This window comes from Zea mays, chromosome 10 (genome assembly GCF_902167145.1).
Source record: "Zea mays cultivar B73 chromosome 10, Zm-B73-REFERENCE-NAM-5.0, whole genome shotgun sequence".
Taxonomy (NCBI): Eukaryota; Viridiplantae; Streptophyta; class Magnoliopsida; order Poales; family Poaceae; genus Zea; species Zea mays.
The window spans coordinates 61,313,481-61,385,569 of record NC_050105.1 but is presented as its reverse complement, the minus strand read 5'-3'; the positions used below and the strand labels follow the sequence as shown (position 1 = coordinate 61,385,569).

Genomic DNA, 72,089 nt, shown 5'->3' with positions numbered 1-72,089 from the left:
GTAACAGGCCCTGCGTGGCCGCTGCGCATTACGGGCCTAATTTGTAAAGGTCTCCCTGTAATTACGGTATGTAACCCTGCTTTATGGGAATATTCCGGGATAACCTAGGTGCCTGGGGGCACATGCGTCCTTAACACTAGACGCTGGGCACTCAGATACCTATAAATACCCCCGCACAGTGCCCTTGAGAGGCTAGATTAACAGAGCTATTGTCATCTCGAGCAAAAACCCTGTTTACGTCGCTACACTCCCCCGTTGGATCAACTTGCACCAGAGAGCAAGTTCCAACATTTGGCGCCCACCGTTCGTGCTACAAAAAAACCACCAGCGATGGCACCCAAGAAAGCTAGCTCGAAGGCTGACGAGGCTGCGAAGGCAGCACTGCTGGCCGAGAAAAAGGGCAAGGACCTCGCCCTCGTCCACACCACCCACCAAGAGGCCACCAAAGACGACGCTCTCCGCACCTGCGGCTCTGGAGAACAGCCGCAACCTCCACCAGGCTTCGCTCCACCGGAGGGCGCGGACGTCATCGAGGACGGCGAAGTCATCGGTGTCTCAGCGGAAGAACAGCTACAGCTGCGCGCCTTGCGCATCAAGAACCGCAATCTCCAGAAGCAAAAAGAAATACTTGAGGCCAAGCGCCAACGTGTGTCTGCACAAGCCAAGGTGCGGCAGATGATACGTGACGAAGAGCAGAAGGCCCAGGAGCTCGAACAAGAGATCGCGCTAATGCAGCGCGAAGGCCACCTCAGCCTGCAACACGGCCCACCTCTGCAACAGCGCACACAAGTCGAAGACCCATACTTCCCCCAGCGCGGCCATGCCATCCCACATGCTGCGACATTCCAAGGTGTCAACTACCTCGATGAGCGAAGTCCCCTGGTGCCACACCTGCAAGTGACACCTTGGCCCGCCAACTTCCGGGCAGGGGCCTATCCCAAGTACAATGGCAGCACTGACCCAGCACAGTACATCATGAGTTATCAGGTCGCTGTTGCATCTTCTGGAGGGGACGACGCCACGATGGCCAAGTCATTCATCATCGCCCTCGAAGGCCCAACACTTACCTGGTACACCAGGTTGCCCCCGCTGTCCATCGACTCCTGGAGAAGCCTCCGGGACAAATTCCTGCTCAACTTCCAAGGGTACCACCCAGATACCGACGCCTTGGCTGAACTTTCACTCTGCAAGCAGCTGGAAAAAGAGACTCTGCGGGAGTACTACCGCAAGTTTCTGACCCTCAAATCACAACTGCCTTCGGTCGATGACTAAATCGCCATCCACTACGCCATCAGCGGCCTTTGGGCCAGCGTCCTTTATAGCCACTGCATCAGGGATCCGCCCAAGAACCTCCAGGAGTTGTATCAGCTATTTGAAAAATATGCCAGATCCGAAGAGCTCCACCAGCGCAAAGTCGAGTCTCAGAGGAAACCCAAAGACACTCCATAGTCCAGCCGCACGTGGACGAGGCCCTCGCAGCCAGACTCCGGTCGGGACGACCGCAATCAGCAGCAAGTGCACAACATCGCCAACCAGCACCGCGCTGGCGAGGCCCCTCGCCGCCAGGAATATCCCCCCAGGGCCGCGGGAACGGAACTCGCGGTCGGGGCCGGGGACGTGCGCAGCAGCCACGCCGATTTTACTGCCTGTTCCACGGCGAAGACTGCGCCCACCAAACCAGAGACTGTCCAGAGACGAAGGCCACCAGAGACAGGATGGCACGGGTGCAACCAGCCGACAACCCTAGAGTTGTCGCTCACACATATCAGCAACCCCCTCCGCCATACATCCACGGCCCCGCTCCGCATCCACCGCACCACGCATACCAACACCACCAGGAAGTACAAATCGTACCTCCCCCACCCCCACCTCCACACCAGCAACAACAAAACATCCACCACCCCCACGCCCCAAAGCAAGAGGACTTCGCCGATCAGCCGTATCGCGGAGTCATTCATATGATCACTGGGGGGTCCAGCGCCGACTTCGACACGAAGCGGCAGAAGCGGGACCACTACCGCAGCATCAACCACGTCGCCATCACCGGTCCGGTCATACAGACGAAGTGGTCCCACGTGCTGCTAACCGTCGACGCTCGAGACGTCGATCTGCGCAGCGCCCCCCCACATCGACGCCATGGTTATCAACTGCAGCGTGGCAGGCTGGGATCTGCACAAAGTCCTAGTCGACAATGGCAGCCAAGCAGACATCATTTTCCTCCATGCCTTCGACCGCATGGGCATAAGCCACAGCCTGCTCAAGCCTTCGGACAACCCACTGTATGGCTTCGGCGGCAAGGGCACGTTTCCCATCGGCAAAATAGAGTTGCCTCTCTCCTTCGGTGTAGCACTCAATGCCCGAAGTGAGCAAGTGACCTTCGACATCGTTGACATGGTGTATCCGTACAACGCCATTATGGGCCAGGGCTCCATCAACAAGTTTGAGGCAGCCATTCACGGACTCTACCTGTGCATGAAGATACCAGGTCCGCTAGGCGCCATCACGGTCTACGGCAACCAGCAGACTGCGCGAAACATAGAACGGGACTTCGTCCCCGGACAAAGAAACGTGCACTGCCTCACGGCCCAGCACGAGGTCCCCGCGTCCGCCAGCCCAACTAACAAAGAACACGACAAAGCACAGCTACAGAGCAACGACGGGACCAAGACTGTTCCCCTCGACCAGGCCACGCCCAAGCAGACGGTCACCATCAGCGAAGACCTCACTTCGCATGAAGAGGAGAAACTCCTCTGCTGTTTGTCCAAGAACAAAGACGTCTTCGCCTGGTCTGCCCTCGACTTGGTCGGGGTCAGTCGCTCCATCATCGAGCACAGCTTGGGAATCGACCCTTCGGTGAGACCGAAAAAACAGCGGCTCCGCAAAATGTCTGATGAGAAGATAGAAGCCGCCAAGGCCAAGGTACATCGCCTCCTGGAGGCCAAATTTATCGAGCCAGTGGCCTACCCCACATGGCTCACCAACGTTGTGATGGTGCAGAAAAAGAGCAGCAAATGGCGGATGTGCATCGACTTCACCAGTCTCAACAAGGACTGCCCAAAGGACAACTTCTCGTTGCCTCGGATTGACAAAATAGTCGATAGCACGGTCGGGTGCGAAGTCATGTCACTCCTCGACTGCTTCTCCAGTTACCATCAAATATACATGAAGGAGGAGGACAAGGCCAGCACCAGCTTCATAACACCCTTCGGCATGTATTGCTTCATCAGAATGCCGGAGGGACTCAAGAACGCCGGGTCCACTTTCTCCCGGCTTACCAAAACGGTGCTCGAGGGGCAAGTCGGCAGAAATATATTCACGTATGTGGACGACATCGTCGTCTCCAGCAGAAGCAAGGAGGACCATCTTGCTGACCTCGTCGAAACGTTTGCGAACATGCGGGACGCACGACTTCGCCTAAACCCCGAAAAGTGTGTCTTCGGTGTTCGCCAGGGAAAAATATTGGGCTACCTGGTGTCACACCACGGAATCGAGGCCAACTCAACCAAAATTCAGGCCATCATCAACATGACGCCCCCGCAGTCAGCCAGAGACGTCCAACGCCTGACAGGCAGATTGGCCGCCCTCAACAGATTCATCTCCAAATCCGCAGAGCGAAGTCTCCCCTTCCTCAAAACTCTTCGCGGCGCAAAAGACTTCGCTTGGGGACCAGAGCAGGCGGCGGCCTTCGCCTCATTGAAACAGTACCTGTCGGAATTGGCGGTTCTTACAAGCCCCGACTCTTCGCTACCCCTGTTGCTCTATGTTGCGGCTTCGCCACATGTGGTCAGCGCGGCACTAGTTCAAGAGCAGACAGTAGAGGGCATGATCAGGCAATGTCCAGTTTATTACGTCTCCGAAGTGCTCACACCATCAAAATGTAATATGACGAAACTGGAAAAGATTGCCTATGCAGTTGTTATGGCTTCGCGCAAATTGCGCCACTATTTTGAAGCATTCAAGATTCGGGTCACCTCAGATAGGGGACTCGGCAAATTGTTCAGAAACCCGGAGGCATCGGTCCGGATTGCCAAATGGGCGGCCGAACTCTCCGGCTACCACATCACATTCGAGCCCAGGACAGCCATCAAGTCACAAGTTCTGGCAGACTTCGTCGTCGACTGGACTGGGCCAATAACACAGCTGGACCCGTCCGCAGAGAAGGTTTGGACAATCCATTGCGACGGCGCATGGTGCCACGCGGGGGCAGGCGCTGCTGCAGTCATCACCTCACCCACCGGGGTCAAGCACAGATACGCGGCATGCCTCAGCTTTGCTCTGGAATCTGACAGATGCACTAACAACATAGCAGAATACGAAGCTGTCATCCTCGGCCTCCGCAAACTAAGGGCCCTTGGTGTCACTACCTGCATTATCAGAACAGACTCCAAGGTAGTCGCCGGCCAAGTCGAGAAAGACTACGCAGCGAAGGACCCCGCACTTATGCAATACCTCGCGGCTATCCGTAGCCTCGAGAGACAATTCAAAGGTTTCACCTTGCAGCATGTGGACCGGGCCAAGAATGAGGAGGCCGACGCATTGGCCAAGGCTGCCGCCAGAGGCGAGTCCCTGCCCTCCGACGTGTTCTACCATGTTATCGGCACGCCAGCCGTCCGCAGCCCCGAAGAGCTCCAAATAACCAATGACAACGAGGGCCAGCGCATAGTCAACCTCATTATGACCGAAGACTGGCGGGCACCAATAACCCTGTTTCTACAGGGGTACTACCATCCAACCGACATCAACGAGGCCAAGCGCCTCAAACATCGAAGCCGGGACTTTGCACTAATTGAAGGCCAGCTTTACAAGAAGGGGGTCAGTCAACCCATGCTCAGATGTGTCACCGAGACCGAAGGCGTCCAAATCCTGCGCGAAGTCCACAGCGGTACTTGCGGCTCTCACGTAGGGCCAAGGGCCCTAGCCGCAAAGGTGATCCGTCAAGGTTTCTACTGGCCCGCAATGATCTGCGCCGCTAATCGGATCACAAGGTCCTGCGAAGCCTGCCAAAAGTTTTCTCCTCGATCAGGAAGCCCTTCGCAATTCACGAAACTAATCGCCCACACATGGCCTCTCCAGCGCTGAGGCCTGGACATTGTCGGGCCCCTGCCCACGGCCTAGGGGAAACCTCAAGTTCACCTTCGTCGATGTCGAGTATTTTACCAAATGGATCGAGGCGAGGGCTGTATCCACAATAACATCAAAGACTGCACAGAAATTCTTCTGGCAAAACATTGTTTGCCGCTTCGGAGTCCCGTCCGAACTCACAGTTGACAACGACAAGCAGTTTGACAGCCAAGACTTCAAGGATTTCTGCTTCTCCATTGGCACCAAGCTTGCCTTCGCCTCAGTATACCACTCGCAGTCCAATGGAGTTGTGGAACGCGCAAATGGCAAAATTTTCACAGCTGTCAAGAAAATGCTCCTCGACGAGAAAAAGGGAAAGTGGGCCGATTTGTTACCTGAAGCGGTCTGGGCACTAAACACGACTGAGTGCAGGGCGACTGGGTTCACCCCTTTCCGCCTTCTATATGGATCAGAGGCCATGACCCTGCAAGAAATAAAACATGGGTCCCCACGGACAGTCCCGTCAGCCATCCCCGACGTGGACGAATTCACTCATCGATGGAGACCGCGTCTTCGCCCTACAGGCTCTAAATAAATACCAAGCCCAAACAAAAGCATGGCGTGACCACGCAGTCATCCCGAGGGAATTCAGCGAAGGAGACCTCGTACTCGTCCGGACAGCTCGGACAGAGTCCAGGGGCAAGCTGGAGCCCAAGTGGGAGGGCCCTTTCATCGTCAAGATGAAGGCGTCCCCCAGCGCATATAGGCTCGCAACGCCATCCGGCGAGGACTTGGAGCATTCCTGGAACATTGATAATCTCCGCAAGTTTTTTGTTTGACTCCTCAGGGCCAGCTCGCCCTTGTAATTCGCAAAAACAATTTTATTCTGGCCCGCACTCTTTTCCTCCCGGGGGTGAGGTTTTTAACGAGGCGGAGTCATGTAATATACGAGTGAAAAATCCCCCGCAAAAATCTACGTCGAAAAAAGACCGCGTCGACGGTCTTCGACATTCGACCAATACAAAGTCACCACGAGGGGCAGCGCTAGCCACCCTCGCGTGCGACACTCCGCGCAAAAGTCGCCTAAGGGTGCAGCCGGACTAGCACAACAAGTGCGAAAAATCGAAGTCTTCCTCAAAAAGACTATCCGTGCAAAAGTCGCCTAAGGGTGCAGCCGGACTAGCACAACAAGTGCGAAAAATCGAAGTCTTCCTCAAAAAGACTATCCGTGCAAAAGTCGCCTAAGGGTGCAGCCGGACTAGCACAACAAGTGCGAAAAATCGAAGTCTTCCTCAACAAGAATATTCGTGCAAAAGTCGCCTAATGGTGCAGCCGGACTAGCACAACAAGTGCGAAAAATCGAAGTCTTCCTCAAAAGACTACCCGTGCTAAACCCTACACCAAATTGTCCGCGCAAAGACCGACTACAGGCGCGCCGGACCGACATAATAAACGTACTAGACCAAGTGTGCAACGCCTTTATGAGCATAGCCGGATGCGCACAGGCGCACAGCCTCATCATACAAACTATAGTTACATATGTACAGCGAGGGCATCACACCTTACATCGGTTCAACCTTCGGAATGATTCCCATCTCCCTATAGTTAAATAGCATTATCCTAAGCTCCTCACCCTCAAAAAGACTTCGCAACTCCCCCTCCCCTACACTCGCAACGGCCGGCGAGGACAACAATTCCTGCTTGCCAGCCCTGCCCACACGAAGCCGACCGCCATCCACCTCACTCACTCTACGCTTCGCAACCGCCCTTCGCCGCCTACGCCCAGCGCTCGGACCAGGCACAACTTCAGCATCCGCAGCACGCGGTGAAGCCTCCGCCGCTGCCACATCCAAGGCCGCAAAGTAATCCAAGTCCTCATCCGACGACTCTTCCGTCCACTCAACCGAACTCCCAGAGTCACCAAAATCAGAAAACTTAGAAGCAGACTCATCCAATTCATTCCCAGCATCCACGGTCGAAGCCACCACAAAATTAGCAGTAGCGGTTGCGTGTGCAGGCCTAAAATCTTGAACCTGCGCAGCAACCAAGGTTCAGCAACATATACAAAATTCTCTAACTACCCACACCCACTAAGCCACCTGCGAAGACCCAGCCGCCGTGGGATCCTCCGCTGCCGGCTCCGTCGCCGTCTTCGGGGGATCCTCAGCCCTCAGCACAGCGGTTGGCGACGAGCCACCACCGGACACAGTAGCCGCAGGGGCAGCAAGACAGCCTTCGACGGTTTCCGGGGGCGGCGCCGGGCCGACCTCGGCCCCGGCCGCCACCGGGTTCGACTCCGCTTCAGGCCGCGCGCTGTTTAAAGCTCCAAAGTCCTCCACTTTCTCGTCACGCACCGCCTGCAACACAGCTCACCGATTCAGCAAGCCCACGTATAACCCACATTCAATAACACTAAACAAAAGATAAACATTACCTGATCCCTCGCCCGGTCGGACCGCTCCCTGACCACCTCCCGACCGTGGGGGCCCCACATCCGGTCAAAGAGGGCTCCCGCGGACTCCTTCACCACAGGGTCCTCGACCTTGTAAATTTCACGCTCGAAATCTTCATCAGATCGGTCGAAGACCTCATAGTGACTGCACCCTTCGCGGGACAGCGCGTTCATCGCCCCTTCGCAGGTGACGAGGGAGGCAAAGGACATAAATCCCTCCACAATGGTCGGGAGCGCCAACAACTCCTCTGGCAGCCACTCGAGGCAGCGAAGGCCTGACTCTCAGTCGGGCACTTCGAAGTCAGCGGTCCGCGTGCCCAGCTCGCGGTATGAGTCCATGAGCTGTTTGCGCGTCCGCTCAACTTCCGAGCGCGTCGAAGCCTCGGCTCTCTCCATGCGGGCCTGCAGAGCGTTGAACCGCGTCTCCCATTCCTCGGCGCGCTGGCTGGTGAGACTACCCTCCACCCACGCCAAATTGGCCTCCGCCTGCGCCGACTGTGCCTTGGCGAGGGCCTGATTAGCCTCCCTCCTCTCCTCCGCCCGCTGGCACCGGAGGTCAGTCCTCTCGCCCTCCAGCGCGGCCACCTTCTCTGCCAGTTTGCGGCACTTGCTATCGGCGGTCGACTTTTCCCGGACGGCGTCAGCATGCTGCGCCCGAAGTCTGTCGACTTCGGTAGACACAACTGCCGTAAGGGCCCCCGACGCCACGCGGTCAGCGAAGTCAGCCGCCTAAAAGACACACATAAGACCACAATCCCAACGAAAGCGGTAAAAACCGAAGTCTAGCTCAACTTACCTGACTTAGCCGCTGCGACGCCTCCCTCAGCCGGCGGGACACAATGCCCGCTTCGTCCTTGACGGCAGTGAGCGCCGAAATCTCACCGCCAGCGCTGAGAGCGCTACCCTTCGCCCCAGGCACCGCGACAGACACCGTGGTCGCCACCGCAGGCGGAACAACAACAAGTTGCCCCTCGCCCGATCCTGCAACGTATCAACAGTCAAAAAAACTCGGGCCAATGACTTACCAATGAGATAATCATCCACACTAATATTGGTGCCAAAATCGGCAACGCGCTTCCTTGGCGAAGGCAATTCTCGGACCTTCGCGGATCCGGCCGAGGCAGACTTGGTTCCGCCGGCGCCGGCTGCCTTCACGACATCCGGCACCTTGCTGGACCCAGGGGCGGCCGACTTCGCCGCCAGCATCGGCTGGCTACCGCCGGGGGCGGCAGCCCTTCGCAGTCCCCCGCGCCCTCTTCGGCCTAGCCTCGGGCAGCCTGATGACCGCCCGGTGCTTTTGCGCAGCTTCATGACGATCCTTGTCCATCACTGCCGACACAACAGCAACAATATTCTGTCCATAAGGAAACACTCTCAAGTCACGAACCATGCGAGATGTAAAAAAGTCTTCGCCGGCCGCGCGGGGGATAGGAACGTTCTTAGGCCACCAACCCCCGGTAACCTTCAGCATCCGCGCCGAAGACTCCCGGAGCTCGGGCGAAGACATCCTTCCCTCGGGGGCCGCGCATGTCCCCATCAACTCCATAGCAAAACTATCGGAGACCCCAGTCCTCCCATCGTAGTACCTAGCTTCCTCTTCTTAGTGGATGGGGCGGCCGCTGGCACGGGGTCGTCTTCAGTCTCAGCCGCCGGTTTTTTCCCGCGGCGGTCGACATCGTCTTGCCCGGGATAACCGCCATACGGCAGACGGTTCAACTCGAAGACCCTATTCAAGCGATCGTTGGATCCGCGTATATCCCAACTACGCTGGCCCTCCGTCTTTGGCACGTAGCGACCAACAATCTGCACTGCCCCATCCTCTGCCTCACACACGAATGCGGCGGGATCTCGGTCATGCAAATCCAGTGCGAAGGCGGGACTCCGCACCAGCATCCCGCCACGGGAAGGCATCTGGCGAGGGCATACTTCGCCCAGCGCCCAGCCACGCGCCAAGGGCCACACCCCATACGCGACAAACTCCTCAACCAGATCGCGCCCGCTACTCAGGCCGGCCGCGCACCGCAGGGCCCCTTCGTCTGCATCCTCCTCCGCTACTTCAAACCGCGGGTACGCTGAGTAATAATGCGAACACATCTCGGCCACGAGGAGCCCCGGATGGTCTTCGACTGTGCCTTCGGCAACGTAGAACCAAAATTCCCACCAGTTGCCCCATTTATTGCGGGCACAGGGAACCAACTCAACGACTTCCATCGAAGTCTTGCCCGTCTTCGGCGTAAAAGTGCAAGATCCAAATTGAGCAATCTTATTTCCGATTTTCCTTTTCTGCCAGTGCAGACAATAATACTTCGCGAAGACTTCGACCGAGGGCTGCCCGCCGTACGAAGTCGTTGCCGAGACATATTTCGCTAGAGCCACCACGGCATTTGGCTTCAGCTGGTGGACCTGGACGTTGAACCTACGCAGGACTTCTCCCACAAATCGATGTGCGGGCAGACGAAGGCCAGCAGCGAAAAAAGTCTCGAACACAACCAACTCGCCTTCTAGCTCGGGGACCTCCTCCGTCCCCGGGACATGTGCCACTCCGCCGCCGAAATAACCAAGTTGTTGCATGTCTTGCACGCGGACCAAGGACATCCGCGACGCGCCGAACTCCACTGTGTCACCGGCGCGCAACTCCTCCGCCGCCACATTGCTCAGCGTCTCCTCGGACGACGCGCCGGTCGGCGGTGTAGCGGCAGCAGAAGAGGAAGAGGACAGCATCGCTACGTACCGTCGGCGGCGGCGGGCGGTCTGCTTCACACGGGCCAGATCTCCGACGAGCAAGAGCAAGGAGGGCAGACCAGCAGCGAGCGGTTTGAGAAGGCGGTTAGGGTTTTCGCGGAGCGCGGAAAGATAAAGTTCAAAACGCGTCGCCCCCCGCCCCCTTTTATACACAGGGCGCGGCGCTTCGGGAAACCCGCAATCCAACAGTATAGCGTCAATCAACGGTCATGTCAAAAACCCCCGCGGAACCACTTCGAGCGAGGGCAGCGTCTCCACCATCTAGCGACGTCTTCGGCACAAGATGACTTAGTCGAACTGGTCCCTCGGAGGGCAAATGTTGGGGCGAAGGCGAAGACGCCACCCTTCGCTCGATACCTTCGCCGACCTCGCTGCACCAACGGAGACAAGATGACGGGCAGACTTACCCTTCGTCCCACACGTCGCCGGACGAAGACATGTGATGAGGTCGTCTCATCTTGCGACCTCGTCCAACATGGAGGCCCACGCGTGATCCGGCCCATTGTAACAGGCCCTGCGTGGCCGCTGCGCATTACAGGCCTAATTTGTAAAGGTCTCCCTGTAATTACGGTCTGTAACCCTGCTTTTGGGAATATTCCGGGGATAACCTAGGTGCCTAGGGGCACATGCGTCCTTAACACTGGACGCTGGGCACTCAGATACCTATAAATACCCCTGCACAGTGCCCTTGAGAGGCTAGATTAATAGAGCTATTGCCATCTCAAGCAAAAACCCTGTTTACGTCGCTACACTCCCCCGTTGGATCAACTTGCACCGAAGAGCAAGTTCCAACAAGTACTGAGACTTGTGGTTAAGCTAAAAACCTAGGAGATTGTCCACTACTTCAAACAAACCATCTGGTAAAGCACTGCTTGCTTTCTCGATTGCCTTTGCTAACCTTTCGTTGTCACGATCAAATGCTTCAACCAAGCAATCAGTCTTTCTTCTGCTATCATCAATAGTCTTGGCTCTCTTAGCTAGCCTAGCTGAAGAAGATATATCATCATTGACAGCACTTCTATGAAACTCATGGTACATCCCCTCACTTTCTGCATTGCCATCAGCCCCATTGTTCACCCCATCAATCCCAAGTGGTTCATTAGAGCTCTTTGCATACTGACCAGTAGCAACACTATTGCCAAATATTGTAGCTAGAAAACCATAGTATGGAAGAGGCTTGTTCAAATATTCATCATCAGCCTTGATTTTTGGATCCTAACAGTGAGTGCAACACTTATTAAAAATAAAAGGATATAGTTCTTTATATGTTTAAGACAATACTATAATAAAAGCATATAAAGAACATATAAACTGTATGTACCCAAACTGCATATAAAGAAGTTATTTCAGATTAATATGATTATACTTATTTCAGAATAGTAGCCCCTTTAGTGGTTTCAGTTGTAGTGCTTAATTCAAGCCTAATTTGATCAAGTCATCTACACATGTGCCATTGAAAAATATTCTAATCCATTGTGGCCACATGTGTACTAGCATACATGAACACAATCAGAAGTGTTTAGACTATGTACACACTAAAATATCAAATACAAAGGGATAGTAAAATTCTTACCGCCATATGTTCTTTGTAGTGCTCATGATCTAGAGAAACAATGAATCCATTTTCATCCCAAAGTGCAGCACTCAAATTCTTAAGATACTTGATCCTAGTGTACTTCTTCTTCCATGTCTTCAAGTGATTAGCAACTTGATCACCTGTCCTCATGAGCTTAAAATGGTCATTGAGAGCCTTAGCACAAGCATTGAGATGAACTTTCTTAAACCCAGTGGAGGTCTTAGTGCCTTCAGCAACAATGTTGCTAAGAAAGGTGAGCACAAATGTGGATTGAGTTCGTGTCCATTGACATAGTCGACCACCAACTTTTGCACTGCTTACCTCCTTGTCCATGACCTACACATCCATACAAATAAAAGATACATGTCCATACAAACAAAAGATACATTCCAACTTTTAGCAACATACATGTCCAAATTTCAGTAAGATCCATGGAAGTATCACAATAGAGTTTTTAGTTGTCTGTCTCTTTATTGCCTAGAACTGGCCAATGAGGTTGATCCAAACAGATCCATGGAAGTATCACAATAAACAAATGCAAGAGAGAAATCGAACTAGGAAATCCACGGAAGGGAAGATAGCCACCTGAATCATGAGACCTATTAGACTCACAAACCTTCCACTAGACTAGGAAATATCTCAAAAGATCCTCGGCATGGTTCCTTGCGGCAGGGTTGATACGGTTTCTTGGTCAGGTTGGTAAAACTGATGGATAAAGACTGGCCAGGTGTGTGGCGTTAAAGGGGGAGCAGAAACAGATCCGACGAAGGGAGAAGAGGGGCAGTAGATTCACCTGAGTTGATGATGGTAGAGCTCCTCACGACGGCAACAGGATGGAGGAGCGGAAGGAGGTGCTCACGGAGGAGTCCCTCACGGCGGCGGCGGGATGGAGGAGCCGAGGGAGGTGCTCATGGAGGAGGAGCTCCTCACGGTGGCGGTGGGATGGAGGAGCAAAGGGAGGTTCTCACAGAGAAGGGGTTCGATTTTGCCAGACATGAAAAAACGGGAGTGCTCGCGTCCGCCTGATTTTGGCGAGCGGGCTCATCTTGTTTTTTGCGCTATACAGGAATGGAGAGATTCCAGGAGCCGCTCCACTCTTTCTTAGTAGCTAACCAAACACCCGAAAATATAGGAATGGAATGGCTCTGTTATCATTCGCTCACCAACCAAACACATCCTAAGTGACACCACCATCATGTCATCTAGTAAAAATAGGGGTGAGCACTTTTTATCGTGTACCAAAAACCGAACCGAACCAAAATTCCGGTTTTTCGGTAGTTCGGTTTGGTTTCGGTTTTTCTAAGAAGTTCGGTGTTCAGTATCATAAACGATTTTCATCGTATAACGAACCTAAATACCAAAAAAACCGAATACCAAACTTTATCAATTCTAAAATTTGACTATTTTGTTATGTGAACTAAATGTGTGATGCAATTAAATTGTTATTCACTTCATTGTATATGATGTATGGTGTATTTCTAAATCTTTGTACCTATATAATTTTTACTTTTAAAATTGTGTGTATCTATCATGTAAACTTGTTGTATGTGTTGTCTTAAGTATAAGTTTGGTGTTCGGGTTTTACCGAAAAATCGAAGTAAAAAACCGAAACCGAACATCTCGGTTTTTCATTTTCTAGAAAACCGATTGGTTCCTATGTCTGGAAAACCGAAGTTTTTAAACCGAAAAACCGAACCAAAGTTTCAAAAAAAAAAAACGAATGCCCACCCCTAGTAAAAATGATTTTAAAATCTACACCCCTAATTTAGCTCCACTACTCAATTTTACCCATCTATATCCTATCATGGAGAAAAAGCATGTTAAGAAAGTTCTACAAAGCTAGTGAGAGGATGATGCAATCAAAATTGTTTGAGCAATTTACCAAGTTGTTTGATTGCTACACCACTGACATGGACGACGACATAAAAAGGACCCACAAGTTGATCTTAAAAAGAAGTTCACCAAGCCATTAAAATTAGAATGAGAAGAAAATACAGAAGAGGTGGAACAAGAAGATGACGACGAGTTGTACAATATTGGTTTTTTATGAACTATGTAATTTTTATTTTTCAAAAGATTTTTATTTTTTACATTTTTTATAAATTACATTTTTTTGTTAGTTACATGATTGGATGAATTTTATCAATAAAACATTTTTAAATAAAATTGTGTAAAAAAGTTAATGTGGTGTTAAATTGATTGTATGTAAAAACTTATTCGCTATAGCACTGCAATAAATAAAAGTTGGTAATGGACGTCAAGTTAATTAATATTGCGATCGATAGTTGATGGGATAGTTCCGTGAGGGACGACACGTAAACAAAGCACCTCAGGTTGGCAAGACGGAATGACATCGACCTTGCTCTACAGAGCGCGCACGCCATACATTTGCATACTCTCCGTCATTGCGTGCGGACTCATGCCCCACGAGATTTAGGTTTGAATTTTACCGTATGACGATTTAGAATATTGGTTTCATCTAGATAACAATAATTATTATCTGCTAATTTTAGTTATTTTGGAACCGCACCAGCTATTGAATTAAATAAACTTTAAATATGTTAGAGCAAAATCCGAATGACCCCTCGATCGCATTTTCCCTCGCGCACTAATCCACTTCCAAAGAGTCTAGTGCATGGACGGTCAAACAGGAAAGGAAGGCCATGCGACAGGTTGTAAAGACTACCAACCTCCGCTCTAGCGACCTGACGGTGAGGCCAGCGGGGTGTACTCATTCGCGGAAACATCGACCTTCGAGTGCTGACCAAAGACCTCATAGAGGCGAGGGCAGTCGACTCCAATGAGTCGGCAGGGTCGCGAAGGGTTCGTGCCTTCGCTCGTAGGGAAAGAGGGCATGCACCAATCCTTCGTGCCCGACCCTTACATGATACTCAAGGCTACCACCACTGTCAATCGATTCCTAGAAAATCCTCCGTGACAAATTCTTGCTCAACTTCTAGGGTTACAGGCCCGAGACTGATGTATTGGCCGAGTTGTCTCTCTGTAGGTAGCTGGAAAAAGAGAGCATACACGATTATTACAAAAAATTAAAGTTCCTATTGCTCAAATCACAGTTGTCGTCTGTCGATGACTAAATCACAATCCACTACACGATAAGTAGCCTTCACGCTGATCAACATTACATCCATTGCACCATAGATCCACCATCCACTCTCTAGGATCTATACCAACTCTTCGAGAAGTACGCTTGATCCGAAGAGCTCCACTACCAAAAGTGGAATCGTAGCGCAACTCGAAAGAGTCCCCACAGACCAGCAAGACATGGACTAGGGGTCCACAGCAAAATTACCCCCGCCAAGAATGGGGTCAGCAACAATTTCAAGTTCACAATATAGCCAACCAACAACTACCATGCAAAGTCCCCCCTCAACTTTGTGATTACCCTCCGCAGCAAGGCTACGGTGGTAGAGCAGTGAGGGACAAGGGCCGCAGGAGGGGCCCTCAACAAAAGAGGAAGCTTTATTGGGCCTATTTGGTTCGGCTTTTTTCTGACGAGTTTTTTTTCAAAAAGCTATCTATGGGGAGAAGCTGGCTAAGAAGAATCTGAGTGTTTGGCAACAAAGTATTTAGCGTCTTACGGACATAAAAATTTCACAAAGTAATTTAAACTCACACTGCATACGTTTCACAAGTAAACAGGCCACCGCTCACCAGATTCTCATGGACACAACCTCTCAAGCACTTCTAACTTCATGTGCAACAACAACGACCGTAGAAAGCGTTTCTCCAAGAAGCTAGACCAAAATCTGGTCCCCGCAAACAACCAGTGAGCCATAGCCCACACATATCACCAACTAGGCCTGGACAAAAAACTCGTGGCACGATAACTCGCTCGATCGACTCATTAGTGGCTCGACTCGACTCGGATCGTTTGAAATGATTTACGAGTTGAGCCAACATTTTAGCTCGGTTCTTAAAGAGTCGAACACGAGCTGGCTCGCGAGTTACTCACGAGCCTAACGATCTGTATAGCTGGCTTGTGGCCTAGTGATGCCCAATTACAGAGCAACACAGACACAAGCTCAAATCGTTGCGACCCAAACCAAATGTCCATGCAATAGGTGACCAGGGCACAAGCCCAGCCCAACTCCCGTACGGGTGGAGTCTCCACCAGGGCACCAGATGAACAGTTACCAAACACTGGCCAAGCCGCCAAGGCCCAACTCAGGTTTGGCAACTCCCAGTCCTAAATCGAAAACCTAGACTGCTGATCCTGACACCGTCACTCATGCTCACGCGGTCACTGGTCACGCCGCAGTCGCCACTCGACTGTCCACCGCCACCGCCAGCCCGCCATAGCACCATCCATCCCCGGCTAGGCATCCACGGTCCATAACTCCAACGGCTTGCCACACAAGCTCAGCAGCCCGTGCTTAGTCGCATGCTGAGGCCACAGCGGGCATCCCCTTGTCCTCCAGTCCGGTGACTTCAGTCTCCCGTCGTCGGCTTGTCGCCATGGAGGCCCAAGATCCGAAGCCAGAGTCGCACGAAGGGGAAGGACGACTGCCAGGACTGCAACCTCGACAAAGTTCTTGCTCTAGATCAGTGTGAAAGCGCACAAAGACCCTGACATCCAAGAAGAAGTCGGCAACATGTTGGTAGAAATTTGATCCTATGTTTGTTAGTTTGTGAGTGGAAGTATCCAATTATTTTTGTTTGTTTGATTGAATGAGCTGGTTTCTATTTTGTAAAGTGATTATATGAATTTTCAGCTTTGTGTCTATTTTGATATTGAGTTGGCTCACGAGCTAATCGAGCTAGCTTGAGCTGCTAAACGAGTCAAGCCAAGCAGCTTCTTTAGCTCGTTTTGTTAACGAGTCGAGTTGAGCTGGCTCGTTATCATAACGAGCCAGAACGAGTCGAGTCGAGTCGAGTGGAATTGAGCCAGCTCGATATCCAGCCCTATCACCAACAGTACAACCATCACTACAAAAATGAACACCCACCCCACCCCAATACTAGCCAAACTACAACCAAAGAATTCCCAAACACCCACAACTCTAATACCAAGAAAGTCCACCACTCCCACCCCCACCGGCCCCAAGAAAACCAGCAACCCCGTCAACCACCGCCTCCACCCCTAAAACAAGGAGATGACTTTGCCAATCCACCCTTCAAAGGGGTCATCCACACGATTACCATAGAGTTCAGTTCAGAACAAGCATAAAAAATGACCATTACCGAAGGGTCAACCACGTCGTTGTCACGGGTCAAGTAATCCAGACGATGTGGTCCCATGTCCCACTCACCTTTGATGTAAGACACGTTTACCTTTGCAGCGTTCCCCAAGCATATGTGCTGGTCATAAACTACAATGTGGTAGGCTGGGACCTACACAAAGTCCTCGTCGACAATGGCGATCAAGCGGACATTATATTTCTACACGCCTTTGATCGTGTGGGCATCAACCACATCCTTCTCTAGCCAACCAACAACCCCATGTACGACTTCGGAGGCAAGGGAAAATGGCCACTGGGCAAGATAGAGTTACCACTATCCCTCGGCATAGCCCCCAATGCAAGAACAAAGTAGTGACCTTTGACACAGTCGACATGGTCTACCCATACAATTCCATCATGGGAAGAGGATCAATAAACAAACTTGAAGCGGCCATCCATGGATTCTATCTGTGCATGAAAATTATAGGCCCTCATGGCACAATAACAGTATATGGAGACCAACAAACTGTCTGCAATATAGAAAGAGGTTTCTTCCCCGGATAGCGGAATGTGCACTACCTCACCACGGAGGGCAAGGACCCCGTCAGCCTTTGCCCAACCAAAGTGGAGCCAATAAAGCCTCAAATTCAAAGCAACGAAGAGGCCAAGAAAGTCTCTTTGGACAACTTAGTGCCAAACCAGACGGTCTTAATCCGCGAACACCTTACCATAGAAGAGGAGACCAAGCCACTATCATGTCTCAATTGTAACAAGGACGTCTTCGCATGGTCAACCTTAGACCTCATCGGCATTAGTCGTACAATCATTGAGCACGGTCTAAGCATTGACCCATCTATACACCTAAAGAAGCAGAGGCTGGGCGAAATGTGAGACGAAAATACTAAAGTTGCAAAAGTCGAAGTCCACATGCTACTTGAGGCCAAGTTTATCGAGCCAGTCAACTACCCCACCTAGCTCGCCAACTTAGACATGGTGAAGAAGAAAAACTGCAAATAGAGAATGTGCATAGACTTCAGCAGCCTCAACAAGGCCTGCCCCAATGATGATTTTCCCATACCACGAATAGACAAAATCATCGACTTAGCAGCAGGATGCGAAGTCATGTCTCTACTCAACTATTTTTTGGGATATCATCAGATCTATATGAAATACAAGGACAACGCAAATACAAACTTCATCACTCCCTTCGGTACGTATTGTTTCATACGTATTCCTGAAGGCCTCAAAACGTCGGCTCCACTTTCTCAAGATTGAGAAAAACTATACTAGAAGACCAGATGGGGCGCAACGTATTCACATATGTCAACAACATAGTCGTCGCAAGAAAAAACATGGAGGATCATCGCCGACCTCACAGAAACATTTGCAAATATGCGCGAAGCCAGACTTTGCCTTAACCTAGAAAAATGTGTATTTGGAGTCTACCCGGGCAAGATACTGGCTACCTCGTATCGCACATAGGAATATAAGCAAACCTAACAAAATTAAAGGTCATATTAGACATGCAGCCTCCGCAGTGGGCAAGAGATGAGCAAAAACTGAAAGGAAGCCTAGGGGCACCGAATAGATTCATTTCACAGTCGGAAGAGCGAAGCCTGCCATTTCTATGAACATTGCGGGGGACAAAGGACTTCACTTGGGGCCCTGAGTAGGAAGCAACCTGTGATACCCAATTTTCTGAAAAGAAGTTAAATTTATTTTTCCCTTTTCTTTCGTGATCTGTGTAGTTGGGGTTGGAGTTTTTAGGAAGCATTCACCAGTAAAACAGTAGAATACTTGTTGGACTTGTGCGCTGGGGTCGGGAGCAGACGTGAGAGCAAGTTTCGGCCGTGGATCTCGATCCGGCGGTGAGGAGCCCATTAGTTTCCCCCCTTAACCCTAGCCGCCCCCTCCCTCTCACTCCCCCACCCCTTTGGCCCCCCCCCTCTCTCTTCCTCTCTTCCACTCTTGCAGCCGCCACAATTCCTCTCCTCTTGGCTGCAGCCGCCCACTCCCCATCAAACCCTAGCCACCCCCTTCCCCAATCCCCCTCCCAAGGTGCAGCCCCTCTCCTTTGGGATCTCCATCGAGTGGTGCAAGCCTCTAATTGGAGAATTGGTGGAGGAAGAACAAAGAGGTGAAGGAATAACTCAAGGTGATCTTATGTTTATTTTGTATTTTTGCTGCGATTACGTTTGATTAACCGTTCCCCTAAGCGAATTGGTGGTAGTGCTGTCCTGATTTTGGGTGGCAGGCGGACAGAAGTATTGTAGGCAGTTTCTGGGGTTTTTGCGGCGGTAATTAGCTGTAATCACTATGATAATCATGTAGAGCTTTGTCATACCTTTCCAACGAGTACTTATGCGCTTGATTCGGAGTTATAATTTAGGAGCTATCGCTGTTTGAATCCGGGTATGTTGCTGTCCAAAAAACAGATTTCCGCAGGTGGGCGAACATCATTAGTATTAGCAGATTCTGGGGATTTTTTGTGGGAAATTAGTGATAATCAATATGATAATCATGTAGAGTTTTGTCATACCTTTCCAACGAGTACTTATGCGCTTGATTCGGAGTTATAATTTAGGAGCTATCGCTGTTTGAATCCGGGTACGTTGCTGTCCAAAAACAGATTGCAGGATGTATCTTGTGGACGGTTTTGGGCTAAGTAGATGTGGGAATTTAATTATCTTTGGAATACAAAACTTGTGGGAAATTTTATGTAGATGCTTTCGGAGTTTTTGATTGATATCACTGTTGTTATAATTTTAAAGTTATGAAATTATCAAGCAGCGCCGCTGCAATTTGGTGGTGATGGGGAGAGTTGTCGCTCGCGACGGGTTGGAATTGTGCGTAGGTGCGGCGTGTTTATTAGCGTTTGTTATGTGAATTTGTGCACTAAGGTGTGTGTCAAAAACAGGTGGTGGACTTCCGGATCGTACTTAGTACCATTCTAAATTTCCGGTGAAGGCAAGTAAATACAGTGGTGGTTGCTACCGTTTGGTTTGCATCATATTCCCTGTCATTGAGTATGCATAAGTTTTAAATATATTAATCATTGAATTCTATGATGAAGTTTATTAGTTTGAAAGTATTAATTCTCAATTGTCTAATATTGTGGATGATCATAATTTGGTAATGATATATGTGGTTGATTCCCATCTTGGATAAAGTTGAAGTGTCTTTTTGAATCATGTTATATGAAGTGTTGTAGGCATATCATGCACATCGCATCATCCATCTTGCATTTTGAAGTTATATCATGATCTTATGGTCCGACCATACCGGTACATTTTTTAGCATCGTACGTTGCCCGAGGAGGGGTACGATGCGGCTTCATATCCTTAGAGGTATGAAGGCAGAAGTCATCCTTGCATTTGCAGACATTTGCACTTATGAGGAATATATGAAGTGTGACATTACTATGTTACTATTGTGGTTTCTACATGCGAGGTGTGGTAACTAGGTGTGTTGTACGTTGTATACGTATTGCACCTTCGTAATAAGAAGGTTGTGGAATCAAGTGGTGGTAAAACAATGTTCTTATGTGGTTGAACAGTTTGATATTATTTTACTTGCTGAGATGTGTCATCTCACTCTTGCATTACTCAATGCAGGTACTTGATACATGTTGGGAATGAGGGGAGTAGCAGCACGTCCACTTTCACTCTCACAATAACGCTGCCCAGGCGCAGCCATGATTTAATTAGAAACTTATTGTCAAAGGAAGTTTGTTTTTTTATATAGTCGTGCGCACTGGTTAATTCAGTTCAGGTCGTGTGTTTATCTTCCCTTACTAGCCGATTAATAATACTTAGTATGTTTTTGTCATGGTATATGTTTATACCCTGTTGCCCCCTCATTTATGCAATCTTGCAAAGGGGATGCTGCCAAAATTTTATATATGGACGTCGGAAGTGTAGTTCAGTAGCATTCCGGGTTGTTTGTGGAACCCGGGGTGTTACACAACCTTCGAGTCACTAAAGGAATATTTGTCGGAACTTACAACTCTAGTCAGTCCAGACCCCGCATCTCCACTACTATTGTTTGTCACAGCTTTGCATGGCACGGTCAGCGCAGCACTAGTGCAAGAAAAACCCAAGGATGGAAAACTACAATAGCACTATGTCTACTTCATCTCTGAAGTCCTCACCAATTCAAAATGCAACATGACCGAGATGGAAAAAAATAGCTTACACAGTCCTCATGGCTAGAGATGGCAATGGGTACCCACGACCCGATACCCGATGGGTATTTACTCCATTAGAATATGTATATGGGCTAAATATTCTACCCACGAGTCTCTTATTGGGAAAAAAACCTTCACCATATGGGTAAAGGGGTATGAGAATATTCCACCCTCACCCATATCCATTAACCTGTGGGTATAAAATACCCACTATAAACATGGCCTAAGAACATGAACTTGGCTTCAGTCATCCATGTTCTTTTGACTATTTAATAATCTTTTGGATGATAATGTCATGGATATCTTAACCACTATTTAATTACCATGTAATAGAACATTTAATGTGTTATGTGGTACTATCCTAGTGTTGCTACTTTATCCGATTATCTATGATGATGTTGAATGGATGATCGAATGGTACTAGATCTTTTAATGGTATTTAGATGGATATACTTGACGTTTGTATAACGTATTATTATGATAGATGTTTAATCTTTGTGGGTATGGGTTTAGGGTATGGGGGTAAATTCATACCCACCAGCGGATATGGGTGACCCGATGGGGTTATTTTTTATCGTGGGTATGGATATGGGATAGTAATACTTGGTGGGTATTTACCCATTGCCATCTCTACTCATGGCATCACACAAGCTATGCCATTACTTTGAGGCACACAAAAATAAGAGTGTCCATAGATTGAAGCCTGAGCTTATTATTCAACAATCCAGAAGCCTCCGCCAAAATAGGCAAATGGGCAACAGAACTCTCTAGCTACAACATAGTCTTCGAGTTGAGAAAAGCAATGAAGTCCCAAGTCCTCGCTGACTTCATAGTATACTGGACAGGGTCTCTGTCCTCCAACTGCCCAAATGCAGAAACAACCTAGACCATTCACTATGACGGCGCTTGGTGCCATGCAGGGGCCGGTGCCGCAGCAATAATCACAACACAATCTAGGGCCAACTACAAATATGTTGCCGGTCTCAGCTTTACCCTTGAGACAGATAGGTGCAAAACATTACCTCGAGACAGACAGGTGCAAAACATTATCTAGGGCCAAGTACAAATATAGCAGAATATGAATCCATTATCCTAGGCCTTCGCAAGATTAGAGCCCTCCGCATCAAAACATGCATAGTGAAAATTGGCTCCAAAATTGTCACCGGACAAATCGAAAAAGACTATGCAGCTTGGGAACCAGTCCTCCTTTAATATTTATTAGCATTGCATAGTTTAGGAAAATAGTTCAAAGGCTTCACGCACCAGCATATAGACAAGAGCAGAAATGAGGAAGCTAACCCATTGGTGAAGGCCATCGCCAGGGGAGATGTTGGTCACTTGTTCTCAAATACTATGAATCAAGAATAAGGCAACACAAGTGTTAATGGTTAAAGATCTTCGTCCTTCGGAGCATTATCTCCCTTAGGTTATAATGATCTTCGAACGAAGGTCACGAAGGGCATACCTTCGTCATTTTGATAAACAAGTATGTAAACAAAGACATATTGCACGCAGAGAGAATATGAATAATTATTTCGAATCATTAGACTATTCATACATTTATTTATTTTATAAGCATAAACAATCATCAATAATATTTGAATTACATTTGTACCTTCGGCTTGATAGAAGGTAAAAGGCAGGAGTGACGCGTGAATGATTACAAGTCATCGTGAACAGTACGGTGTTACTGTTCATCTATTTATAGGCACAGGACGCAGCCTAGGCAAAATTACATTCATGTCCCTGACATTTACTGTTAGCCAAAAGGTAAATTGTCAATGACTAAGCAGTCTTTTCCCCTTTAGGTCGGTTTCATTCTCCATTACCGTCCTTGTGCTAAGCCGAAACTTCTCCATCTACACCTTCGAAGCTGGTTCATCCTTCTTCCAGATCGCCCCTTTCATACCATGCACACCTTTCATCTCAAAGACGAAGCTTCCTATGACAGTATATTATACTGGAAAACATGTTAGTTGTGTTTTTGAGGACCTTCGGAAGATGAAGGCCCCCAACAGTAGTCCCTCACAGTATTAATTTGTTTTTGCGTCTAAAAAATTCAGACTGCGACGTGAACGAAGGCCTTTGGTCGAAGGTCCGAAAAAACACATTCCCTTTGCTAGAATAGCGGAAGTCAATGACAAATGGGGCCTGCCAAGTTGCAATGCACTAGGCATATAAATAGAAACCCGCAGCGACAACATTTGTTGTGCCTTTCAATTGCTCGTGCTATTGTTTCAAGCTTAAAATTTTTTGCTGTCAGATCTCGCTTGATTTGTGAGCTTCGTCATTTGCACAAGTGCTCGTTAGATGTCGAAGAGAAGATGTCTGAGGAGAAGAAGATTGTGGACCCTACTCTAGCTGGGTTTTATGAAGCTATGGAAAAAACAAACACAGAAATGATTACGAATGAAATATTAGCTGGGTTGTCTGAGGATACTGATGATAGCGATAACTTCGATGTGGAAAGCGGGAATGAAGATGCCGAAGATCGGCCCTGGCGGCCAAGTCATACCATCTTCAGAAAGTCGTCCATCAAACAGAGTCAGATTGATGCCATGAAGGGAAGATATTTTTGTGATATGTCTATTGTGAGAGGTTGGGGGGACAGCGCCGCCCCTGCACCCGAGGAAGATGAAGTTGTTGTCTACAGAAGCTTTATGAAGGCAGGTCTTTGGTTCCCATTGAGCAAATTATTGGTTGAAGTTTTGAAGACATTTGAAATCTTCCTTCATCAAATTACTCCCGAAGCTATAATCAGAATGGGTATTTTCGTTTGGGCCATGAGAAGCCAAGTGCTGGAACCAAGCGCAAAGTGCTTCTGTAACATGCACGAACTACTGTACGAGACGAAGGCCACTGGCAAAGAGCAATATCATAACAACTTCGGTTGATATGGTTTTGTTCCTCGTTCTGATGTAAGTTACCCAGTTCCAACATTTCGAAAAAGGTGGCCCGGGACCTGGATGGAGGAATGGTTTTATGTTAAGAATAATCTGATTGAAAGGGAAGACATAAAGGGGATTATCCAATGCCATATCTGGTCTCGCTTCGGCCTCTGAAGGCCGGCTACTGTGCTTGGGAATGATACCGAAGCATGCCAGAAGGCGTTCAACAATGTTTGCGCCTTCATCGGCACAAGAGACCTAGTTCAGGAGCACATAGCTTACAGAGTATGGCCGCTTGTAAATGAATGAGAGATGCCAAAGGAAGCTGCTGCCGAGTCTAGCCAAGGTGGACTAGTTTACTTTAAATACACCTTTAGATATAGAGACCGATTTGACGAGCTGAATGATGAGTGGTTGAGCAATATAGAGGCAACCAGCGACGAATTGCTTGAGGCATACACAAGGGCTGAAGATGATGCAATGACCTTGGCCTTCGGAGGACGGGGCAAGAAAAGGTTGAACAGAGTTTTTGATGTCATTGGCTTTGTGTATCCGGACTACACCTATCCCTCGCGAAAGCAGGGAAAGAAAAGGAAAATTGCCGCTTCGGCCATCTCTGTTGTGCCGAAGGGCAAAAAGATCATGGTCTTAACGCACCGGCCAAGATACATTGAAACGGCAACAGTGCCAAAGCTTGGCAAAGGGACATCTTCCACTGCTAAGGCAGAACAGACTGCTCGTGCCGCTTCTTGGGAAGAACTGACTGAATTGTCGAAGGTTCCTGCAGCCGGGCCAGTCGAAACGCCAAAACATGGTGCCAAAGCCAAAGAAAAGGCAGTCAAAGAGCCAGAGCTAGAGAAAGCAATAATGCTGCCAGAAATCTTGAGCCCACCAGTAGAGGTGGAATTGCCGAAGGTTGCAAAGGCTCCCGCAACAACTCCCAAGAGGAGGAGAATGGCTAGTGTGCTAGACGCTGTTATGGAGTCGACAAGGGCATTGACTCCTGCCCCTACAAAAAAGGTTGCCGAAGCTGTTACAACTTGTGCTGAAACCAAAGCTGGGCCCTCAGTGCCCACCGAGACAGAGCATGTTGCAACTGAGCAGAGAGCTGAGCAAGAATCTACAGATGTTGGCATGGCTTTGGAGAAGAAAGACGCACCCGAAAAAGCTAAATCTCCTATTCCCGAAGCACCGTCCGAAGATCTTGACTTTATTATTTGTCATGCTTCGGGGAAAAAGCTATCTGAAGAAGAAATCGTGGAAGCCAAACACTACACCCGGGAACTGAAATACCAGAAGGGGGCCTTGGTGTACAATGGCACGGACGAATATGATTTCCTATACTGCCTCCCAGACAACAAGGAAATATCCGTCTGCCGGGAGATGGCCAAAAATATGGGATTTCCGAAGCTTGAAGCTGGCCTCTCTGCCATGTCAAAGGATGACCTCGCAGACAGCCTTGCGTACAATAGTCTGAAGGTACAAAAGTTATGAACTTAAAAATAGATTATCTTGTCTTTTATTCTCGTGCTGATCCATTATCTTTTTGCAGGGTTTAATTCTTAGCAATGCTTTGAGGGCGCAAAAGAATGTTGAAGATGAAAGCTGCCAGATAGCCCTCAGCAACCTTTGTTCAGAAGTTATCAAGCTGAGAAATGAAGCCATGGAGAAAGATAAAATTCTGCTTTCATTGGTGGACAAAGTGAAAAAAGACGAAGCAAAATTTAACGCTCAATCCGAAGCTCATAAAGCCGAAGTTGAAGAACTTCAAAAAAAACTTGCCAAAGCTAATGAAAATTTTGAACTTGCAAAAGTGAAGCAAGAAATAAGTGAATGGTCGAACACTAGGCTGGAGAAAATGTTGAGGAGCTTCATGAATCCAAGGAGAAAAGCTTTGAGAAATCCTTGGATTGCGTAAGAAAATTGAAAACCAGCTTTGCCAAGGTGGGTGCATATTCTTCCGAAGAGAATTTCATTCGAGGTGACCCTGAGGGTGTTATTGATTGGATAAGCGGAGAAGTCGAAGCTTTTGAAGAGATCCTCAGTGATCGCGGGGACATTTGTGCCTTCGCCGACGCTCGAGGGGTTGCAGCAATTCTGGAGAAGGCTGGTTGTGACCATGTTAAAGCTGCAGCCCAGACCGAAGCCGCCTTCTCCACAGACGACACGAGAGACCCCTCGATCGAAGCTACTTTAGTGGGCGGAAAATTTTACTCCAATGTTTGGGTGAACGGTGGCCGAGAATTGGCCAACGAAATCATAAAGAAAAATAAAAAAGAAACCCACGATGCTCAAGAAGAAGCTAAACGGGCCGAAGAAGCTGCCGAGCGCGCAAGGCGTATAGGTATTATTTTTGAATTTTAGCTTCGGTGTTTGTTTTCTGGCTTCGGACTAACGGTTTGTCTACTACAGCTGAACTATCACCGCTGCCCGAGCCATACGACCCCCAGGCCGATCCTGTCATGAAAGAGGCGCTAGATGTAATGAGTGTCGCTAATTCCATCGTCGACGAAGTCATCGATAAGCTGCTGAATGAGGCCACCGAGAAATTTTTTTAAAGAAGATTAGGCTTTTATTATAATGATACAATGTAACATTTTATGTATGAGACAATTAACAGACATGTGAATTAATGTAATAGATTTATTTGCGATGCATGAAATTTACACACATACCGTTTTTGAGCCTTCGGCGAAAAAACACCTTCCCTTCTTTTCATAATTCGTAAAGAAAGAAGCCCCCTTTTATGGCAAATCTGTTGTGTGATGCTGTTAACAGATTTTCCTGATAAAATTGTATTTGCCGAAGGTTTGCTTCGTGCCTCAGCACATTTTTATTCAACAAATTATTGCCGAAGATCTGCTTCATACCCAATCTTTGTTGTTGATGCGATATGATGTATGATGTAATGTTATGCGAAATGGTGCGATGATATGATGCAATATGATGATTATGCCGAACACACACACACTGGAACACCCAAGACTCTGCATCCTCTTAGGGACGTCTTTGGAGTCTTTAAGCTCTGCATCCCCTTAGGAACGACTTTGGAGCTTCTTCACCTTATATTTCGGTGGTATCTAAGCTCTGCATCCCCTTAGTAACGACTATGGAGCTTCTTCACTTTCTATTTCGGTGGTATTTAAGCTCTGCATCCTCTTAGGAATGACTTTGGAGCTTCTTCACCTTTTATTTCGGTGGTATTTTGGCTCTGCATTCCCTTAGGAATGACTTTGGAGCCTCAGAACTTACTCTGCACTCCCTTAAGAACGACTTTTGTAGCTTCGAAACTTACTCTGTGCTCCCTTAGGAACGACTTTTTGTATCTTCAGAACTTACTCCGCTCCCTGAGAAACGACTTTTGTAGCTTCGAAAGTCTATTAGGAAGAAGCATTTTACTCAATGATACGGGCACAATTATTACATGAGACCAAAATTCAGTCCTTCGTGACTTATTTTTTATACAAGAAAAATAAGATGACAGAAAAGATAAAGATACACCAAGGGTAGGATATTCTTTAGTAGATGTGCTTGGATTCAGGCACAATGCTGTTGACTGTGCGAGCTTCGGACTCCTGCAGAAAATCGCGTTGCTGTTGAGCGTGCTGGTGCCCTTCTGGTTGCTAGATTTGGGTCAGAGTAGGTGGTAGCGGTGGTGGTAATGGGAGCTGAGCCCAGGAAGCTTGAGAGTGACTTGCCGAAACGACAGAGGCCGTAGGCTGTTGATTACCTACGTACTTTGGGACAGTATGTAGGACCTGGTTTGGCTGATTCTGTCGTGCCTCAGTTTCGGCAATCTCCTTTTGCCTCTGAATTGTGACTTGGCATGTTATTGTGGTGTGGCCCATGTCTTCACCGTAGAATAAGCAATATAGTCTTCTGGGCTGATCTCTGTATCTTCCTTCGAAGCCTCTGCCGCCTCTGCCTCTTGGGCTGGTGGCCTGAAGGAGCTTTGTTGTGGCCCTGAAGACTGGGAGCTATGTTGCTGCCTTTGAGGTTGACTTCCTCTGTCATCACTTGGGTTGGAATTATGGATCGATTTGACGTGCCTGGGGTGAATTCTTCCTCCGAAGCCCCTGGTCATCTCAGAAAACATGTATGCTTCTTCCCTTCTTCGGCGGAAATCATTATCAGCCCAGATGTATTCATCCATCTTTTGAAGAAGCTTCTCTAGAGTTTGTGGGGGTTTCCTGGCAAAATACTGAGCCGTAGGTCCTGGCCGAAGCCCCTTGATCATAGCCTCAATGACAATTTCATTGGGCACTGTAGGCGCTTGTGCTCTTAGACGCAGGAACCTTCGGACATACGCCTGAAGGTACTTCTCATGGTCTTGCATGCACTAAAACAAAGCATGAGCAGTGACTGGCTTTGTCTGAAAGCCTTGGAAGCTAGTGATAGCATATCCTTGAGCTTCTGCCATGATGTGATTGTCCCTGGCCGAAGAGACGAGTACCAAGTTTGTGCTACACTTTTGACTGCCATGACAAAGGATTTCGCCATGACTGCAGTATTGCCCCCATATGAAGATATGGTTGCCTCGTAGCTCATTAAGAACTGCTTCAGGTCTAAGTGCCCATCATACATAGGAACCTGAGGTGGCTTGTATGATGGGGGGTATGGGGTAGCCTGCAAATATGCTGCCAGAGGAGAAGCATCATCAAAAGAATTGCCATGAAAATCATCATACCATTCATCATCGTTGTATGAATTGTCTTGACGAAGCTCTCTGTGTTGAGGCCTTCGGTCTTGGTCATCCTGGGTGAGATGACGCATTTCCTCAGTGGCCTCGTCAATCTTCCTCTGAAGATCGGCGAGACGAAGCATCTTTTATTTCTTCTTCTGAACCTGTCGATGGATGGCTTCGAGGTCCCTAATTTCTTGGTCCAACTCCTCCTCCTGAGATGTTGGGCTGGTAGCCTTCCTCTTCTGGCTCCTAGCTTCGCATAGCGTTTCCTGATTAACGTCCAGTGGTTGCAGTGCAGCCCCTGGCCCTGTTGTCTTCTTCAGCGGCATGACGAAGGTCAAAGCTTGCCGAAAGTGGTCGAGTGAGTTTACCGGAGGTGGGCGCCAATGTTGGTCACTTGTTCTCAAATGCTATGAATCAAGAACAAGGCAACACGAGTGTTAATGGTTAAAGACCTTCATCCTTCGGAGCATTATCTCCCTTAGGTTATAATGATCTTCGGACGAAGGTCACGAAGGGCATACCTTTGTCATTTCGATAAACAAGTATGTAAACAAAGACATATTGCACGCAGAGAGAATATGAATAATTATTACGAATCATTAGACTATTCATACGTTTATTTATTTTATAAGCATAAACAATCATCAATAATATTTGAATTACATTTGTACCTTTGGCTTGACAGAAGGTAAAAGGCAGGAGTGATGCGTGAATGATTACAAGTCAGCGTGAACAGTATGGTGTTACTGTTCATCTATTTATAGGCACAGGATGCAGCCTGGGCAAAATTACATTCATGTCCCTGACATTTACTGTTAGCCAAAAGGTAAACTATCAAGGACTAAGCAGTCTTTTCCCCTTTAGGTCGGTTTCATTCTCCATTACCGTCCTTGTGCTAAGCCGAAGCTTCTCCATCCACAGCTTCGAAGCTGGTTCATCCTTCTTCCAGATCGCGCCTTTCATACCATGCACACCTTTCATCTCAAAGCCGAAGCTTCCTGTGACAGTATATTATACTGGAAAACATGTTAGTTGTGTTTTTGAGGACCTTCGGAAGACGAAGGCCCCCAACAAGAGATCCCATGACCTCAGACGTATTCTTCCAGATAGTTGGAGCCCCGACAATAAGGAACCCTAATGGTCAGAGAATCATAAGCCTCATCATGACCGAAGACTGGAGGGCCCCCATTACTTCGTACCTGCAAGGGCACTATCATCCCATGCACCAGGCGGAGACCAAAAGACTGAAATATCGAAGTCAAGGATTTACAATAATAGAAGGCTGACTTTACAAAAAGGCATCAGTCAGTCGTTATTCAAATGCATCATAGAGGTCGAACGCAGGGAGCTCCTTCTCGAGGTTCACAAGGGGGTCTGCGGCTGTCACTCATGCCCTAGGGCCCTCGCCGCCTAGGTCATACGTTAGGGGTTCTATTGGTTAGGCATTGTCTGTACAGCCAACCACGTGGTGCGGTTGTTCAAAGCTTGCCAAAAGTTTTCACCATGAGGCGGAGGCCCTTCACAGCTAACAAAGCTAATTACCCACACCTAGCCACTACAGCGATGGGGCCTCAACATAGTCGACCCACTTCCCACATCCAAGGGCAACCTCAAGTACGCCTTTGTTGCCATTGAATACTTCACCAAATGTATAGAGGCACGAACGGTCTCCACAATAACAGCAAAAACAGCACAAAAAAATTCTAACAGAACATAGTTTGTCATTTCGGTGTCCCCTCTAAATTAATAGTAGACAACAGGAAACAATTCGACAATCAAGACTTCAGAGAGTTCTGCGCCTCCATAGGCACCCAAACAGTCTTTGCTTCCGTCTACCACCCATGATCCAATTGGATAGTCGAGCGGGCAAACGGTAAAATCTTTACCACCGTTAAAAAAGAGGCTGCAAGAAGATAAAAAAAGGAATCAACTACCCGAAGTCCTCTAGGGATGAACAAAATGGAGTCTCGAGCAACTGGTTTCTCTCCTTTCAGACTCATGTACGAGACCAAGGCGATGGCCCCGCAAGAACTCAAGTATGGCTCACCTCGAATAGCCCCCAACTCAACACCAGACATCGATGAATCAATGACGAAGGACCTCTTGGATAGCAATCGAGCATAGGCACTCGAGTCATTAAACAAGTATCAAGTCGTAACGAAGATGGAGGGATAGAGCAATCACCCCAAAAGAGTTCGAATAGGGGGACCTCGTCCTTATACGGACCACAAGGACAGAAGGTAAAGAAAAACTAGAGCCAAAATGGGAGGGACCCTTCATAATAAAAAAGACTGAAGTCGAACTCAAACACTCCTCAAACATTGATAACTTCAAAATATTTTATTTGTAACCTGACTTTGTTCGGTGGGGCCAAGCCAAGCCCTTGTAATGCATTTGCAACATTTTTAGATATTCAAGCCAGTACTCTTTTTCGCTCGAACGGGGTGAGGTTTTTATTGAGGCACGCCTTGTAATAATAGTGAAAATCCCCCTACGAAGTCATGTCAACTAGTCAAAAATGGCCCCGCAAGCAACCATAATATTCGACAACCCCAAAAGTCACCACGCCCGATGAGACACATAGTTTCATTGCCGCATGCGACAAAAATCTATCCGTGCAAAATTCGCATAAGGGTGTAGCCGAATCAGCATGAAATATGTGCGAACACACCTAAAGGTGTAAAAATCTATTCGTGCAAAAGTCGCCTAAGGGTGCAACCGGGTCAGCACAAAAATTTGTCAAGACACCTAAAGGTGCAAAAATCTATCCGTGCAAAAGTCGTCTAAGGGTGCAGCCAGATCAACACGAAAAATGTGTGTAGATACCTAAAGGTGCAAAAATCTATCCGTGCAAAAGTTGCCTACGGGTGCAGTCGGATCAGCACAAAAAATGTGCAAAGACACCTAAGGGTGCCATAATCTATCCATGCAAAAGTCGTCTATGGGTGCGACCGGACAACACGAAAAAAGTACGAAGACACCTAAGGATGTGAAGTCAACCCATGAGAAAACACCCAATTACGCAAAGACATCTCTACTACCAAAAGGATTTCTTCGTATTAGTCCCCAATCGTCATGGGGGCAAGGGAAGCGTTTCACACCTAATTTGTCGATCGAAGACATGCGAAGAAAACAAACAAACATTATTACAACAAGAGACATTGTTTAGAAGCTAAAACACTCCCTCTTCGAAAAAACCAAGCTCCCTATATCAAACAAAAGTAACTCAAGCTCGTTACCAAAAAACAAACGCCTAATATTGTCTTCATGAAGTCATGGGCTAGCATCCCAGCCCATTAAAAATTCTTGCACTAAAGACTCTAATCACGGCAAAGCAGCACTCCCCAAGGGATCGACCGACGGCATCAACAAATCAGCACCTAAACTAATCTTTAGGCATTTCTTAGATGTCCTTGTTTTCTTTTTCCGCAATTAGGCAACTTCAATCATTCCTCACCTTGATTCTCTAACGAAGACCCTCCCCCATCCACAATTGGGGAAGCTGATGACACTTCATCTAAAAGTGTGAAATACGCTAGCTCATCTTCGATATTCAAAGACTCCTTCAAATCAAAAAACCTATATAGTTCCTCAGAATCCACTGAGGGACTACGACAACTAAGGGGAAACAAACATAGAGACTCCATTGATTTCCTCCGAAGTATCGAAATAAACCATAATTTCCTGCACAGGTCCGGACCCACGCAGACACCTAGAAAGTTTAGTCAGTTTTCATTCTCCTAAAAGACCCCTTAAAAACCATCCCCAACCCAATGCCTATGTGTTTGGTTTTGGAACGACATGGGTCGGGTCGGAGCCGACCCATTTTTCTGGGTTGGGTCGGACCCGTTTCTTGTTTGGTTTGACTGACGAGTTGAACCTAGTTTCTTGTTTGATTACAGGGTTAAAGTGGGTTGGAGCTGCACCATCTCTTGTTTGGTTTCGTGATGAGGGATGAATGAGGGATGAACTGAATATGGGCACCTTCCTGGTCATATTATCACACTCATGATGACAACATTCAAAATAAATGATACTGACACTATTTTAGTATTTGAGAAATCCATAAGCACAAGATATATATAAACTGAAGCCATTAATAACAAAGTCATAAAATTTTAGTGATGAGGTCTCACTGTTACATTTCAGTCATAATAAAAGGAATATCCCAACAACACCAAGATGCATCAATAATCAAGTTCAACTCACAATTGCATTTTAGTGAGCAAGTTCAACTCATTGTTGCATTTCAGTCTAGCAAAAGCTACTTCTCACCATCACTGACTATTACAATTTAACAAAAGCTACTTCTCACCATTAACTCAGTTACATTCTATGGAATTTCTCAGCGATGAACATTGTGATCCAATGTAATTTGTGCTCAAATGGCAGGTTGTAGAAAGCTTTGCCGATGTGAGGATTGGCCACCAGATAAGCATAGTAGAAAGATATATGTGCAGAATTGAAACCAGGCATTTGATTCAGCATGTCAAATAGATCACTTGGTAGCGCATTATCAGGCTTAGCAACCAATTTGATGGCAGCGATAAGATTCTCACCTACACTTCTGAAAGCTGTAACTAGCCCTTCATCTTCCATTTCAGCTAGCTTGGCCTTCTTACTTGGTCTGGTAGCAGAAGATGTTGCTCCTTGAGTGCTTGTCCCCTCAGTTTGAGCATGAGTAGTAACATCATCTTCTTCTTGGCTTTCACCCACATTCTCTGTACCTAGAGCTGCACTTGAATCTTTTGCAAAGTTTCCAATAGCCATGCTATTACCAAATATTGATTCCATCTCTCTATAGTGCACAAGAGGCTTGTTCAAGAAATCTGCATCAGACTTGTGATCCTGATCATGGAGGAGAAATTAGTCAATGTAGAACTAGCAGTAGACAATAAATCAAGAATTGATGAAAGGTGGTCAATTACATGGACATAGCTGTTGTAGTGCTCATTATCAAGTGTAATCATGCAATTCTCTTCATCAAATAAGGCAACACTCAACTTCTTCAGTTTAATTATCTTTGCATACTGTCACACCCGTTTCCCAAGGGCAGAGCCGGGTGCATAGCATATGTGTGCCAGGATCTATTTCCACACATATGTTGACGTCACAAGTGTAATATATCAAAAGAACAATGCATAAAAGCGTAAATAACGATTATATTAACATATTACACTTTGAACAGACATAATGTCTTAACCTTTATTCATCAAAGTACAGCGAAACAAGGACATCCATCCACAGGAAGATGACCGGGGGTATCACTAGACTAGCATCCATGGAGTTCAGCATCATATCTTCATCTGCAACTTCTGATCAAAATTAAGCAAGGGTGAGCTCACTTATGGTCGGGGCTCAGCAAGTGGGGGAAAAACTAATGCAGGTTTAACAAGGTGAGGCTAAGGTTGAGCAGTAAGCATTTTAGTTGGTCAACATTTTATTAACAACACCTGTCTTACTAATAAGTGTGAATACCAAGTATTCCCATTAAACAAAGGTACAAGAGTATATCAAAAACACTTAAGTGAAAGCACTTAAGCAAACCATTGGCAGATCATCGGATCTCGATTTATTTCCATCTTCAAGTTCAATTATCATGTGAGGAGTCCAGGTCGCTCATAACCGGGAGCACGGCTGATATATTAGTTTTACACTCTGCAGAGGTGGTATAACTTTACCCACAAGCCATGTATCCCATCTAGCCCGGGTTGATCGGACCCTTAAACACTGCCGAGGTGAATGGCTAGGGATCCATTATGAGGCTTTCACAAAATACACTTAATACGAAGCAACCCGCTAAGGTTTCTAAAGACGATGGTGGTGACCCCCTGGGTGAGGTACCTTAGCCAAGAATACGACCCCATGTTAACGTGGGCTGCCAGCACCTACCGCTCCCCCTCTTGCCCATATTTCAGGTAAGGTTGCTAGGCACTAAGCATATTAAGCTAATTACCAAAGCCAGAGCCATGATAGCACTCGTGGTTGTACTGTTATCCTGGGTGGTCACTCCATGTTCCAATTAATTTGAAATAAAGTTGTCTTAACCATCGGGTTAATGTCATAATTGCCAATTAACATTTTGGAACATTAAAACCAATTAATGAGTGACATTAGAAATCATTAAGTTGAGCGGTAGCACAAATTTTGCATAGCTTAATATTTTTCCCAGGGTAAACAAGGAATACATGTATTAAATCTAGGAAATCCTTAATTAGGTTAACCCATCAAATTATGCAATATATCAAAAAGTAAACATTATTATATGCAATGAGTAGGTACAAACAGAATATGCAGAGGGAGAATCCACTTGCCTTGCTTATTGAAAACTTGAGGTTCTTCCACGGATAAGAATAGATCTTGATTCTTAACTATTAGATCAACCACTGAATATCACACAAACAAACAAGGAGAACAAACACCACTCAATAACATACAACATTCACCATACGTAAAGCTAAAAGAAAGCCTAACGAAAAGAGTGTTCGCTTTTAAAGAACATCACAAGTAATGGTTATAATAAGAGGGTATTCTTTTCAAAAAATGTGTGATCTATACTTTATAAAACAAGACATGAGCTTAAAATATCTTAATTAAAATATACAAATATTGGGTTCATCAATTTTAATCTTTTATAAAACATCATACGTGATACGTCTAAGATAAAAGGTTTATAAGATAATAAAACACGTAACAACAATATTAAACCTTTTTAACTTTTTAGAAAAGATATAAGTTATATATCTAGGATTAATGCGTTATGAAATACATTGTTAATTTATGAAGCATTATGAAACATATAATTCATTGTTAAACCTATCACTTATGATAAATTAAGATATAAGTCTAAATAGGTTTTATGTGAAAAGGTCATTATTATTATTAAACACCTATTTATGGAAAGTTATGGTATATGCCTTAAATGAACTTTTATGTAAAAGACAATGAACAAACAACTATCTTTTAATTTTATTTGAAAACACATAGCCTATATTATTATATTCGAAGTCAATATATAAAGTAACATTTTAAGTTATAAAAGAACTTAAACTCTTATTACTTTATTTTATCCTTTAGGAAAAACTAAGTGATCCGTATATAATGTGAACTAAATTCTATGGAAACATTAATCATGTCATAAACCTAGTTAAGAACAAATTGACTATAGGTTTGATTAATAAATTATGATAAAGGATAATTAATCTATTAATTATCTTTAATTCTATTGTAGGGACAAATGATCTAATTCATTAGAAAGAAAATTACGTTTAAACTATCTTTTTAGTTTATAAAAGCAATGACCCTTGTTATTAAGAAAATATGAATAATCTATTAATTGGACATATATTATCTTCTATTAAGAAACCTATGGTCTACGTATTCTTTTAAGTTTTTATTTAATACGACTATACTTAAATATCTATAATGAACCATATTAAATCAAAAATATAATATCTATTAAAAAGGTCTTTTTAAAGTTAGAAACAAATTATCTAATTCTTTAATAAGGAACTATGTTTAACAATATTTAAACTGTCATTTTAGTTATGTAGGTATGAGCACCTAATTAAGCTATAATAGAAATCCCTATCTAGCGTACACTTATTTAATATAAATATATGAATACAAATCTTTAATAGGTAATTATATAATTATTTATCTAGTATGTTTGATTAAGAAAAGGTGAACTACAATTCCTTTTCAATTCATAATTAGAAAACTACACATAAATTGACTACAACAAACATAATTTACGAGAGCACGCAAACTACTAAAAACACATAATCACATACTTACAAGCTTAACAAAATAATAATTAATTTGCTAAATATTATTTTATCTAAAATAAATTAGCGCGGGGCTAGATCAAAATTCAAGGGGTCGACGAAGGGGTATAAAGTAAAAATAAATCTTGTTTTCTACCTTAATTTGTCGTGCGTTGGGCGAGCAATGACTGAGCTTCGAGCATTTGACGATGGAGACGACGCACAATGAAAGTGACCAAGACAGCGTAGTGCACCAGCATGGGTACGAAGACGACGGCGGGTGATGGCGCGACGAGGGCGCGAGTAGAGCAGTATGTTGGCGTCGCGGTGGCAAACTGTGGCGTGAGACGAGCTGGGGGCAGGGCGAGCTCCAACGGAGAATCTTGGCACGACGACGACGACGAGCAACGACGGCAAGCTGTGCACGGTGACAAGGCGCGCAACAGCAGCGTGGCGATGGTCGGCGACGTTGTGCGCGAGTTTGGTGGTCCGGTGTGGGAAGACGAGAGAACGTGGGAGCTTCAATCGACGACACGGAGGGTCAGGAGCACACGAATTTCGTCTCTGGCGATGAACAGCGGTGGCTGTTGTGCGACTTTGCAGCGAGTGCAGAAAAATGCTCGACGTCCAATTTATAGAGAAGGGAGAGGAAGAGAGAGAGCCGGAAACGGTCGGTGTCATCAATCGGCCATCAATGGCGTTCAACAACGGAGGGATTAATGGGGGAGGAAAACGGATGACTTCAACTCCATTAACGCACGGACGGCGGACGGTGCGGGGTGGCGTTGGGCGTAGGGCTCGGCCTGGGTCTTCGGTCGGCGTCGGGCTGGCGGCTTGGGCGCGTCGGGGTGGCCGGTGTCGAGGCAGCGCGCGGTTGGCTCGGGCTTCCGCTCGTGTGCAGGGGCGCGGCAGGGGCAGCGTGGTCGGGTGGCCGGATCACGCGTCCGCGGGGTCGGGGTCGGCTGGAGTCGGGACAGGGCGCGGCGGCCGGTATGCGCGCGGGTGGCTGCGTGGCTAAGGCCTGGCGCGGGTCCGGAAGCAGGGCAGGGGCTCGGCCGTCGGTTGGAGTTTCTGGGCACGCCATTAATGGAGGTGAGTGGGCTTGGCGGCTGTGTATTGGGGAGGGGAAGAGAAGACGTCGCAGCAGTGGGGAGAGAGAGGGACGGCCGAACGTATCTACGACAGGCAGGCGAGGGGGCGAGGATGGAGGGAATCGCCGCCGAATTGATGTGGATTGAGAGAAGGAAGACTTCAAACACCATTAATGGAGAAAACTGCTTGTTAATGGAGATAAGGAGGGGAGAAAACGTCCTAATTAGTGGGACAGGAGGAGAACAGACATGGGGCGGCGTCACGGTAGTGCTTGCAGCAATTGAACGGGTGAGGGTAGGGGAGGCGAGCAGGCGAACGGATGGTGGCTGGCGGCATCCGTTTCCTGACAGCAGCAATTGGAAGAGAGAGTTGCGGAGAAGAAGCCCAAGCGGGCCTACCTGTCATACTAACGGAAGGAGGGGAGACAAAAACGGCCACGGCCAGAGCCTAGGAGCAGTCGTGCGAGGATTTTCTTTTTTTCTTTTTAGAATAGATGTGTGTGCGTGAGTGTGTTTGCGTTTTGTTTTTTTTCTTTTTCAAATTCCCTAAACGTTTTCCTTCTTTTCTTTTTTGACTAACAGATAAATGTTAGTATATATATTTACATATTTTAAAATTTGTAATAAATTTAAAAGATAATATTTTATAAATAAGAACACCCAATTTTAAAGAATAAATCTTTTTAGTCAAAATTCTATTATTTAAATAGATTGGGTTCCACGAAAAGTAAATCGATAAAATAAAATACATACAAACAAAAATTATTACCCTATGTATATTATTTTAACAATTTCATCATTATTGTTTTGTAAAAATGAGATTTTCTTCACAAGATCAAATCCATAAATTGGATTTGCAAATCGATTCAACGAAAATATATGCTTCAACATGAGTGCATCAAACACTTGGTAAATTTATCCAATCACGAAATTCTTCAATTTATTTGTATTACCATTTTATTATTAGAAATCATAAGTAAATTTTTTTCCTTTCTATTGAAAAATAACAATATAACTAAGTTATATTTAATTGATGGATTTAGGGTGTTACACATACCTTTTCTGCCATGTTTTTAAATGGTTCTTAACTTGTTCACCATTGATTATTGTGCTAAATTTTTCATTATTAGCCCTTGCACAGACATTGTACATATGTTTCTTGAAGCGCTTTGATGTTTTCAAACCAGCAGCCACCAAGTCATTGAGGTGACAGAGCATTAAAGAAGACATTGCTGATGTCCAGGTGGCATGACCACTAGTTCCCCCAGCCCTTCAACTACTTCTTCCATTGTTCTAGCATACAAAAATAAAATTCAGCTATGAGAAAATGCAGCACCAATACATGTAGAAATTCAGCACCAATACATGTTAAAATTGAGCACCAACACATGTACAAATTCAGTACCAGTACAATATAAGCAATGTACCAACACATGTCCATAGAATTGTTATTCAACATCAAGTGCACGTCCACACAAATAGCAATACAATGTCCACAAAAATAGCAATACATTACTTAAGAAAGTTCTGACCCTACGCTAATTTTGGTGATTAGCGTAGGTGCTTTGCGAAGTATTTAGGTTAGTTAGACCGCTTTAGCGCTTGCTCTAGATGAATCCTAGTTAGTTGAGTGAGTTTAGATAAACCACCAACCCCTCGGCTCTTGCGTGAGCCGTTGTAATTGTACCAAGTGGGGGCGAGAGTCTTATGAGACCGTGACAACCACGTTTGTGTCACGGTCGCCACAGTGTACCAGAGGGAACGAGGCCCACGGTGTTTTCAGTCGGAAGCTCGATAGTGGAGACGGCGGGGAGCGTCCGAGAGGAGCCGAAAGCGGAGCACCACTTGCGCGTGGAGAAGACCCACAACTCTCTACAGAGTTACTCGACCAAGGTGCTTGGCCCTTGTGTGGGCTTCCCTTTGCGTAGGGGCACCAACGAGGATTAGTCGAGACATTGCGCGGTTCCGGATACCTCGGTAAAAATACCGGCGTCATCCACAAGAGTTTGCATCTCTACCTTACTCTTTAGTTTCCGCATTTACATTAAGCATTTAAGTTTCAATCTTGTCTTTCTAGCTAGTTTGTTTAGATTGAAACTTAGCTTTCGCGGTAGAGATAGCAACAATTAGACAAAACCTAGTTTGCACATTCTAGTTTGATTGTTTGCATAGATTTTGCTCTAGGGATTTATTTGTGGCCTAGTTTAGAGAAAGTTTTAGAAGTCCTAATTCAACCCCCTCTTAGACGTCACCCGTTTCCTACACACTTCACGGTGGCAGCAGCATTCTCTTCACCTTCCTCCACATTAGGGATGGATTCGGATCGGATGCGCATGGAAACGAATTCGGATGTCACTATTTACCACATTTTAATTCGAATTCGAATTTGAATACGAATATTATCGAATATGAATACAAAATGAATAGTTCGAATTCGAATTCGCATTCGGATATTTACTTGACTTGAAATGTAGTGTCATAACGTGTCAATTTATTTTATCGATGAATTTATAGTTGACAAAAATCATGTTACAAGTAAATTATGAGCATAGTGTAAATACAGTGTTAATATATATAGATCTTATGAGCATATTTAGTAGTATATATAATCTATAACAATAAAAAAATATGACATAAATTGGTCCATTGAGTTCACCAGCACACCCATGCATTCAGTTCACCGTTAAGTTCACCAGCACACCCATACATGATACATTCAACATAAATTGACAAAAGTACAGAACAACATAAAGTGCATATTGCTGAATAACAAGCACCAAGAATGATTGAATGAAGCAGCTCAGCTTGTCTATAAAAAAAGATAATCCTAATCTTCCTCCACTTGAACAATGTCATTATCATCGACATTGTGGTCAACAACATCAGAAGCATCTGCAATATGAATTAGCATATATATAGTAAAATAAATCTGAGATAAAAACAAAATAGCATGTAATCAAGCTAAGCAGTCTACATACCTCCATCATGATCAACATTATCATCACTCACGGTGTCAATAATATTAGATAAATCATCAAGAAGTGAAGTTACATTATATGGATCTGAAATTGTAATTAAAAATCACATGGGGAAAATCAGTGACTAATAATCTAATATACCAATTAGAAATATAATTTACAATACTGAGAAGTGACAATTACCTTTTCTTTTGGCCCTTATCCAATCCTTTGTGCAAATAAGTGCCTCGACAAGTTGAGGGTCCAAACGGCTACGATATTTGTGAACAACTCTTCCTCCAGCACTAAATGCAGATTCAGATGCCACTGTTAATGCAGGAATAGCCAATACATCTCTTGCAATTTGAGTAAGGATAGGATAATTTGCACCATGGGTCTTCCACCAGCTCAAATGTCAAAGTAGTTACCTTCTTTCCAACTCAACAATGGATCATTATTGTATTGATCTATTTCAGATTGCTGCTCTTCCAATATCAACATTGTCCCTTAAAATGAACTTAATCTTTTTCTCTTTGGCTCCTCATTCAAGTCCATATAGCACTGAGATGTTCTAACAGATCTAGCAGTTTTAACTTTAGTTTGTTGCATAGGGCGACTTGTAGAAGAACGATACATGGAATGAAATGACATGTCACACATAAATACCCCTTATTCTGATTAGAAGTCCATAAATCCATGGTACAGCTAAATCGACAGTCAAGAGTGCAAAAGTAGTCAAAAATACTTTTCTTCTCATTGTAAAAGATATCCATGATCTTGGTCCTACTGCCCTTGCGACCAATTAATGGATAATTTGGACGCAAAGATCTAATGAAGTCATTTGTATACTCATGCTCACAAAAGTTGATTGGATACTCATGCATAATAATTGCAAGATAGTATTTTCTAACACTAGCCTCCTCATTATAAATCAAATCATCTGAACTCAGTTTCCTTATGCTAGGTTTCACCTTGTTTTCATCATGATATGAATAATAGTGGTTCCAAAGGCGTGTGGTACCTTGCTTGCTTGCAGCGCAAAGAACATCTATACAATACTTGCATGCTGCCATTGGCTTCTTGACAACCATGTCACCCACCTTTTCTTCAACAACTATATCATTGTAGTGATCCCAAACTCCTAAAGTTCTCTTCTTTGTACGCCTGAGTTTGGTGGATGAAGTTTCTCCTATTGGGGTATGAGATTCAATCACATCATTAGCTGCACCACTTGCTTCTTTATTAGCCTCTACGTTCTAACTTGCATTCACATTGGTGTTGTCACCTTCACCTAGTTCATTTTCATTTATAGATGTCGTTGACCTCTGTAAGAAATAAATTCCATATTGAAAATGCCTAGAAAAGTTAGTAGATTGAACTTATTTACTGACTGATAGGTTCAATAATATGAAAAGTTTCCTAGAAATATATGTACCTGCTTGTTTCCTGATGACCTTATGTGTTCTTGGAACCATGGTGTTATTAATCTACTTCACCTTTTTCCTTTATTGCTAGTTTCGTAAAACATAAGGATATGTAAATTTATCATGTCATTCACCGTTACAAAGCACCAAATTCACATGGTAAGGGCGGATTAGTGGATTACAAGTAAGGGCGCTGGATCGGCAGCAGCACCGGGTACTCTGGTCGGGTAGGCAGACAGGCTCCAGGCGGGCTTCAGGCGGACGACCAGGCCGAATGGCCGGAGATGAGCAGCAGCCGCCACCACCGTCGGCCGAAGATGAGCAGCAGCCGCCACCGCCGTCGCTACTACTAGTTTTAGATTGCTCTGCTCGATGCTCGAGTCGCTGTGCTTGTGCGGCTGGCCGGCTGCGCGTGAGCCATCGATCGGCAATGCATTTGCACTCCATGGTGGGCTGGTGGCATGGTCCGTGGGCTACTGGACTAACACTAGCAGGCCAAGGAGCTAGGACATTGGGTGAGGCCCGACTAAATGCTTTCGTGGGCTGTCAGCTGGCTTATGGAAATTCGGATAACCGGATGTATCCGTTTAAATCCAAATCCAACAATAAAACAGATATCCGAATCCGAATTCGGATTTTTTAGTCGAATTCGGATGTTTTCTCCTTGCCATCCATATTTAATTCGAATACGAATACGAATATCCATATTTGCCTCTTATGCGAATACAAATTCGAATAATTCAGATCTCCAGACATCCAAATCCATCCCTACTCCACATCCTCGGGGTACGGCCCATACTCCAGTCCATTCAATTCAAAAGCTCTATTCAATTGAATGTTGCCCCCTCGGATGTACATGCTCTTTGTCAGCTCAATCTTCACTGAATATTTCCCAATAAATTTAATAGCCTCCCCATCAACCTCACTGACAAAGGCTGCCCCATCCTGTCCACCAAGCTCAATAGCGAAGGTAGGACTCACAACCATAACATCCTTCTTGAAAATGTCATTGTTAACCGGCACCTTTTGTCACGCGACTTCACCAACACTTAGTCCACTGCTCAGTGGCCACAAATTTATGCAATATATTCCTCAACTAAGTCCCAGCCACTGCTCATCACTCTTGCGTGGCGCAACGCCACCTCATCCAAATCCTTCTCCTCGACATCGAAATCTGGGAAGGCAACGAAGGCGTGCGGCACCATAGCACTGGTCGTCGGTTGCGCCATGCCTGGAACACCTTCACCAAGATTCACATAGAACCACGACTTAACCTAGCTGCCCCACCTGTTCCTGGCCCCCAATTTTGCCAGTCTTCGGGGTAAAGGTGCAACTTCCAAATTAAGTCACCTTGCTGCCCACAGTCATTTCTGCCAATGAAGGCAATAGTGCTTCGTGAATTCTTTGATCGAAGGCTCCCCACCATAGGTAGTCGTCGCCCAGAGGAATTTGGACAATGCAACAATAGCGTTCAGAGTCAGTTGATGCTGCTAAACACCGAAGCGCCCCAAGACTTTGACAAAGAACGAGTGGCATGGGAAACGGAGTCACGTATCAAAGAACGCCTCGAAGACTACAATTTCCCCTGTGGGTTCGGAGTATTCTCGATATCGGGCACACGCTCACTCCTCGCTCCAAAATAACATAGCTGTTGGAACTCGCGTACGTGATTCGAGGAAATCGCTGACCGCCCAAATTCTATATTTTCCTGACCAGCAGCGCGCTGAGCACCGGATCCACCTGCCGGCGACGACATCACAATAGGGGGCTCGACACTCGACGACGACGATGAGGAACAAGGCGAGCACGTACCGATGACGACAGCGTGCAGTCTGCTTCACCCTAGCCATAGCGCGTGACGGCAGCAAGAACGGTGCATGAGTGGTGCAAGAGAGCTGAAAGGGGCTGTAGAGAAGACGAACACAAGGCAGGCACGGAAAATAAATTACCGCCTGCCCTGCCCTGCCCTGGTCCCTTTTATATCGTGCGGGCGACGCCTCGAAAACTACACAGTCATCCACCATCAAAAGTCGTGCCGCCTAGGTCATAGCCGCTACGTCGCCACCCAAGATCACCATTCAAAAAAAGTTGGTTCCACTTGTGACCGAAGACAACGTTCATCCACCTCATCTAAAGAGACTTCAGAATCGACTCAACAAGTTGAACCTATCCCTCGAGGGGCTGATGTTAGAGCAAAGGCCGAACGACGCCTCGATCGCATTTTCCCTCGCACACTAATCCACTTCCAAAGAGCCTAGTGCAGGGGCAGTCAAATAGGGAAGGAACGAAGGCCCTGCGATGCGTTGCAAAGACTACCAACCTTCGCGCTAGCGTCTTGACGGCGAAGCCAGCGGGGTGTACTCACCCGCGGTGACATAGGCCTTCGAGCGTTGACCAAGGACCCGTTAGAGGCGAGGGTGGTTGACTCCAATGAGTCAGCAAGGTCAGCGAAGGGTCCGTGTCTTCGCTCGTAAGGAAAGAGGACAGGTGTCAAGCCCTCATGCCGTTCGACCGCAGCGAAACCTGTTAGCGACTAGGCATGGTACTAATTCGGTTGTAACAAGGGAACTTGTACTTGTAGTCTTGTAATTACCATGTTGTACTATCATAGGAAATATAGTTGCTAGCCGGAGGTATATTTGTACTTGAGTCTACCAACTCCCGGCTACCCATATAAATACTCTCGTCCTGTAGTAGGATAGGACACGCTCGACAAGACATTTCACGCTCTCAGCCTACTGTTTTATTGTGCCACTGTCTCAGGCCCGAGTGCCTAGGTCACGTTTTTCCGTCCCAACAAAATAGAACCTTGACTTTATTGCAGTATTATCTCTTTAACCCAACTAATAACAAATAATTAATCTGTATAGCATGATTTTTTACTAGTGATGCTAAATTTAAAAGATATTTGCTAGTCTATTATCTAAGATTGTCTCCCACAGTCTCTCTATGTCACTATATTTTAAACTACACTTTGTAAATAGTATAATATAAATAATATTTTACACATCTATTTACACGCTCCGCAAACCATGACTAAAATATTGGTGACACTAAATTCAAAGAGTAGTGTTATTTTGCTTAGCTAGTATATTATCTAGAAAGCCAAACATTCTAATGCTAGCTAAATTTTAGCTAGTACTTTTAGCTTTAGGGTGTTTGACATGGCTCCAAAGCAGAACTTTAAGAAGGAGTTGACAAGAGTCAGCCAAATACTTTAACTCTAGAGTTACGAACTCTATTGTGTTTTCAAAGCAATAGTATAAATTTTTGGAGTATCTCTTTTACTGCTCCGAAAACTTTAGAAAAGCAACATAGTCATGGCAAATACGTATATAGGGCGAAGCTCGAATGTGGACGAGCCAGCTCTACGACGAGTCGCCACGCCAAAGGCCCGTCGTACGTGCAAAGCGTAGAGGAGCCTCCAAGCACGAGTAAGTTTTAATAAATAATAAGTAAATAAGTAATATAAATATAATGCCTTGCCCTGATAAACTACCAGCGCCACAGATCCACTATTGTCCTGCCTTAAATTACATTCCTTCAAAAGACAAGGCTAACAGAAACATCTTTCAAGGTTCGAGCCAAACTCTACTAACATTTCAAGTTAGTCTCTGTATAGGAAAGGCCATCATGCGATGATGTGTTTGTTGGATAAAAATATACACAAAGATTTATGACATCAACTTGCAAAATTCAGTTTTCTCTTATCTTTGAAAGAAACAAGATCGAACTCTTCATCCTCCTCTTCCTCGTAATCGTCATCATCATCCTCCTCATCAAAATTATAGTCATCACCAGCTCTGATCCTACCATTTACATGATTTCTTGCTCGTGTGTCGTCTAGCAAACGGTGATTTTCGGCATCAGTTTGTATAACTTCATGCCCATCGTCACCATCCACCTCTCCATCAGGTTTCACTTCCAGCTGAACTGGACCATTCCCTACCAAATCATTCGCTTCTTGTTCCTCTTCTGGTGTCTTGGCAAGCGAAAGTAGGATATTTTTTGCTTTCTGGTCTGGTGGGTATCCACGAGCTTCCATTTCTTTGAACCAAATGACAGCATTTCCAAAATCCGAGTTCCTGCCTTGTGCGTCCATGATAGTGGTATATATAGTCTGGTTGGGTTCAACACCCTGGATCCGCATTCTCTCATACACACGCATAACTTTCTCAAGATTATTTAACTTTGAATAGCCTTTCATCAGAGTGCCATAAACCACAACGTTGGGCTTCAGACCATCCTCTTTAATCCTACGAAAGAATTTCTCAGCTCCATTCATTTCAGATGCATTTACATAAGCTAAGACCATAGTTGTATAAGAGCAAAGATCAGGCTCAACCCTGCAAGGGTAAATGGTGTGACAGCGTGAGAAATCAATAGTTCGATTTATTTCTAAAAGTTAGGTAGAATGACATGGATTATACCTGTGTCTTCTCATTGCCCTGAAAACTGTATTAGCCTCCTCTACTAATCCAGATATTGCAAATGCATCAAGCAAAATGTTATATGATTTGCGTGTCGGCCTGCAAAATAACATACTTAAGAATAGTACTCACAGGAACGTTTCGATCTCATGCAGCTATTCTGCACTCAAATTTTATTTTAACTTCACGCATGATTTTCAACTTATCCATGGAATAGATTACTTTAAATCATGAAACAAGGCCTCTAATTTGACTTCCACAACTCAAAATGAACATTATCAAGCCTAACAATCATACATGTTCATATGTCAAGTTTTCATTATGCTTAAGAATTGCATGTATTCAACTAAATGTCTAAATGGAACACCTTTTTTTTCAGAAAACTAGTGGTAAACGTTTGAGTAGATCAAACAGTTTGTGTTCTATACTTCTATACCTAATTCCAAACTCTGAAGTCTCAAGTTCTTCACTAATTGGGGCTAGAAGTCCTTAATGAGGATTGAGGAAGATCCAAAAATACCTTAACTGCACTACAAAACTATGTCTGCATTTTTCTGTAGTGCAGCATGATGATCAAGCCTTAAGGGGGTGTTTGGGAGTGAAGTTTTTTCACAGTTTTGAAAGAATACTGCAGTATTCTCAAATACTGCAGTATTATATACAGAATGGTGTTTGGCAAGCTAGCTAAAATCTCTGTTTTCAAAACTGAAGTATTGCAAATACTATAGTTGTTTTAAGGCATTCTAAACTTAGCTCTGGACCTCAGTTTTCAAAACTGCGGTATTGTAAACTGCGGTATTGTCATGACTAAAGTATACTGTAGTATTTCAAAAACTTTGGTTTTCAAAAACTTTGTTCCCAAACAGGGCCTAAGCTGTATTAAGAGATAAGAATAGTACAGAGAAAGACCTGACTCCAGCATCAAGCATCTCTTCAAAAACCGCCAATGCCTCTTCTTCCCTTCTGGCTTTCCCATAAGCTTTGATGAGCAGGGAATAGCTCACAACATCTGGTTTCAGACCAGCTCTTTGCATCTAAAATTTGTAACATTTATTAGGGAAAATTACTGATACATCCTATATATCTTCATTCTGTATCATAGCAATTTCAGAACTAAATACTGATAATCTGATTGTGCAATTAAGCAGGAAAGTACCTGATCATAAATATTTGAAACTTCCTTGTATTCTGTCTCAAATGACATCAAACTATTAAAAGTGACTGTAGATAGTGGAATTCCTCTCTCCGACATCTGTGCAAATAGCTTACGAGCCTGGGCATAGTCACCAGCTTTCTTGTACATATAAATCATCATGTGAAACATCTTCTGGTCTGGTTTAAAAGAAGTTCTTTTTTCATTAAGAAGGTCTTCAAATATAGCTTCAGCTTCCTTATATTTGTCACCCTGCCACCAAGTACAAATAAATTTGTATGTCCAAAAGTATGAGTTCAGGGCATCGGAAATCATCATAAATATTTTTCTCAAGGGATTAATTATAGGGAAAATTGCAAATACCCTAGTATCCCACTACAAGATAAATAGTTACATTTAACAATCCACATCTCTTCTCTTGTTTCAAATTCACGCCTGGGGGTATTTGATGGAGGAGAATGTAGCTATGGCTTGCTGATCAGTTGAACCCTGTTCAGAGTTGATTTCTTGAGTTGGTGCTAGGGTTAGCGTCTCCGATGGTGGTAGATGAGATAAATTATAAGGCAATTCCTGGTAATTTCATGTTATTAGAGTGCAATATTTGTTTTGGTTTCAATTCGAGTGTGCTTTATGTAAGCAAACTTCAGTTTAAATTTCAATTTTGCACTGTATATGTCCTGTCCAAGGTGTGGGATTGCAATAGCAGAGATGTGGGGTGGTAAACACTAAACAGAACCTCACAATGACTGTTCTATAACAATTATTATTATAAAAAGGATCCACAAACTTGTAAATATCTACATGTAAATTTATATAAAAAACAGAGTTATTGTTTGTTCTAGTTGGAATTGATAGAGGAAGTTGAATAATGGGCCAGTTTTCATCTATTTTTAATTGTTACATCATTCAAGTATAATGTATAGATAATATATGCCAGCTATATACCGACCTCAACTAAAGATTTCAAAATAATTTGATATGTCACAGGTGATGGTTGAGGGCCTGATGTTTGCATCCTACGGAATACTGCTTCAGCCTTACGGTACTGCTTCCCTCTTCCATAAGCCTCCATCAGACCAGTCTGTGATATAACGCTAGGCTGGTAACCTTTCTTGTTCATGTACTTTAGGACCCTTTCTGCCCTGCTAAAATCCCCCAACTTTCCATAAGCGGTCACAAGCATCAAGAAGTCCATCTCACTGAAGTCCCACCAATGCTGTGTTCTGAGCCATTCAAGAATCTGAAAAGAAAAGGGTACACAAATCAGTATAGAATCCTGAAAGTGGATTATTGTTTTTGTATTAAAGAATCACATCTAGCTGTTTAGTCACCAAGCCAGTTTCTATATGGGTCATCTGGTGCAAGTGAGTATACCTCACTGACAATATTCCACTTTTTCAATTGTTTGAACCGAATAAGAGTCCCAAGAATAACATCCCGTGGAAGTGGCTCTTTCCTGTTTCGCTGGGTCTTCAGAATGGGTACAGCTGATCCCTCCTGCTCTATCTCTCTCATCATTCTCCTCCAATTCATCTGCTCGGTCTCATCAGCACCATCCTTGAAAACTTCTTCTTTCTTTTTCCTTTGCATAAACTTTCTTGTAGCTAACATCCCATGGCAAACCACCTCAAGCCTACAGTTGCTCTTGATCTTCACATTGTATATTGATAAACTAGATGATACTTTTCCTTTGCTGAAACAGTCAAACAGGTTCCAGGCAGAGTTAGGGGGGGCATCGCAGGGAAAAGCACAATGTAACACATTCAAATGCAGGTTAATTTATTGAATATACAGAAGTTACATGACGAAACTGTCTCTTATCTGGAAGTGGACATAACATGATTTTGACAGATCCCTGATTCCCTGTGAACCCTGAATAATACTAAGCAACAAATGACTTCACAGCCCTGGAGACCCCCTACCCCACCCCCACAAAAATGATTCTTTCAGCATGTCGAATGGCAACCTGGATGCTGGGTACAGTATTTTTTTTACCCCATAAATATGACATGAGCAGATATCTTGGAAGAGTCAGTTTAATATTGGAAGTGTAAGTGTCATGGTTGAAGAAAGTGGAAGATCAATGACTACTGTAAATAATCGAATATATCTAAAGTCTGGAACAGTTATAAGCGTACATAACCCACACACAAGAACACAGATTGCACGGAATTTGAGCGCGGCAGAAATTTAGCTTGCAGCCCAGAGATGCGTTGCTAATGCTGTAAAACAACATTTTCTTCTCCACCATAAAGCTATGGGGCTCATTCTGACTGAAATGAACAGTGGAACCATCCCAAATGCTTGTTTGACAAACCATTCATGGCCAAGGCTGAAGGAAGCAGGCCGTCAAGGAGAAGGCCACATTTGTACACCGTGATATTCGCGCGCGCAAGCCGAGCAGACGTCTACCACCAGTCGAATAACACGGAGGCAGCCGCGAATTGGAGACCCACCAGCGGGTCTGGAGGAAATTAAACAAAGTAACGCTCCAAGCCAAATGCTACCAGCTCTAGAGTCTTCCCCTGTGACGCCAATGCCAGCCGCATCCAATCCACTCCCCACCCACGGGACAGTGAAGAGCATAAACATCCCCACCGCGAATCACAACAAACCCGCACCATCGCGGCGCGCGGATAAATTGTTCCTCACCCACGGTCCGCTGAGACGCTGACAGTGACACACTGCGCGCGCAAGGGGACTCGCAGGGAGCAGAGACACGCACCAGAGGCTGGAGGGGAAGGAGAGCGGAGACTGTGACCCAATCGCCGCCGACTCCATAGGGAGCAGGACCGCGGGAGTGAGGGAGGGCGCGGCAGCCTTATCGGCGAGGTGAAGTGTGGAGAACCTCTCCTTCCTCGACTATCTGCTTATAAACCCGGTCTCTCCCCGTTTTGCATCTGTGTTGGGAATGGATGACGACTGACGAGGGAACAGCAGGATCTTTTCTTTTGCTTCTACAAAGAGAGGAGGATAGGGTAATCACGAGACCCCGTTTGGATGTATATATTAGAACACAGAATTATGAATTAGAATCAGCTTTGCTAAATTATGTTGTTTGGTTGTATATGAAATTGAGATTTGGAATAACTAGAAACCGCTCTCCAAATACAAAGTCTCACTCCTCGGTATTGAATGGAATTAGATCGCACAATTTCAAACTCCAATTCAATGACATCCAAACAATAAAATTGGAATTACATCTCATTTTAATATCATGCATGATTTAATATTCAACTCAATTTAGTTCATTCTCTCCAATATCGACATCTAAACGGAGTAGTAAAGAATTCTTCATTTAGAGGTGGTTTGGTGATAAAATAATTGAAGGGATCGGTCCCCTCCAATTCTCTTTTAAACATCGAGAGATTTCCTCACTAGTAGATCCTCTCTAATTCTCTTGTCATCATTTTAAATAGCGAGGATTTTCTCACTCATGGCTCCTCTTCATGTCTCTTGTCACCAAATAAGCCCTTAGAGAACGGGTACGATGCCAATTTAATCCCCACAGGGATCCATATGCTACAAAATCATTCCCCATCGGGTCTAGCAGAATGTGGTATGGTTTTCTATTCTTAGTCCCCAAAACCTGTCAACCCACCCCGTTTGTGTTGTGTCTTAAGGTTGGGTAGGCCCACACTAGCATGCTAGCAGCCTAGCCCAACTCTCAAGGCCCAACGCCCCAACCTGCCCCGCTAGTGAGACCAAGCATGGATCGCCTCATATACTCGTGACCACGTGTTCGCCTATTCAGTTCTGTTTCTTCCTAAATCTCTTGAACTAGCCTCTAGCGCCACACAGTCGCCTTCAGTCCAGCTGCCACCACTCAGCTGTCACTCTAGTGTTGTGTCGCAGTTGTGGAGGGAGCACCAGAGTAGCAGCCGCCACCGCTAGGGGAGCAACAAAGGATGAGCATCCCACGTGGAGGACGAGCAACAGAGGTCGCAACGGAGTTCGAGTAGCCATGCATGGAGGTCGAGCAGTCGCACATGGAGGAACTTGTTATGCACCTACAGAACCGGGGTACATGGTGAAAGGGAAATAGTCTCACACCTTTTCCTAAATAATTTTGGTGGTTGAAATGACCAACACAAATAATTGGACTAACTACTTTGCTCTAGATTATAAGTTCTACAGGTGCCAAGGGTTCACAATAAACCAATACAAAGTTCAAAGAAAGGGTTCAAAAAGAAAGGAGCAAAGCAACCGAAGGCTGCCCTGGTCTGGCGCACCGGACAGTTTCCGGTGCACCATCGGACAGTGTCCAGTGCACCAGGGCGGATTCTCTCCAACTCGCTACCTTCGGGAATTCTGGGAGCCACTCCGCTATAATTCACTGGACTGTCTGGTGTAGCACCGGACTGTCCGGTGTACCAAGCGGAGCAACGGCTACCCGCGCCAACGGTCGTCTGCAACGGCTACAGTGAACAGTGAACAGTGCCGACTGCGCGCGCAGAGTCAAATCAGGCGTCAGATGGCGCACCGGACAGTGAACAGGACCTGTCCGGTGCACCACCGGACTGTCTGGTGGCCCACATGTCAGAAGCTCCAACGGTCAAACCCTAACGGTTGGGTGACATGGCTAGCGCATCGGACAGTGTCCGGTGGCACACCGGACTGTCCGGTGCGCCCTTCGACAGTAGAGTTCCCCAACGGCCATTTTGGTGGTTGGGGCTATAAATACCCCCCAACCACCACACTTCAATGCATCCAAGTTTTCAGCCATCAAACCTCTACAAGAGCTCTAAACTTCATTCCAAGACACAAACAAAGAGATCAAACCCTCTCCCAAGTCCAGAATCACTCCAAACAAATTAGTGACTAGAGAGAGACTTTTGTGTTCTTTTGAGCTCTTGCGCTTGGATCGCTTTTCTTCTTCCTATATTCTTGTTTCCAACACACTTGTAATCAAAACAAGAGACACCAGGTTGTGGTGGTCCTTGTAGTGGACTAAGTGTCCCATTTGATTGAAGAGAAAGGCTCACTCGGTCTAAGTGACCGTTTGAGAGAGGGAAAGGGTTGAAAGAGACCCGGTCTTTGTGACCACCTCAACGGGGAGTAGGTTTGCAAGAACCGAACCTCGGTAAAACAAATCACCATGTCATCCGCTCTTATTTGCTTGTGATTTGTTTTCGCCCTCTCTTTCGGACTCGATTATATTTCTAACGCTAACCCCGGCTTGTAGTTGTGCTTAAACTTTATAAATTTCAGATTTGCCTATTCACCCCCCTCTAGGCGACTTTCAATTGGTATCAGAGCCCGGTACTTCATTAAGAGCCTAACTGCTCGAAGTGATGTCGGGAGCTCACGCCAAGAAGGAGATGGTGACTGACGAAAAGCCCGCCCCAAGCCATGGGAAGGCTCCGTCGGGGGAGTCCGGCAACAAGAATAGGGAGGAGTCACCTCCACGCGTCAAGTCGCACCGGAGTGGCGACAAGAAGAAGAAAATGAAGAAAGTGGTCTACTACGAGACCGATTCTTCGTCGCCCTCCACCTCCGGCTCCGACACGCCTTCCGTCACTTCTAGGCGCCATGAGCGCAAGAAGTTTAGTAAGATCCCCTTACGCTATCCTCGCATTTCCAAATGCACCCCTTTACTTTCCGTCCCACTAGGCAAACCACCAGTTTTTGACGGTGAAGATTATTGTATGTGGAGTGATAAAATGAGGCACCATCTAACCTCACTCCACGCTAGTATTTGGGACATTGTTGAGTTTGGTGCGCAGGAACCATCCGTGGGGGATGAAGGCTATGACTCGGATGAGGTAGCCCAAATCCGGCACTTCAACTCCCAAGCCACTACTATACTTCTCGCCTCTCTAAGTCAAGAGGAGTATAATAAGGTGCAAGGGTTGAAGAGTGCCAAAGAGATTTGGGACGTGCTAAAGACCGCGCACGAAGGAGACGAGGTGACCAAGATCACCAAGAGGGAAACGATCGAGGGGGAGCTCGGTCGCTTCATGCTTCACTAAGGGGAGGAGCCACAAGCAATGTACAACCGGCTCAAGACATTGGTGAACCAAGTGCGCAACCTCGGGAGCACCAAATAGGATGACCATGAAATGGTCAAGGTTATTCTTAGATCACTCATTTTCCTTAACCCTACTCAAGTTCAATTAATTCGTGGTGATCCAAGATATTAACTAATGTCTCCCGAGGAAGTAATAGGAAAATTTGTGAGCTTTGAATTAATGATCAAAGGCTCCAAGAAAATCATCGAGCAAGGCGCCACCTCTACATCCGAGGTGCAACCCGTCGCCTTCAAGGCGACGGAGGAGAAGAAGGAAGAGTCTACATCAAGTAGGCTTCCCATCGACGCCTCCAAGCTCGACAATGAGGAGATGGCTTTAATCATCAAAAGCTTTCGCCAAATCCTCAAGCAAAGGAGGGGGAAAGACTACAAGCCCCGCTCCAAGAAAGTTTGCTACAAATGTGGTAAGCCCGATCATTTCATTGCTAAATGTCCATTATCAAGTGATAGTGACAGGGGCGACGACAAGAAGGGGAGAAGGAAGGAGAAGAAGAAGTATTACAAGAAGAAGGGTGGCGATGCCCATGTTTGCCGGGAGTGGGACTCCGACGAGAGCTCCACCGACTCCTCCTCTGACGAGGACGCCGCAAACATCACCGTCAACAAGAGTCTTCTCTTCCCCAACGTCGGCCACAAGTGCCTCTTGGCAAAGGACGACAAAAAGAAGAAGGTAAAATCTAGAGCTTCCACTAAATATGCAACATCTAGTGATGAGGCTAGCTCTAGTGATGATAAGGATGACTTGCTCACCCTTTTTGCCAACTTAAACATGCAACAAAAGGAGAAGTTGAATGAATTGATTAGTGCTATTCATGAGAAGGATGAACTCTTGGATAGCCAAGAGGACTTCCTAATTAAAGAAAATAAGAAGCATGTTAAAGTTAAAAATGCTTATGCTCAGGAGATAGAAAAATGTGAGAAATTAACTAGTGAGCTAAGCACTTGCCATGACACTATTTCCATCCTTAGATTTGAAAATGATAAATTGATTGCTAAGGTTGAGAAATTAAATGTTAGTGATGATTCTCTTGTCAACCTTAGAAATGATAATGCTAATTTGATTGTTAAGATTGACAAATTGAATGCATCTCTCTCTAGCCTTAAGAGTGAAAATGAAAAATTAATTGCTAAGGCTAAAGATTTAAATGTTTGCAATGGTTCTATTTCCAATCTTAGAGATGAGAATGCTATTTTACATGCTAAGATTGTTGAATTAAATACTTGCAAACCCTCTACATCTACCGTTGAGCATGTTACTATTTGCACTAGATGTAGAGATATTAATGTTGATGCTATTCATGATCACCTAACCTTAATTAAACAACAAAATGATCACATAGCTCAACTTAGTGCTAAAATTAATGATCATGACTTAGAAAATGAAAATTTTAAATTTGCTAGAAGCATGCTCTATAGTGGGAGACGCCCAGGCATTAAGGATGGCATTGGCTTCCAACAGGGAGACAATGTCAAGCTTAATGCCCCTAAGAAATTATCTAACTTCGTGAAGGGCAAGGCTCCCATGGTTCAGGATAACGAAGGTTACATTTTATACCCTGCCGGTTATCTCGAACACAAAATTAGGAGAATTCATTCTAGGAAGTCTCACTCTGGCTCTCATCATGCTTTTATGTATAAGAGTGAGGCATCTAGTTCTAGGCAATCCACTCATGTTAAATTGCCTAAAAAGAAATCTCCTATTGCATCAAATGATCATAACATTTCATTTAAGACCTTTGATGCATCATATGTTTTAACTAACAAATCAGGCAAAGTAGTTGCCAAATATGTTGGGGCCAAACACAAGGGCTCAAAGACTTGTGTTTGGGTACCCAAGGTGCTTGTTTATAATGTCAAAGGACCCAAGACCGTTTGGGTACCTAAGAACAAGGCCTAAATTTGTTTTGTAGGTTTATGCATCCGGGGGCTCAAGTTGAATAATTGATAGCGGGTGCACAAACCACATGACAGGGGAGAAAATGATGTTCTCCTCCTACGAGAAAAACCAATGATCCCCAAAGAGCTATCACATTCGTGGATGGAAATCAAGGTTTGGTCAAAGGACTTGGTAAAATTGCTATATCCCCTGACCATTCTATTTCCAATGTTTTTTTATAGATTCTTTAGATTACAATTTGCTTTCAGTTTCTCAATTATGCAAAATGGGTTACAACTGTCTTTTTACGGATATAGGTGTTACTGTCTTTAGAAGAAGTGATGATTCAGTAGCATTTAAGGGAGTGTTAGAGGGTCAGCTATACTTAGTTGATTTTAATAGAGCTGAACTCGACACTTGCTTAATTGCTAAGACTAACATGGGTTGGCTCTGGCATCGCCGACTAGCCTACGTTGGGATAAAGAATCTTCACAAGCTTCTAAAGGGAGAACACATTTTGGGACTAACAAATGTTCATTTTGAGAAAGACAAGGTTTGTAGCGCATGTCAAGCAGGGAAGCAAGTTGGTGTTCATCATCCACACAAGAACATCATGACGACCGACATGCCACTTGAGTTACTCCACATGGACCTATTCGGCCCGATAGCTTACATAAGCATCGGCGGGAGTAAGTATTGTCTTGTTATTGTGGATGATTATTCTCGCTTCACTTGGGTGTTCTTTTTGCAGGAAAAATCACAAACCCAAGAGACCTTAAAGGGATTCTTGAGACGGGCTCAAAATGAGTTCGGTTTAAGGATCAAAAAGATTAGAAGCAACAACGGGACGGAGTTCAAGAACTCAAAAATTGAAGGCTTTCTTGAGGACGAGGGAATCAAGCATGAGTTCTCTTCTCCCTACACGCCACAACAAAATGGTGTAGTGAAGAGGAAGAATAGAACTCTACTTGACATGGCGAGGACCATGCTTGATGAGTACAAGACTTCGGACCGGTTTTGGGCGGAAGCAATCAACACCGCTTGCTACGCCATCAACCGCCTCTACCTTCACTGAATCCTCAAGAAGACATCATATGAACTCCTAACCGGTAAAAAGCCCAATGTTTCATATTTTAGAGTCTTTGGTAGCAAATGATTTATTCTTGTTAAAAGAGGTAGAAAAACTAAATTTGCCCCTAAGGCTGTAGAAGGCTTTTTACTAGGATATGATTCAAACACAAGGGCATATAGAGTCTTTAACAAGTCCACTGGACTAGTTGAAGTTTCTTGTGACATTGTGTTTGATGAAACTAACGGCTCTCAAGTAGAGCAAGTTGATCTTGATGAGCTAGATGATGAAGAGGCTCCATGCGTCGCGCTAAGGAACATGTCCATTGGGGATGTGTGTCCTATGGAATCCGAAGAGCCTCCACATGCACAAGATCAATCATCTTCATCAATGCAAGCATCTCCACCAACCCAAGATGAGGATCAAGCTCAAGAGGATGAAAATGAAGATCAAGAAGATGAGCCACCTCAAGAGGAGGACAATGATCAAGGGGGAGATGCTAATGATCAAGACAAGGAAGATGATGAGGGTCCAAGACCGCCTCACCCAAGAGTCCACCAAGCAATACAACGAGATCACCCCGTGAACACCATCCTCGGCGATATTCAAAAGGGGGTAACCACTCGATCTCGTGTTGCTCATTTTTGTGAACATTACTCCTTTGTGTCTTCTATTGAGCCATACAGGGTGGAAGACGCATTAAGGGATTCGGATTGGGTGTTGGCGATGCAAGAGGAACTCAACAACTTTACTAGGAATGAGGTATGGCATTTAGTTCCACGTCCTAACCAAAATGTTGTAGGAACCAAGTGGGTCTTCCGCAACAAACAAGATGAGCATGGTGTGGTGACAAGGAACAAAGCCTGACTTGTGGCCAAGGGTTATTCACAAGTCAAAGGTTTGGATTTCGGTGAAACCTATGCACCCGTGAAAAGTGAAAAGGAAGAGGTCTATGTTGAGCAACCTCCCGGCTTTGAAGATAGTGAGTACCCTAACCATGTTTATAAACTCTCTAAGGCGCTTTATGGGCTCAAGCAAGCCCCAAGAGCATGGTATGAATGCCTAAGAGATTTTTTTATCGCTAATGGCTTCAAAGTCAGAAAAGCCGATCCTACTCTCTTTACTAAAACAATTGTAAATGATTTGTTTGTATGCCAAATTTATGTTGATGATATCATATTTGGGTCTACTAACAAATCTACTTGTGAAGAGTTTAGTAGGATCATGGTACAAAAATTCGAGATGTCTATGATGGGGGAGTTGAAGTATTTCTTAGGATTTGAAGTCAAGCAACTCCAAGAGGGCACCTTCATTAGCCAAACGAAGTACATTCAAGACATACTCACAAAGTTTGGGATGAAGGATGCCAAACCCATCAAGACACCCATGGGAACCAATGGGCATCCCGACCTCGACATGGGAGGTAAATCCGTAGATCAAAAGGTATATCGGTTGATGATAGGATCTTTACTCTATTTATGTGCATGTCGACCAGATATTATGCTTTCCGTATGCATGTGTGCAAGATTCCAAGCTGATCCTAAGGAAGTTCACCTTAGGGCCGTAAAACAAATCTTGAGATATTTAGTTTATACTCCTAAGTTTGGTCTTTGGTACCCCAAGGGATCCACTTTTGATTTAATTGGATATTTAGATGCTGATTGGGCAGGGTGTAAAATTGATAGAAAGAGCACATCAGGGACTTGCTAGTTCTTGGGAAGATCTCTGGTGTCTTAGGCTTCTAAGAAGCAAAATTCTGTAGCTCTTTATACCGCCGAAGCCGAGTACATTGCCGCAGGACATTGTTGCGCACAATTACTTTGGATGAGGCAAACCCTTAGGGACTATGGTTACAAATTAACCAAGGTTCCTCTCCTATGTGATAATGAGAGTGCAATCCGCATGGCGGATAATCCCGTTGAGCACAGCCGCACTAAGCACATAGCCATTCGGTATCACTTTTTGAGGGATCACCAACAAAAGGGGGATATCGAGATTGCATATGTTAGCACCAAAGAACAATTAGCCGATATCTTTACCAAACCATTAGATGAGAAAACTTTTACCAAACTTAGGCATGAGCTAAACATTCTTGATTCTAGGAATTTTGATTGATATTTTTGCACACATAGCTCATTTATACCTTTGATCATATCTCTTTCACTTGCTATGACTAATGTGTTCTTCAAGTGCATTTCATGCTAAGTCATAGATTGAAAGGGAAATGGAGTCTTCGGCGAAGACAAGGCTTCCACTCCGCTCCATCGAATTATTCATCCTTCGCCGTCACTCTGCACCGTTCTCCAATTTGGTATAATCTTCACTCCTATATTATTTACCAAAGGGGGAGAAAGTTTGAAAAAGGGCTTATATTTCACTCACAAGTATCCGTTTTTGGCGATTCATGCCAAAGGGGGAGAAAGTATTAGCCCAAAGCAAAAGGACCGCACCACCACCAAATTCAAAAAATGTAGTTTTTCAAATTTGTATTAAAAGAAGATTTTTCAATTGATATCTTATTTTTGATAGAATTTTCAAATTGGTATAACCCCTTTCAAAATTAATATCTAAAACCCTCTTGAACACTAAGAGGAGAATTTGATTGAGGGGGAGTTTTGTTTAGTCAAAGGAAAAGCATTTGAAACAGGGGAGGAAATTTCAAAATCTTATTCATTTACCTTTGACTATTTGCAAAAAGACTTTGAAAAGAATTTCCAAAAGAATTTGCAAAAATCAAAACAAGTGGTGCAAGCGTGGTCCAAAATGTTAAAAATGAAGAAAGCATCCATGCATATCTTATAAAATGTATATTGGTTTAATTCCAAGTAACCTTTGCACTTACCTTATGCAAACTAGTTCAATTCTGCACTTATATATTTGCTTTGGTTTGTGTTGGCATCAATCACCAAAAAGGGGGAGATTGAAAGGGAAATAGGCTCACACCTTTTCCTAAATAATTTTGGTGGTTGAAATGCCCAACACAAATAATTGGACTAACTAGTTTGCTCTAGATTATAAGTTCTACAGGTGCCAAGGGTTCACAATAAACCAATACAAAGTTCAAAGAAAGGGTTTAAAAAGAAAGAAGCAAAGCAACCGAAGGCTTCCCTGGTCTGGCGCACCGGACAGTGTCCGGTGCACCAGGGCGGATTCTCTCCAATTCGCTACCTTCGGGAATTCTGGGAGCCACTCCGCTATAATTCACCGGACTGTCCGGTGTAGCACCGGACTGTCCGGTGTAGCACCGGACTGTCCGGTGTACCAAGCGGAGCAACGGCTACCCGCGCTAATGGTCGTCTGCAACGGTTACAGTGAACAGTGAACAATGCCGACTGCGCGCGCAGAGTCAGAGCAGGCGTCAGATGGCGCACCGGACAGTGAACAGGACCTATCCGGTGCATCACCGGACTGTCTGGTGGCCCACATGTCAGAAGCTCCAACGGTCAAACCCTAACGGTTGGGTGACGTGGCTGGCACACCGGACTGTCCGGTGCGCCCTTCGACAGCAGAGTTCCCCAACGACCATTTTGGTGGTTGGGGCTATAAATACCCCCAACCACCACACTTCAATACATCCAAGTTTTCAGCCATCAAACCTCTACAAGAGCTCTAAACTTCATTCCAAGACACAAACAAAGAGATCAAATCCTCTCCCAAGTCCGGAATCGCTCCAAACAAATTAGTGACTAGAGAGAGAGACTTTTGTGTTCTTTTGAGCTCTTGCGCTTGGATCGCTTTTCTTCTTCCTCTATTCTTGTTTCCAACACACTTGTAATCAAAACAAGAGACACCAAGTTGTGGTGGTCCTTGTAGTGGACTAAGGGCCTGTTTGGTTTGTGACTAAATGTGCCACACTTTGCCTAAGGTTAGTCGTTCGAATTGAATAACTAACCTTAGACAGAAAAGTTAGGCAAAGTGTGGCAACTGAGGTAGTGAACCAAACATGCCATAAGTGTCCCATTTGATTGAAGAGAAAGGCTCACTCGGTCTAAGTGACAGTTTGAGAGAGGAAAAGGGTTGAAAGAGACCCGGTCTTTGTGACCACCTCAACTGGGAGTAGGTTTGCAAGAACCGAACCTCGGTAAAACAAATCACCGTGTCATCCGCTCTTATTTGCTTGTGATTTGTTTTCGCCCTCTCTTTCGGACTCGATTATATTTCTAACGCTAACCCCGGCTTGTAGTTGTGCTTAAACTTCATAAATTTCAGATTTGCCTATTCACGCCCCTCTAGGCGACTTTCACATGGGGATGGAAAAAATCCTCCTCGTTGCTCTTCGCATGAATGGGGACAAAGATTTTTCTCACCTGCAGGGATGGGTATGGGGCATCAACCTGTGACAGGGAATTCCCTGTTGCCATCTTTAAGCATGTGCTACTATAGCTGGGTCCATATCCCATTTTTAGGGTGTGTTATTGAATGGGAAATGTGCCTTTGGGCCATTTCTATAATGTTTTGGTGATTAAGTGTCCAACACATATTAAGTGAGTTGATTATGTGCCAAACAAGCAAGAAGTGCAAACCATTTAACAAGGTATGTTTCTAGACTTAGTACATTGTTTTGAGTACTAACATATATTGTCTAAGTGCTAGAAACAGAGAAAAGAAGAGAAGAAAACAAATGCAAAAGACTTGGCTTGGTATAGCTAAAGTCCAGCTTGGCTTGGCACACCGGACTGTCCGGTGGTGCACCGGAAAGTGTCCAGTGCGCCAGGCCAGCCTCCGGTGAACAGGCCACTCTCGAGAAAAATCGGCGGCATACGGCTATAATTCACCGGACAGTCCGGTGAGCCAACGGCCGCCAGCGCAACGGTCGGCCGCGCAATCCACGGGCAACGCGTGGCCCGCGCCAACGGTCGGCAGGGGGCACCGGACTGTCTGGGTGTGCACCGGACAGTGTCCGGTGCGCCAACTGCCAAGAATCTGCAACGGTCGTCTGCGCCAAAATAGGAAAGAGATCCGCACCGGACCGTCTACAGTGACTGTCCGGTGGTGCACCGGACTGTCCGGTGCACCACCCGACAGAAGGCAACTTTGACCTTCCTTGTCGGCCTCCAACGGCTCCTAGCTGCCTTGGGGCTATAAAAGGGATCCCTAGGCGCATGGAGGAGCCACCCAAGCATTCAAGAAATATTCTAAGCCACCAAGACTCCAACTTCGCGCATTTGATTCTTTGAGATAGTGACTTGAGCTCCATTTGAGTTGTGAACTTCGTGGGTTGTGTTTTGAGCTCAAGTTTTGACTTGTGTGCGTGATTGTGCTATGATTTGAGTCTTGTGTGTGTTGCTCTCCCCTCCCTTACTTCTGTACATCTTTTGTGATCATATTTGAAAGGGCGAGAGGCTCCAAGTTGTGGAGATTCCTCGCAAACGGGAGAAAGACAAAGAAAGGAACAACCGTGGTATTCAAGTTGATCATTGGATCACTTGAAAGGGGTTGAGTGCAACCATCATCGATTGGGACGCCACAACTTGGAAGTAGGCAAGTATTACTTGACCGAACCACAGGATAAAAATCGCGTGTCTCTTGTGTGCTTTGTCTTTGATTATCTGTGTTCACAAGAACTCGCCTCAAGCTACTTAGCCGTTCTAACTTTCATAATCAAGTTTTTGTGGCTATTAGTGTTGAATTTTACAGGATTACCTATTCACCCCCCTCTAGGTGCTCTCAATTGGTATCAGAATCGTTCTCTTCACGTAAGGGACTAATCGCCCGAAGAGATGGATCCTAAGGGAAATGGGGATGGTGGTCAACGATAAGGAGAAGGAGTCCCTCTTCAACGAGCCAAGGGACGACAAGCCCACTAACTCTGGCTCGAGTCATAAGAAGAAGGACAGGAAGAATAAGAGGCGCATCAAGAAGATCGTCTACTACGACAGCGATGAATCTTCTTCTTCACTAAGAGATGACGACGACTCTTCGTCAAAGAAAAAGACGGTTAATCAAAACTATTCCTTTGATTATTCCCGCATTCCGTACAATTCAAATGCCCATTTACTTTCTATTCCTCTTGGAAAACCCCCACACTTTGATGGAGAGGATTACTCATTTTGGAGTCACAAAATGTGTAGTCATCTATTCTCTCTCCATCCTAGCATTTGGGAAATCGTGGAGAATGGAATGCATTTCGATAGTACGGATAACCCTGTGATAATTAATGAACAAATTCATAAGAATGCACAAGCTACCACTGTTTTGCTAGCATCTTTGTGCAGGGATGAATACAACAAGGTTAGCGGCTTGGACAACGACAAGCAAATCTGGGATACCCTCAAGATCTCACATGAGAGAAATGATGCCACTATGATCACCAAGATGGAATTGGTGGAAGGCGAGTTGGGGAGGTTTGCCATGATCAGGGGAGAGGAGCCAACTCAAACATACAACAGGCTCAAGACCCTGGTCAACAAGATTAGGAGCTATGGAAGCACAAGATGGATGGACCTCGACGTCGTCCGACTAATGCTAAGGTCATTTACCGTAATTGACCCTCATCTTGTCAACCTTATTCATGAGAATCCTAGGTACACCAAGATGACGCCCGAGGAGATTCTTGGGAAGTTTGTGAGCGGGCACATGATGGTGAAGGAGGCTCGATATGTGGACGATGCGCTAAACGGTCCACTAACCATCTACGAGCCTCAACCTGTGGCTCTTAAGGCTACTAGCAGCAGGGAGGCGCTTCCAAGCAGGGTGGCACAAGTAGAGGTTGCTGGCCTCAACGATGATGAGATGGCGCTTATCATCAAGCGCTTCAAGACCGCACTTAAAGGACGCAAGGAGTACCCCAACAAGAACAAAACAATGGGAAAGCGCTCCTACTTCAAATGCGGTAAAACTGGTCACTTTATTGCTCAATGTCACGATAATGAGAATTACCAGGCACAAGAAAGACACGACAAGAGTGAAAAGAAAAAGAACTACAAGAAGGCGAAGGGCGAGGCACACCTTGGAAAAGAGTGGGACTCCAACTGCTCTTCATCCGACTCCGACGATGAGGGACTGACCGCCTCAGCCTTCGACAAGTCTTCACTCTTCCCCAACGAACGCCATATGTGTCTCATGGCCAAGGAAAAGAAGGTAAGTGTTCGAAATACCTTAAGTATACTACTTCTAGCGATGACGATTCTAGTTGTCGGCGTTTCGACCCCGGGGGGTCCCTGGACCGATGAGTAAATTGTCGCCGCGTGTCCCAGCCTAGATGGGTCGGCGCGAGACGGAGCACGAAGGGGGGAAGAAAGGCAAAGGGGAAACCCGCGGCCTCCGTGTTGTCCTGCGCCCAGGTCGGGTGCGCTTGCAGTAGGGGGTTACAAGTGTCCGCGAGGGAGAGTGAGAGAGAGAGCCTTATGCGGTGGCCCGTCCTCCCGCGCGGCCAACCTTCTCGTACGAGAGCCCTGAACCTTCCTTTCATAGGCGTAAGGAGAGGGCCTAGGTGTACAATGAGGGGTGTAGCAGCGTGCTAACGTGTCTAGCATAGAGGAGCTAGAGCCCTAAGTACATGCCGTCGTGGCAGTCGGAGAGGTTTTGGCACCCTGTTCATGTGATGTCGTGGCCGTCGGAGGAGTGCTTGAGCCCTGTGGAAGTACAGCTGTCGGGGCTGTCGGATCCTTGCTGACGTCTCCTTGCTTCCGTAAGGGGCTGAGAGCCGCCGTCGTCATGGAGCACGCGGGGTGCCATCATTACTTGTTTACCGGGGCGAACCAGATGGAACGCCGGTCTTGTTCCCCGTAGCCTGAGCTAGCTAGGGGTAGGGTAATGATGGCCCCCCCTGTGACGTGGTCGGTCCGAGCCCGAGGTCGGGTGAGGCGGAGGCTCCTCCGAGGTCGAGGTTGAGTCTGGGCCCGAGGGTCGGGCGAGGCGGAGTCCGTCTTCCAAGGTCGAGGCTGAGTCCGAGCCCTGGGGTCGGTCGAGGCGGAGTCCGTCGTCCGAGGTCGAGGTTGAGTCCAAGCCCTAGGGTCGGGCGAGGCGGAGTCCGTCGTCCAAGGTCGAGGTTGAGTCCGAGCCCTGGGGTCGGGCGAGGCAGAGTCCGTCGTCCGAGGTCGAGGCTGAGTCCGAGCCCTGGGGTCGGGCGAGGCGGAGTCCGTCGTCCGGCGTCGAGGTTGCGCCCGAGCCCTGGGGTCGGGCGAGGCGGAGCTTCCTATGGCGCCCGAGGCTGGATTTAGCTGCTGTCAGCCTCACTCTGTCGAGTGGCACAACAGTCGGAGCGGCGCAGGCGACGCTGTTTTCCTGTCAGGTCGGTCAGTGGAGCAGCGAAGTGACTGCGGTCACTTCGGCTCTGTCGACTGAGGAGCGCGCGTCAGGATAAGGTGTCAGTCGATCCTTGCATTAAATGCTCCTGCGATACGGTCGGTCGGCGTGGCGATCTGGCCAAGGTTGCTTCTCCGCGAAGCCTGCCCGAGCTGGGCCTCGGGCGAGTCGAAGGTGCGTCCGTTGCTTAAGGGGACCCTCGGGCGAGTAGTGAATCCTCCTGGGTCGGCTGCCTTCGCCCGAGGCTGGGCTCGGGCGTGGCGAGATCGTGTCTCTTGAGTGGACGGAGCCTTGACCTTAATCGTGCCCATCAGGCCTTTGCAGCTTTGTGCTGATGGGGGTTACCAGCTGAGATTTAGGAGTCTTGGGGGTACCCCTAATTATGGTCCCCGACAGTAGCCCCCGAGCCTCGAAGGGAGTGTTAGTACTCGCTTGGAGGCTTTTGTCGCACTTTTTTGCAAGGGGACCGGCCTTTCTCGGTTGCGTTTCGTTCCGGTGGGTGCGCGCGAGCGCACCCGCCGGGTGTAGCCCCCGAGGCCTCGGAGGAGTGGTTTGACTCCTTCGAGGTCTTAGCGCGTTTCGTGATGCTTCGGCCGGTCTGGTTGTTCCCTCATGCGAACTGGCCGTAGCCTGGGTGCATAGTCAGGTTCCAAGTTCTCGGGCTGGTATGTTGACGTTGTCAACGGTTTGGCCGGAGCCGGGTTCGCGAGAGCAGCCCCCGAGCCTCCGCATAGAGCGAGAGGACGGTCAAGGACAGACTCGGCTTTTTTCATACGCCCCTGCGTCGCCTTTCCGCAAGGTGGAGGGGGGGAAAGCGCCATGTTGCCCTCGGAGGGCGCCGAACATGGTGTCTCCAGTGAGTTGCTAACGGGTGATCCGAGTGGACGCCCGTGCCCCATTCGATAAGGGTCGGCTAGTGGCCCAGAGGCGCGCTCCAAAAGTACCTCCAGGTGATTTGCCAGACCCGGTCCCGTTTGATAGGGTCCGAGGGCTCGATGCCTCCCTCTGATGGGATTCCGTTACAGAATCGCTCCTGCTGGTCTCGGAAATGTCCTAGGGTACCTCGTGAGCGTAGCCCGAGCCTCGGCTATGTATCGAACGTACCCAGAGTCATCCCTCGCTCTGCATGCTCTGAGGCGGCTGTCGAACCCTTCGGGGGCCAGCCTACGAACCCCTGATCAGTAGTGGGCGCGGAGCCCGAGTGGCCTGAGGCGGCTGTCGAACCCATCCGAGGGGCCAGCCTTCGAACCTGCGACCAGTGGTGGGCGCGGAGCCCGAGTGCTCTGAGGTGGCTGTCGAACCCTTCCGAGGGGCCAGTCTTCGAACCTCTGATCAGTAGGAGGGCTCGGGGCCCGAGTGCTCTGAGGTGGCTGTCGAACCCTTCCGAGGGGCCAGCCTTCGAACCTCTGATCAGTAGGGGGGCTCGGGGCCCGCTTCCTTCGTGGAGAAGGATCCCTTTCGGAGTATCCCCTTTCCCGGTCCCTGTAGCAAGAGAGAGAAAGAGGAAGGGGAAAAGGATACGAAATCGAACGATGTGGCACACCTTTTTTTTGACGCGGTCATTACGGTGGAGGTGAAGCGTCGCGTGCTTCGCCTGCCAAAGGTGCCGCCTGCCCTGCCGCAGAGTTAATGCGACGGGACGTATGGTTCGTGGGGCAGCCGTTGTGCGTGCACGAGCCGTTCGAGGAACGGAACACGGGCGTGTCGTCTTCACGCCGTGGGAGAGGGCTCTCCCGCTGTCCCAGGAGGGGACGTGAGCCCGCAGACGACTTGACCGCTGCTTCCGCCCGCCTGCCGCCGCTATTACTGCCGGCCCATTTCTGGCCGTATCGACTGTCGCGCCTTCTCCCGCGGCTGATCGACCCGTGACCGATGTGCTCGGTTAGCACTGTTGGGCCATGCGCAGGGTTGCCTCGAGTCGCGGCACCAGTTCCACAGTCGAGAAGGCACGGTACTGGCGCAAGTGGCGGTGCAGTTTCTCGCACGTAGTAACCGGCGCGCCGGTTACGTGACGTGTGGGCCCGGGCCTCCACGCTGGACGCGTCGGAGTCGAAAGGGTGCACCCCCTTGGTACGGTTGCATGCCGCCTGCATGGCGGTCCGCCCTTTCACCCGCTGGTCTGGGCGAAAGTGGAGGAGTGCTTGTAACCGTTGGGCAGTTGTGCGCTCCGCGCGCGGCGGTTTGGCTCCTTCTGTCCTGGGCCAGCTTGCATGATGCGTGGGACCCAGCCCCCATGTCGTAGGGGGAAGACCTTGGAGCGTGTTGGTGAAGACTCAGTCCCACTCCTATGTGACAATGAGAGTGCAATCCGCATGGTGGATAATCCTGTTGAACATAGCCGCACTAAGCACATAAACATCTGGCATCACTTTCTGAGAGACCACCAGCAAAAGGGAGATATCGAGGTGTTCCATATTAACACCAAGAACCAGCTAGCCAATATCTTTACCAAGCCATTAGATGAGAAAACCTTTTGCAGGCTGCGTAGTGAGCTAAATGTCTTAGATTCGCGTAACTTGGATTGATCTATAGCATACATGTGTTTTATGCCTTTGATCATGTTATTTATACATTTATGCAATTTGTTGCTTATTTATGGTGCTCAAGTTGTGCAAGGGATCCCCGGACCTCACAAGTCCATGTGTGAATGATGCACATATTTAGGGGAGAAATGCTACAACTTGACCCTTTGAGACTAACCCTTGTGTTTGAGTTACTTGATGTAGTCTCAAAGGTGCATAGAAAGGGAAAAGGTGAACTTGGACCATGCAAAGACTTCCACTGCAATCCGGTATTAGTGTACTCATCTCCAAGTTTTTTCTTATGCTCTTATTGCCTTTTGCTCTTAATTGACAATTTTGGTGAGGCAATGGGGTTAAAGGGCCAAAAATGATCCTGTTTTGGTGCTTAATGCCAAAGGGGGAGAAATTAAGGCCAAAGCAAATGGATCAGCTACCACTTGTGAATTTTGAAAACAATAGAGTTAGAACTTTTGATTTGTCAAAATGCTCTTATTTCAAAATTTGGTCTCTTGTGGGGAGATTTTATGATTATGAAAAAAGGGGGAGTTTTTGGATCTTGATCAATTTCACTCTTGGAATATCTCTCTTTATGCCCAAACAAGTGAGTTTGACTTAGAGATAGGAAAATGAATTTGATTTGCAAAAACAAACCAAGTGGTGGCAAAGAATGATCCAAATATGCCAAATTAGAATAAAAAACAATTTGGTCCTTATTTGCATCGATGTTGCACTTATTTTTGTTGCTTTTTGATGTGTTGGCATAAATCATCAAAAAGGGGGAGATTGAAAGGGAAATGTGCCTTTGGGCCATTTCTATAATGTTTTGGTGATTAAGTGTCCAACACATATTAAGTGAGTTGATTATGTGCCAAACAAGCAAGAAGTGCAAACCATTTAACAAGGTAAGTTTCTAGACTTAGTACATTGTTTTGAGTACTAACATATATTGTCTAAGTGCCAGAAATAGAGAAAAGAAGAGAAGAAAACAAATGCAAAAGACTTGGCTTGGTACAGCCGAAGTCCAGCTCGGCTTGGCACACCGGACTGTCCGGTGGTGCACCGGACAGTGTCCGGTGCGCCAGGCCAGCCTCCGGTGAACAGGACACTCTCGGGAAAAATCGGCGGCGTACATCTATAATTCACCGGACTGTCCGGTGGTACACCGGACTGTCCGGTGAGCCAATGGCCGCCAGCGCAATGGTTGGCCGCGCAATCCGTGGGCGACGCGTGGCCCGCGCCAAAGGTCGGCAAGGGGCACCAGACAGTGTCCGGTGCGCCAACTGCCACGAATCTGCAACGGTCGTCTGCGCCAAAATAGGAAAGAGATCTGCACCGGACCGTCTACAGTGACTGTCCGGTGGTGCACCGGACTGTCCGGTGCACCACCCGACAGAAGGCAACTTTGTCCTTCCTTGTCGGCCTCCAACGGCTCCTAGCTGCCTTGGGGCTATAAAAGGGATCCCTAGGCGCATGGAGGAGCCACCCAAGCATTCAAGAAACATTCTAAGCCACCAAGACTCCAACTTCGCACATTTGATTCTTTGAGATAGTGACTTGAGCTCCATTTGAGTTGTGAACTCCGTGGGTTGTGTTTTGAGCTCAAGTTGTGACTTGTGTGCGTGATTGTGCTGTGATTTGAGTCTTGTGTGTGTTGCTGTCCCCTCCCTTACTTCCGTACATCTTTTGTGATCATCTTTGAAAGGGCGAGAGGCTCCAAGTTGTGGAGATTCCTCACAAACGGGAGAAAGACAAAGAAAGGAAAAAAAACCGTGGTATTCAAGTTGATCATTGGATCATTTGAAAGGGGTTGAGTGCAACCCTCGTCCTTTGGGACGCCACAACATGGAAGTAGGCAAGTATTACTTGACCGAACCACGGGATAAAAATCGCGTGTCTCTTGTGTGCTTTACCTTTGATTATCCATGTTCACAAGAACTCGCCTCAAGCTACTTAGCCGTTCTAACTTTCATAATCAAGTTTTTGTGGCTATTAGTGTTGAATTTTATAGGATCACCTATTCACCCCCCTCTAGGTGCTCTTAGTTATGTGTGGTAGCAATTCATTTGTTGGATTTAGGAGAGGTTTTAGGTGTGGGATGATTTAGTTGGGTGGATTTTGAAAAGTTAAAACTGGTGGATTATATCGGGGTATAGATTAAGCCCATGAGGTCGAAGCCATGCGATCCCCACCTAACGGGCCCGTATTGGTGTTTGATTTGTCAGCATCTATTCTCTTTGGCCTGTTTGATACAATAGATGGTTGGAAAACAGCTTATGCGTTATGCTAGTAAAAATCACTTCTAATTGTTGCCTACTTTTAGTTCATTCTTAGGCCAGGTTTGGCACATCAACTGCATGTTGTAAAAGTAGCTTATTTGAGAGGCTGGTGAAAAGCAACTTGTTGGTAACTTGTTCTCAAATGTTGTGAATCAAGAACAAGGCAACATAGTTGTTAAAGATTAAAGACCTTCGTCTTTCGAAGCACTATCTCCTCTCGGATATAATGATCTTCAGACGAAGGTCATGAAGAACACACTTTCATCATATATGGGAATAAGATTCCATGGAGATAATGTATGTTATCTATTCATCCATTCATTCATCCATATATTTATTTCATAATATATTTATACATGAACATTAACAGAATTTATACTACATTGATACCTTCGGCTTGATTGAATGTGTTGATGCGAGAGCAATTACAATCCAGCGTGAACAGTACGTGGGTACTGTTCACCTATTTATAGGCACAGAACACAACCCGAGTAAAAATACATTTATGACCTTAACATATACTCATAATCATAACATAAATCATCAGTGATTAACTAGTATTTTCCTCTTTGGCTCGGCATCATGTTTGACCTTTGTTGTCGCCTTAAGCCGAAGCTGTCACTCTTCGGTTGTGGCTTCGGCATTCGTCGTTATCGCTTTCAGACAATGTCTTCGTCTTGAGGACCTTCGGCGGAGAAGAAGACCCTCATCATGAAGCTTTTCTTATGACAAAGCTCCTGAAATATCCAGTAGTACGCTAGAAACAAATGGTTAGTCGTGTTTTTGAGGACCTTCGGAAGAGGAAGCCCCCCAACAGTAGCCCCTCGCAGTATTACTTTGTTTCTTTGCAACAAATTCAGACTGCAAAATGAACGAAGGCCTTTAGCCAAAGGTTCGAAAAACACCTTCCCTTCAATAGAATAGCGAAACATTCTGTATTGTGGGCCCCACTGCTCAGTGGTGCTTTGTGTATATATACGAGGGCTCACGCTGAGAATATTTTTCGTGCTATCTAGCTTTTGTGTTGTGATTATCATTTTAACTTTCTTCTTTTGTGACTGCAATTGTTTTTTAGCTTCAGCTTTCTATTGTGACCATCACTGAAATGGCCGAAGATAAGAAAAACGTAGTCCCCGCACTCGCTGGTTTCTACGAAGCCATGGAGAGGAGCAACGTGGAGAAAATCACTGATGAAATGTTAGCTGGGCTATCTGGGGACTCCAGTGACAACGAGAGTTTTGATGTTGAAAGTGAGAACGAAGATGCCGAAGATCGGCCATGGAGGACAAGTCATGTTGTTTTTGGGAAATCCACTATTATAAGCAAGGGTAAATTGAAGTGATGAAGGGCAGATATTTCCATGATATATCCATAGTAAGGGCTAGAGGAGAAAGCACTGTTCCTCTTCCTGAAGCAGATGAAGTGGTAGTATTTAAAAGTTTTATGAAGGTTGGGCTTCGTTTTCCCTTGCATAAGATGCTGGTCGAAGTGCTGAAGACATTTGAGATATAGCTTCATCAGCTTACTCCCGAAGCTTTAATTAAAATTGGAGTTTTTATTTGGGCTATGAGAAGCCAAGGGCTAGAGCCAGATGCCAAGTGCATATGCAACATTCACAAATTGTCCTACCAGACGAAGGCAGTTGGGAAAGAGCAGTATCATAACAACTTCAGATGCTACAACTTTGTGTACTGGTCTGATGTGAGGTGTCCTGTGCCAACGTTCCAGAAAAAATGGTCGGGCTCATGGATGAAGCAATGGTTTTATGTCAAAAATGATTTGAGTGAGAGAGAGAGGATGTGAAGGGCATAATCCAACGCCCCATCCGTTCACGCTTCGACATCAGGAGGCCTTCGATTGCAAGTGGAAACGAAGTGCAAGCATGTTTGACGGCCTTCAACACAGTGTGCACTTACATCGACACCAGAGATTTGGTTCAGGAGTATATTCCTTATAAGGTATGGCCGCTTGTTAATGACTGGGAGATGTCGAAAGATATCGTTGTTGGCTCCAGCGAAGGTGGATTGGTTTATCTGAGGTACACCTATCGCTACAGAAGTCAATTAGACGAGCCAAATTATTATGACTGGCTTGAAGCTGTTGAAGTGACCAGTGACGAGCTGCTGGGGGCTTATACGAAGGCAGAGGACGAAGCCATGAACACTGCCTTCAGTGCTCGAGGGAAAAGAAGACTAAACAGAGTTTTTGATGTGGTTGGATTCATTTATCCTGATTATTCCTTTCCCGCTCGGAAACAAGGAGCGAAGAGGAAAATCTCGACTTCGACCTCTTCCGGTGGACCGAAGCCAAAAAAAGTTAAAGTTCTAACTCGCTGGTCGAAGCTACGCTCTTTGGAGAAGACTGCTACAGCGCCTGCTTTAGAGAAGATGGAAATTTAGTATGCTGAAGCTACCCCCTCGACTTCGGAGATAATACCTGTTGCGACCGCCGAAGCTATTGTCGATCCGGTAAAAG

The 72,089-nt window shown here is 46.1% G+C and overlaps 1 protein-coding gene across 1 annotated transcript; it reads right to left on the bottom strand.

Moving 5' to 3' along the window:
- Window positions 1–45,449: 45,449 nt before the first annotated feature.
- Window positions 45,450–50,639, bottom strand: LOC103641124 (pentatricopeptide repeat-containing protein At3g59040). The gene is made up of 7 exons (XM_008664493.2): window positions 50,319–50,639; window positions 48,968–49,286; window positions 48,543–48,833; window positions 47,597–47,845; window positions 47,350–47,474; window positions 46,441–46,539; window positions 45,450–46,356 (listed from the first exon to the last, which is right to left on the bottom strand). Exons 1-7 carry the CDS (start codon window positions 50,372–50,374, stop codon window positions 45,693–45,695), a joined length of 1,803 nt encoding a protein of 600 aa, XP_008662715.1. The 5' UTR covers window positions 50,375–50,639; the 3' UTR covers window positions 45,450–45,692.
- Window positions 50,640–72,089: the final 21,450 nt, after the last annotated feature.

Coding starts and splice junctions, on each gene's coding strand:
- LOC103641124 (XM_008664493.2), bottom strand. CDS start 50,374: ATGGAGTCGGCGGCGATTGGGTCACAGTCTCCGCTCTCCTTCCCCTCC. Junction 49,287..50,318: donor TCCTTCCCCTCCAGCCTCTG/GTGCGTGTCTCT, acceptor TGACTGTTTCAG/CAAAGGAAAAGTATCATCTA. Junction 47,846..48,542: donor TTTTGAAATCTTTAGTTGAG/GTCGGTATATAG, acceptor ACTTGGTGGCAG/GGTGACAAATATAAGGAAGC.